General features: G+C 47.6%; 1 long non-coding RNA gene across 1 annotated transcript; it reads right to left on the bottom strand.

Annotated features, from left to right (window-relative positions):
- Nucleotides 1–5,169: 5,169 nt before the first annotated feature.
- On the bottom strand, nucleotides 5,170–59,957 carry LOC138447796 (uncharacterized). The gene is made up of 2 exons (XR_011259952.1): nucleotides 59,528–59,957; nucleotides 5,170–9,247 (listed from the first exon to the last, which is right to left on the bottom strand). It is a non-coding gene; the product is annotated as an uncharacterized lncRNA (long non-coding RNA).
- Between the last annotated feature and the right edge of the window lie 11,302 nt (nucleotides 59,958–71,259).

The following is a 71,259-nucleotide window of genomic DNA, read 5'->3' on the forward strand; positions in this document are numbered from 1 at the left end:
GCTTGTACCACATCATTCACTCCTCCCTCTTTGCAAACTCGAGCAAAATGTCCTCTCTGCTTGCACTTAATGCAATTGGCATTGCAGGCCACACAAAACAGACTTGAAGACAGACGTCTGGTGCTGCCCCACTTGAAACACCTCAGGCCTCATTAGGACCCTGGCGAAATGGGTTTAACGGTGCCAGAAAAAGGTGCCGGCGCCATTAAACCCATTTCACCCTATTACGAGGTCCCCTTGCGGGACCCGCAAAGGACGTCTGGTCTGACCAGACGTCCTTTGCGGGCCCCACGAGGGGACCAGGGAGCTAACAACGGACCCGTTATTAACGGGCCCGTTGTTAGCTCCCTCCCCATTCCAGGTCCATGGAATGGGCAATTACCGGGTCCGGCAAGGTCTGCATGACCCGGTAATTGCCCATTCCATGGACCCGGTAAAATGTAATTACCGGCAGCAACTGTGCCCTTATTAAGGGCACGGCTACTGCCAGGGTCCTAATGAGGCCCCTCATATCTTTACCTCCTTCATATCCTTTCTTGTTTCTGACAGCACACACCTCATTATTGGGCTGTTCAAGCTTCATGTTCCTCATGTAGTGAGCTGTTTGTTCTACACTGCGGGTCAGCTCCATAGCTTGCTCCAAAAAAAAAGTCCTTCACTAGAAGCTTCTGTTGAACTTTGATGCTATTGGTGCACATTACCAATTGGTCCCTAATCAAGGAGTTTGCTAGGGGATCAATCTCGCAGGTGGGACTTAGTGTGCAAAGTGCCACTACATAGCTCTCCACAGACCCAAGTGGGTCTTGGCGTCTCTGGAAACACTTATGATGCTCAAAAGTTACATTTTTCTTGGGCATATAGTATTCTTGAAGTTTCCTGATTGCAATTGTGAAGTGATCGAGGTCACCAGCCCCAACACCCTCAAGCTCTGGTAAGCCATCAGATGCACTGTGTCCGTCTGTGCGTAGGTTGTGAAGCAGGAGGACCTGCTTCCTTACGAGTGTGAACTAGACCCCTCCCATCACAAGCATGTAGGTTTCAAACATTTTCCACCATCTGTCCCATTTGACTGGAAGGGTGCTGGGTTCAGCAAGAAAGGGTGCAGGAGGGGGAATTACTGCAGCAGCCAACATACAGCCATAGGTTCCAAGGGCTGTACCCTTGTGCTCTTTTACTTTGTTTTAATTTTTTTGAAATATCGTTATTCCTCTAAAAGGTCTGCTACTGTACATGTGTACTGTTTCCTTCTCTCCAATGCTGCCACCTGATCCACTTCAAGCGCCTACGTTCTCCCGCTCGCTCATTTGAGGGACGACGATGCTATCGATGCACGGCCTAGACGGCCTAGCAACACGTCCCTGTTGGTAAGAGCCCTGATCACTGAACATGCTCTTCAGCGTGTAGAGTGGTCCTTTCCTCTGATGATGCAGCAAGCGTGTTCGGGTGCTTGACCGCAGTGGAGGGCTTGGGTCTAGGGCTAATGCACGCACCCTCAAGGCCCCCCAAATCATGGTTGACACCAGGTTGGGGCGCTCAGCACCCCTCCACTGATCCCCGCGTTGTGTCCCTCACTCTGCATCTCTTCCCCATGGAGCGCGAAGATGTCGGCACAGCAGTCGCTGCCCAAAAGTGAAGGGGGTCCTCTGTGGGCTCCGTTTGCCCCCTTCAGGGACATGCCCATGTCCCTGACATCTCGTCACAGTGATGAGGCGAAGCCGCAGGATTAAGAAGATGCTTTGTTGAGCTTGCAGGGCGCAGCTTCTGCTGTGGCTTCAACCATCAACTGAAACACATAGGAGCAGCAGATGAGGTGGGAGTGATGAATGGTTGCAGTAGGAATGCACTTATAAAGAGGACTCCAATGTTGCAAGTTTTGGATGAGGGTGCAAACATTTCAGGCAGTGAGGGGGTAGGAGACAGGAGAGTACGGTTGGCACTGGAAGCTGGGAGGTGATTACTTTGGTTTGGAGTTCAGGATGAGGCAGTGAAGAGCCATCCAGTTTCAGGATGAGGCAGTAGATAGCTATCCAGTGATGGATTTCAGTGAGACAGTTGGTAATCCATTCCATGATGGCAGACTTGAAGGAGGGAAAGGATAAGAATATGTGCGTGTTATCAACAAAGCGATTTCATTTAATTTATTTATAAAGCAATAACCATTCCAGAACAAAAAGAACTTGGAATACAGAACACAGGAAGTCATGGCCAAATAAACATAACATTGTCCATCGGTTACAGGATCTTATGAGCCATCGCCCTATGGTCAAGGAATGCTCTTTCACTATCAACGCTCTGTCTGATGAGTTAGAAATCATTTCAGTCATTTCAACTATGCAGCCAGGGCTTTCTTCTTCGGCTCTGGTGGCAATCTAAATGCCTCGTTCCTCTGTACGTCCAACGCCAATGAGAAAGAGTAAAGCTAAAATGTGAAATGATGCATCTTACATTATTTTTTTATTTTTTATTATGCAATTAGTTTAATTCATTAAAACTTTAAGCACATTTCATATAAAAAGAAAAATAAAGAAGTTATTAAACAAATGTCAACAAACTGTCTTACAAAATCAAAATTATATATATAACATTTCCACTTAATTATATTACAAAACAGTAAAAGGAAAATCGTTAGTAAACAAATCTCTCAGTTTGAGATTACATTCAAATACATTATTTTTTATCTTTACTGTTGCGTCCTCTATTTGAATCTTTTTCCATATGTGATAAGCTGCTGATGTTACTACCACAGAAGTGGCCCCGTGTAAAACAGACCAAAATTGCTCCCCCCCATAATCCTCCGGGATCTCTCAGAAACTTTCCGTAACCCCTAACATACATAAGCAGCAAGGAATTACATTGGGTCAAGATATGTCTACTGGTTTCCATCGCTGCGTTACAGAGTCTACGATGTTCAATCTTACATTATTAAACTGCAGCATAAAGGGCAGTTGCTACCCCTGGGATCTTTCTTGCGACCCCAAATTGAAATGTAAAAACAGAAGCTGGACTGGGCTGCAGTCAATGGCAATGGCGTAGCGGGTAGAAGTGGGTGAGCCAAAGATTTAATGGGTAGGGCCGGGCCAGGGCCAAGCCTGAGGGTCAGGTCTGGCTCTAGGAGCCTGCCATGGCCTGAGCCTGGGGAATGGCTGCCAAAATGCCTTCTACAAAGCACTGTACATAGAGCATATTTACATGTTGATAAATGTGTACCGAAGTTGATACCCATTTCTTTACCTCGGCAGGATGAAAGGCTGAGTTTATCTTGCTGGGTTTGAGAACCTACAACCAGTATAACACACACATCACAGAAATGAGTGCTCAACCCGCTGAGCTATCTTACCAGCTAGGGTGTACTGCTTAAAATGCTGCTTACCACGGTAGATCACTGCTCCTTCGTGGAGTTTCCTACTTGTCATGCCTGTGCAGCTCCCTTTTGGTGCCCGGGTCCCCTTGATTGGGTGCTGCTGGCAGCGGGTGATTGGTTGTGGAGCTGATACCCATTCTGCTGTCCGAAAGGTGCTAATAGCCCCTTTTGTCCAGTATCCACTTAGTGGCACCTGAGTTTCCCTGCAAGTTCCCCCCATACTTGTTACCTTGGACCCCTGACTGCATGGCCTTTTGTCCATTATGGGTGCCAGGACACATTTCTTTTTTCAGTGGCAGAGCCTTTCATATACATGATGGAACATTTCCAACTCAAAGAGCTTGCAAAGCACCAATTACTTTACAAAACTAAGCTAGTTAAAGTGAGCAATACAAAGCGCCCATTTAAAGATTTGTTTATATCCATTATGTCTACTATCTTGATATGCAAAACAATAACGTTGCTTTAAATCAATAATTAAGTGTTTTCAACAAAATGAAAAATGTAAGAAAAAAGGACAGAGTATGGTCCACGGCATCAGAGCAGCACAGTGCAGCCATGGTAAATGCGCTGAGCGATACCGCGGCAGAAGGAGTGAACTTACAACGTGTGCTGTTGGTTTCAGGAAGCGGTGGAGCAGAACGTGCTCTCCCGTGCAGGGTATTTCGAGTCAGGCGGCTATAATACATGCAAGCACTTTTTTTTTTAAATGGAAGAAATAGATGAGCACCTGGTGTGGCTCATGGCTGGCCTCAGCTTTGGTCAGGCATGGGCCTGAGATGGGGGTCAGGCCAGAGCCCTACTGGGCTTGCCCAGATCTAGTAGCGGGTGTTTGGGTGTTGTGACTAAAAGCATGTGACACAGGGCCTGTGCCTAGTCACATGTGGTGGGTGATCTCCCATGTGACCCTAAATGGGCGGAGCGGCTTCCAGCTCGCCAGTCTCGAGTCAACCATCTCTTAGGTCTGCTGATGCTGTCAAGATTGTAAGCATGATGGTGCTGATGCTGTCAAGTCTTGCTTTCTTTCTTCGAGCCAGAATGGCTTGTGGTTTGGATGGCTGGACAGGCATACGAAAGGAGAAAGTGCAAGTGCCAGAATGGAAAAAGCTGTCAGCTGAGAAACCAGTACTGGCTGCAGTTGCCAGTGACACAAGTAACAGGAGGGCACTTGGCAACTATGGGTGACTTGTGACATACTCCCAACTTTGAACACTGTTTGCATCATTCTGCATACACATCCCCTTTCACAACCGTGCTGGCAAAGAATGTAATTAAACTAAAAGGCGTCCATGTAATTATTTTATGCCTCCCACTCCTAACAACGCACCACCTGCTTGAAACTAAGTAGGCCTACAGGGAAAACCCATTCAGCTGAAGCGTTGCTGTGTTGTGATTGCATTCACACAAGGGGAGGCCATGCATATTTATCTCAGTCACATTGCGCTCACCGCCCACTTGTCCTGTCGGTTCATGGACAACTGTGCATTGCCCACCGCCTCCACTCCCATTTGAACCCTGCAACCCATGTGAGCAGGAAACAAATAAATGGTTTTCTGCACGTACAACAAAACGAATTCTCCCGCATCTGACGGTAAACGTACCTTACCTTCAACAGCCATTCTCTCAGCTCAGCTAGTGTCCCTACTCCACACGTTGCAAGACATGTTTTACACTCTACATACCTGGAGAATAACTATTCACTAAAGCCCAGGGTCAGCACTACTCCACTTCGGATGTAACCTTAGAGACCCTTGAAGACCCTTCGTTCTGGTTCACAATGCTCTTATCATCAACACCTTCCAAAGAAATTAAAGTCAAACTTTTTTATTTATCAAAACACATTTGTTTGTAATTAAATATGACTACATTTTGACAAGTATTGAAGTACATGGCACACTTTAATGACAGCCTTCCGCAGTGTTCATGTCTTAGTGTTATTGTGTCATGATTAAGGCAGAGCACCATTGGTTGGAGCACCGATTGTCTCATATTTTGGTCCAGTCCCCACTTTTGCAATCTCTTCACATCATACTCACTTTATGGTCTGTTCAATACACTGGGCCCAATAAAATGCCCCATCATTCTCAGTTCTTTCTTTGTTAATGATATATCTAACTTCTTGGTGACGTTTGGTGAAGTGAAAAATGTTCACATGTGTGCTATATGGTTTCCCAACTCACTAAAGCTCGGCCTACCGTGGATCCTGAGAAGCAGAGACTAGAAAGAGCAGCTGGCTGTAGTGCTCACAAAACATGAAGTGGTACAGCACCTCAGATTATCTTCTGGTTGGACTTGTGTTAGCCAGTTGCTGTTTCCAGTCTGTGGCCAGACGATTGGTAGGCACTGGATGTCTGCATTTTGGGGTTTAGGCCTCTTCGGAATGATCTTTCTGTAAAACATGAAGTGGTACAGCACCTCTGATTATCTTCTGGTTGGACTTGTGTTAGCCAGTGGCTGTTTCCAGTCTGTGGCCAGACGATTGGTAGGCACTGGATGTCTGCATTTTGGGGTTTAGGCCCTTTCAGGATGCTCCTTCTGTTTACAGTTTAGCCCGAGTGATGTACAATAGTCCAGGATGTTGTGTTGGACATCTGCTTACATTCACAGAACTTTAATAATATGGGCCTATACACACTGATATGAACATTACACGTGGTGATCCATTCTTGTATGAAATGTGTATTATATTACAGTAATATCATAACCATACATATGTTTCTTAGTGTACTGAGGAACAATGCTATGTGCTGCCCTTTCTGTTTTGTCAAGGGGTGAAAGATTGTGTGCCATCACTTCCCATGATGTCACTTGGGGGTGAGGTCAAATAACATCACTTCATGTGATGTCATCAGAGGTCAGGGGTCATATGATGTCACTTCCGCTACCCCTTGAATTTTGGTGAAATGACGTCGCTGACAAAGATCCAGTCAGACAGATACTGTGGAGCAAGACCATTGACAGCTTTGTAGATTAGGTTAAGGTATTTAAAAAGAAAGTGATTGTGTATGCACGGCCAACCAGTATGGTATGATGTCGGTAGGCAGAAGTGTAGGAGGATCTGGGTAGGTTGTAGAGAGTGTGGTTAATGAAAATTATGGCTTTCTCTAGAGGGAGGCAAGATTAGAGAGGATGTCCAAGGAGTAGGCACAAGCAGAAGTTGATTTTGCTGAGCACAAGGGTGGAGATTAGAATTTGAATGCCGACTTGAGTAAGAAATTGACACATTTTCCAAATGTTGAGAAGGTTAATAGGAGCAGCAGATGAGGTGGGAGTGATGAATGGTTGCAGTAGGAATGCACTAATAAAGAAGACTCCAATGTTGCAAGCTTTGGATGCGGGTGCAAACATTTCAGGCAGGGTGGGGATAGGAGACGCGAGAGTACGGTTGGCACTGGAAGCCGGGAGAAGATGACTTTGGTTTGGAGTTCAGGATGAGACAGTAGATAGCCATCCAGTGATGGATTTCAGTGAGACAGTTGGTAATCCATTCCATGATGGCATACTTGAAGGAGGGAAAGGATAAGAATATGTGCGTGTTATCAACAAAGTGATTTCATTTAATTTATTTATAAAGCGCAGCAGGCCCCGAAGTCGTAAGGGTGCAAGCCTAGAAAGAGTACAAACACAAAGACAAAACAAGCACAACCTATACCTAAAAAGATGGCGAGAAACTCAAATACACACCAAGGAAGCCGGTAGAAGAGCCAGGAATTACCTGAAGAGATATGTCTTCAAATTACATTTGAAGAATTCCATACTTCTCAGGACATGTGGCAGGGCATTCAATGCCCTAGTTGCTGCCGCAAAGAAAGAACATTTCCCCACTGTGATTAATTTGGTTCTGGGCACAGAGAGCAAGTTGGTGTAGTTAGATCTGTGTTCTCTGTGAACGGCCTTTTTGGTTAGATTCTCTGCCAGATATTCCAGATAGTTGCCTGATAGACATTTGTGTGTTATTGTGGTGAGTAATCAGTGCAAGAATATTGCATCCATAGCTAGCCAGCGTAACCTCCTTCAAGCATGAGAACCATGATCTCTCCGAGTCAGTCCATCCACCACTCTTACCATGCTATTGTGGATTGCCTGAAGTTTAGTTATATCACCGTTGTTGATGCCTATGAAGAGGCTATAACCAGTTGCAACAGAGCCCCAAATGCAAAAAATAAATAAAATAAATAAAAAATCCATCTTTGAGCTGAGGATCGTCCGGGCCACAGTAATGCAATTTGTCTTTGACAAGAATGGACAAATCATCTTCCATAATTGGATGTAATGGACTGATCTAGAGACCATGCTATTCAACAGGGGCCACATACTCAATGTCTGTACCAAATATACCTCAGTGTCTTGACATTCCCCTGTGTGTTGATCCTGCAGTCTGCAGCCATAAAGTGCAGATATTTGGGACTCAAGTCTGGCCCTGGTACCCACAATCATGATTTCTGTCTTCCCATCATTGAGCACAAGCCCATTCTTTACCACCCACACCTGTATTACTGAGTAGACTCTATTGATGTTCTGCGAGTCCATCTGATATACGCAGGACAAGGGAATGACGCACTGCATATCATCTGCGTAATTAGTAAACTTGATTCCCTTATCCTCAAGCAGATGACCTAACGGTAAGGTGAAGATATTGTAAAGGGATGGAGAAACACAGCCTCCTTCTGGGACCCCGTACAGTGTCTGCCTCTGCAATGCCACTACAGACTATTGCTGAACAGTTTTGCAGAAATGGTTTCACCCAAGTTGCTGCGGAGTTGGAAAAAGCAGCTACCTTCTGAAGCCTCTCTGTCAGCATGGCATGATCAACTAAGTCGAACTCTGCGGACAGATCTAGTAGCGTAAGTGATACTAGCTGCCCCCTATCAAAAGATTGTAAAGATTGCAAAATGATTGACTTCAGATGCAATAGGGCTGTTTGAGTAGGTGCCCGCCTCAAAATCCTGAATGTGCTAGTTATTATTGTTAGTATTTGTTAGTTAAGCTCTCCCTATCTAGTAATCGTTCAGTGCCCAGGCGAAGAGCTGTTCCCACGCTAATCTTAGTGACCTATCTCTTAGAGCCTGCAAGTGCTCGTGAAGATGGGGAAATGATTGTTCTATGGCCAAAACAAATGCGGTGTAATATACGCGTACCCTCCTTCTTTTTAGGTACTTTGGCCTTCTTATATGATATACAAATTGGTGTGATAGGGCCACAGGGGTGTTATCATCTGTGGGCAGCATCTACTCCTGGGCAGAGCACACTGTTAGTTACTTCACTTTCTAAACAATACAATGATATGCGGTACCTGCATGTGCGAGAGAAAGTAGAAGAAAAACATACAAGTGTTTTATATGTGTGTGTGTAACATCCAAGCTTGTTCCATAATGTCCTTCAATCAGTGGTGGCCTTGGCATGGCTGGGGCTCAGGGAACTGGGGCTGGGTTGGACAGAATTTTGTTTACTTTGTGATCTCGTGACCATGGGGTGGGCTATGGGCAAGTGTCCAAAGTCTATGGCAGTGTTTGTTACTGAGGAGTGGTCAGGGGCAGTGACACAATTGTCCTCAGTGGCGGTTGCTGTATCCTTGTCTGTAGCCGGCATTGTTGATGTTGTTGGTCTTGTAATGGCCCTGTCGTCAATGCTAGGGCGGGTCTGATGTTTGTAGGTCTTCACGTCGTGTAGGTGATTCCAGGTGCGCTTATCATGTAGCTTTACTGCTCTGGGATCCACTGCCTCTACCAAATGGGGCCTGGTAAAGCGTGGGCTGTTCCACTTTCTATTGAAGTTGCGGAGGAGCACGTGATCTCCCTCCGCAATAGTGCGTAGTCCTTCCTTCTCTTGTTCCTCATTGGTGTCTTCTTGTTGAGAGCTCTTCGACCCGTCCCGCCTGCGCTCGAGCTGTTGAGATACAAAGGCGACACTAGTAATCAAGGAAGACACATATTGATACATTTCATCACCAAAAACATTTGCAGTTTTGTCATGGTCAGTAAAGGCTCTTGATGTTGGCGTTAAAGGAAGGCGCATTTGACGTCCTGTCACCACCTCGTGGGGAGTTAGGTGGTGATCAGATCCTGGCCTATTCCTCAGCTCAAATAGAGCCAGCGGAAGGCAGTACAACCAGCTCTTTTTAGTTGTCTGCTGAATTTTTGCAATTTCCTCCTTTAATAGGCCATTCAGGCGTTCACATCTACCGTTGGCCTGTGGATGGTATGCACATGCAAATTTATGTTTAATACCCAGCAAAGATGTGATGTGCTCAAACATTTCATTAGCAAAGTGTGGGCCGTGGTCCGACCGCAACACTTCGCAAACACCCCACCTGGGGAAGACCTCTCTCACTAGAAATTTAGCTTCTCTAAACGCATCCGTGTGTGAGCAGGGTCCGGCCTCGATCTACTTGGAAAATGGACATACCACTACAATCATCTACCTATGTCCTTGACATACATTGATCATATCAATGTAGTCAATATGAAGGTGTAGGAAGGGTCTTTATGGCCAGGGTATAGTACCTTTTATCACTTGCAGTGTGTGACCGGCCGTAAACTGTTGGCATGTGAGGCAGTTGCTGATGAAATTAGTGACATGAGAATTTAACTCGGGGCAGAACCAAGCCTCCCTAATTCGTGCTGCAATCACTCCCTTTCCTGTATGTGCTGGATGATGACTCTGGGCCAGGGCGGTGTTCAAAAGTGCCAATGGCATGACCACCTTTCCAGTATTATTTTGACGCCACAGCGCGTCTGTTGGGGACATCGTACATCCTCTCTTTACCCACAATTCTTTTTCTGCCATTGGTGCAGCTGCCTGCAACTCCATTATCTGTGTTACAGGGAGATGAGTGTACCCCTCCTTCATCATCATTTGTTTTACCGTTGACCTCCCCCTCCCTCTTTCTGATTCTGGGGGGATCCATATTTCACCAACATACGCAGCATGCTTGGCATGTGCGTCTGCTATTTCATTACCGTTTGAGATATAGTCATCTCCATTAGTGTGTGCTTGACACTTAACCAAAGCTATCTCTTGGGGGACGTTAATTAATTCAATCAATTCTGCTAGCAAGAGGGCATGTTGTACTGGGGTGCGATCAGCTGTTCTAAACCCCCTTCTCTGCCATTTTATTAACCTGGTGTTCACCGTTGAGGTGACATATGCGCTGTCAGAGTATATAGTAACTCTTTTGTCAATACTTTCCTTTAGTGCCAAAATCAGTGCAACCAATTCTGCTGCCTGAGCCGAATAATGCTGCGGTAATTGCACGCATTTTACTGGGACATACATCAAATCATCCGTCATTTTACCTACTGCTGCCCCAGTTCTCCTTATCCCATCGCTCTGATCAATGGTTGATGACCCATCAATGTACATTATCTCACCCCCCTTAAGGGCATTCTCCTCCACCTTCCTTCTGCTGGAGTACATTTCAATAGTCTGTGTGCAATCGTGGGCATAATCACCTTCCTCAACAACTTCTGCTATGAATCTGGCTGGGTTTACGTTACTGCACCTGACAATTGTCAATTCAGGTCTGCATAAGATAATTTTGTAACCTGACGCCCTCTGTCTGGTCAGTGTGGACTTAGGTTTGTTCAAAATTGCAAAAAGTGCATGTTCCACAAATAATGTGGTGGGGCACCCCATTGTTATCGATGATGATTTTTCCGCCGCAAATGCAGCTGCGGCGAGGCCTTGTTCACAAGGGAAATGTCCTAACATGACAAGGTCCAAGTGACCGCTGTAGAAAGCTATTGGCTTGTGTCCCATGCTAGTTTTCTGAGTTAATACTGCTTTCATTACTGCTGAGTCGCAATGTGAAAAAATTAAAAATTGATGTTCGTAATTTGGAGTGGCTAGTACGGGAGCTGTGGATATGGCGTGTTTCAACTCATCAAACGCCTCTTTCTTTTCTCTCGTCCACCCCAACCTCTTGTCCCCCTTTTGTGCCTCTCTTAATGCTTCGAGTAGGGGTCCTATGCATGACCTATAGTCGAAACCCATGCTCTACAGTAGTTGCATAGGCCCAGGAACTGTTGCAGCTCCCTCACAGTTTGTGGTTGTGGTGTGTTGGTTATGGCTTGTGCTCTTTGTGGTGAAATGTTTCTTCCGTGCTGGGATATTAGTTGGCCAATGTATAGTACCTGTTCCTGACAGTACTGTAACTTTTCCTTGTCTACCTTGTACCCCTTTTCAGCCAACACTGTCAGCATTTTTACTGAGTCTTCCCTGCACCTCTCCTCAGTTGTGCTGCAAATTATTATGTCGTCAACATATTGCAGCACCGTGCTTTCCATTTCAATTTTTCCCAAATCCATCTGTATGTAACGCTCACCTGGCTCCCACGGAGGCGCTGGTCTGGGTTGCTGTGGCCTCTTCAAGCGTGATGCGCAGAATTCGGACCACCGATTGAACAGGACCCCCAAATCTTGCTTGTCTGGCCCGTAGGAATATCCTTCTGCAGATGAGAAAGGAGATTAACTGTCTGCTGAATAGTGTGCTTGCTTCCCCCTTTCCCCCTTCGTTTTTCTCTGACTTCCTCCAAAACCCCCGGTTTAAGCTCACCTTATGGTTTGGAAGGATGATCTCTCGATCCTGCTTCTGGTGCAGGGGTGCGCGTTCGTCCAGTTACTTCACTGGTCTTCAGAATGGCGCTGGCCAATCCACTTGACTTTTCTGAGCGATACACCGTAAGTATGAAGATGCAAAAGTTCAAGTGTGAGCCTCCTTTTATGTTGTTTTTCCTAACCTGTGATCTGTCCTTTATTTCAGGTGCAGAACAAAGGCGATGCGTTGAGGGGTTAAATTGCCGGTGGTAAAATCAGGTGAGTTAGTGATGAGGGTGACCTCTCTAAATGTCTTTATAATTCCCCAGTAAAGTCTTTTGTCCTTTCCCCATAGGGGCCGGGGTGTGGTACCTGCCAAAGATGCGGCGCCGACCCGAGATGTGGAATGGTTCACCAAGAAAAGCCGGTAAGTAATATGGCTGAAAATCCGGCTTTCCTCTTGTGTTCCCTTGCTCACCTTTTGTCTCTTCTTCTCTCCCCTAGGTGCAGAGATGTGGCGACCGGTGCTGAGAGCCGCGATGGAGCCGGGCGGCGTCTCGGGAACAGGTGAGTGAAGCGCAGCACTGCAGCGAGCAACGCAGTGCTTTTAAATGGAAGTCTTCCTTCAGGAATGCTGGCGTGAAGATTCCGGATGCAGGTAAGAAGGTTGAATAAGTTCTTGGTTTTCACCTTTCTCTTCTCTTCTTTCCTTACAGGTGTTCCAGGTTTGAGGCGGGTGTGGCTGGAGTCCAGGTGCAGGAGCAGACATGGTGAGCCTTCAGCTGCTGGGATGCAGAACAACGCGAAGCACGTGTGGCTGTCCGGGCGTGGCTTAAATAGCCTTGGAAGAAGTTCCAGGTGAGTATTCTTCCACAGCCCAACCCAAGTAACAAAATAGTTCCTTCAGAAAAATAGTCCCTCCTAAGCCTCATTTGGCTTGGTTCTTCATGCAGCATGGTCTGCTTCAGGTAAGTGCACCAAACACTTCCCCTTATGAGCCTGGCGCCTATGGCGCCAGGACTGATGTCCAACATGAGCCTGGCGCCAACGGCGCCAGGACAGAGTCTAAAGAGCCCCTATAAAGGGCCGCTGGGCTTTTACCCGGGGGCGTGATGCCTGCTCCCGGGGGTGCTGGGCCTGGCTTGGTGCTCCGGGGGTAGGCATCATGACAGCACTCCCCCCCAAGGGCCCTCCCAAGGTCGTTCCCTCAGGAGGTTTCGGTTTGTTCGGGAAATTCCGATGGAACCTTTTTACTAGTGAGGTGCATGTACGTGGTCGCTGGGTTCCCAAGATCTTTCCTGAGGCCCGTACCCCTTCCAATCAATTAGATAGAAACGTTTTGATTTTGAGATCTTAGAGTCCAAAATGTTCTTCACCTCGAATTCAGGCTCCCCATCTATCTGGATTGGTTCTGGTGGCTTTATTAATCTGGTTCCTGGTTGCACTGGTTTCAAAAGCGACACATGAAAAACAGTGTGAAGCCGCATGTTAGCTGGTAGATCTAGCTTGACTGCCACTGGGTTCATTATAGCTTTGATCGAGTAAGGGCCTAAATACCTTGGATTAAAAGTCCGAGGTCCCTTGAGCGATAAGTGTTTGGTAGCCAACCATACTTGATCCCCTATTTGGTAAGGAGGCGCCTCCTTTCGATGCAGATCCGCATTCTTTTTGTATTTCCCTTTTGCATGTTGTAAGTGTGCAGTAGCATCCTTGAAGGCTTGAGTAATCGTAGAATGCAAATGGTCCACTGCGGGCATTTCGAGGCTCAAAGGTGTGTCCAAGTCTGAAGTACGAGGGTGATGTCCATATAGGGTATAAAAGGGGCTCTGACCAGTTCCAGAGTGTATCGAGTTATTGTATGCATATTCAGCCACCCATAAAATATCCTTCCAATTACCCTCCGATTGGTGCAACATACATCGTAGATATTGTTCAAGGGTCTGGTTCGTTCTCTCCGTCTGACCATCGGTCTGTGGGTGGTGGCTGGTTGAGAATCTTAAGTCGTTTTGTGCCAGTTGACAACACTTTTTCCAAAAATGAGAAATAAACTGGCTTCCCCGATCGGAGATTAGTATGGACGGGAATCCATGCAGACGGATGATATTTTCGAGGAATTCCTTGGCAAGAACAAAAGCTGAAGGTAATCCTTTCAACGGAATAAAATGGGCCATCTTGGAAAATAAATCCACCACAACCAGAATAGTATTGTATCCATTACAAGAGGGCAGGTCCGTGATAAAATCTAGTGACAAGGTGTGCCAAGGTGCAGGTGGAATGTCTAAGGGTTGAAGAAGACCGGCGGGTTTTGTTTTTTGACCTTTGTTTTGGGCGCAAACTCCACAGGACATCACGAAAGATTTAATATCCTTTCGCCAGGACGGCCACCTGCATTGTCGTTTAATTTTTTCCTCTGTTTTGGCAATGCCAGGATGTCCTTCCATCAGAGTATCGTGATGACGGGAAATAACCAGTTCTTGCAATTCCTTTTCTGGTAAAAATAAACGTCCTTGGAAGTAAGGTAAGCCATTGTTGATTGAAAAGTCAGTCCCCCTTTTGATCCAATCCTGCAAGGCTGAAGAGTCCAGGAATAGTTTTACCCGTGCTTGAATGTCTTCAAGGGTTTGTAAAGTGGTTATCCCCAAGATTCTTTGTTCGGGAATTATCGGCACAGGTTCTGAGTTTGTGTCTATTTCTCCCATTCCAATTCGAGATAGCGCGTCCGCTTTGCCATTCTTACAGCCGGGACGGTAAGTGATTACAAAATCGAACTCAGCAAAGAATAAAGCCCATCGGAGCTGTCGTGAAGACTGAGCCTTGGCAGTTTTTAAATATTGTAAATTTCGGTGATCAGTGATCACGGTGATGGTATGCCTGGCACCAGGAAGATAATGCCGCCAAGCCTTAAAGGCAGACTTAATGGCTAATAATTCCTTATCGGTGATTGCATAATTTATCTCCAGCGGCGAGACCTTTCTGGACCAAAATGCTACGGGGTGCAGTTGGTTGGTTTCGGGGTCTCTCTGAGACAGGACAGCTCCCATGGCTAAGTTGGATGCGTCGGTTTCGACTATATATGGGAGATCAGGACGCGGGTGTTTCAAAATAAGTGCGGAGGTAAATTTAGCTTTTAATTCCTGAACGGCCTGTTCAGCTTCCTCGGTCCATTCAAAACATTTATTCTTCCGCAAGAGTGCAGTGATGGGTTGCCCCACCCGTGAAAATTCCGGGATAAACCTGCGATAAAAATTGGCAAAACCAAGCATGCTTTGGACACCTTTCACCGAACTAGGTGATGGCCATTTGAGGATGGCATCCACTTTCCGTGAGTCCATTCGGACCCCTTTAGGTGTCAGGATGAATCCAAGAAACTCAACCTCGGTGGTAGGGAAAACGCATTTTTCCAGCTTTGCAAACAGTTTGTGCTGGCGCAATTTCTCAAGGACGGCCCTGACATGTTTTCTGTGATCTGATTCCGAAGAGGAGTACACCAGAATGTTATTGATATATACGACAACACAGACATCGATGAGTTCCTGAAGGACATCGTTAATGAAGAATTGGAAGGCAGCAGGCGCGTTGCACAACCCGAAAGGCATCACCTGGTATTCGAATAGTCCATATTTTGTACGGAAGGCCGTTTTCCATTCGTCGCCTTATTTTACTCGTACCAGATGATAAGCCCCCCGGAGATCTAACTTGGTGCATATGCAAGCGTCCTTCACCTGGTCAAGGAGTTCAGGGATCAAAGGCAGAGGATAACTATTTTTAACAGTTATCTGGTTCAATGCGCGGTAATCGATACAAGTTCTAAGGTCGCCTTCTTTTTTTGGCACGAAGAACAAAGCCGAGGATGCCAGAGACTTTGACGGGCGAATGAAACCATTGGCTAGGTATTGATCTAAATATTGTCTCAAATGCAGATTCTCTGGCTCAGTAAGGGCATAAATCCTGCTACAAGGGGGTTGTGCACCGGGCACCAGATCGATTTGGCAATCGTACGATCTGTGAGGAGGTAACGTGTTGGCCTGTTCCTTTTGGAAGACGTCCTGAAAGTCTTGGTATTCCGGAGGTAGTTGCATGGAGACAGAGGTTACTGATGCTAGACTGATCTTCAGATTTTCTGGGTAGCAGGTTCGTGCACACTCCGGAAAGGTGATTCTCTTCGCTCGCCAATCAATTCGAGGATTATGTGTCTCTAACCAAGGGATTCCGAGAATAACCTGAAACTGTGGAGCCTTGATTACATCAAACACAACTGCCTCCCGATGGCCGTCCGGACCTACAAGTGTCACCTCAGCTGTGGAATGTGTTACCGGTCCCGAGGCAATTTCGGTTCCATCAACTGTGGTGATGACATCTTTGCTGGTTTTAGGACGCAGAGGGAGGTTCATCCTGGAGACCAATTCACGATCCACGTAGTTTCCTATAGCCCCACTATCGATGTATGCCTTTATTGCATGCAACCGCTTAGGCTGTTCCGGATCTACGAGGACCATTGGCACAATGAAATGCGAGGTCTGAGAGTTCGTTTTCAAGCTCGGCAAGTGGACCCCTACGCTTGTCGGGCGGGGTTGTTTCCCGATACAGAGGTTTCATGGATTTTATCAGCGGCTCCTACCACCTTCCTGGGTGGCCTTGCCGGGCAATCTCGAAGAAAGTGTCCAGAGGATCCACAATAAAGACATAAGTGCATCTGCCGTCTTCTTTCACGTTGCTTTTGAGTTAAAGTTCCTTTAACTCCTCCGATTTGCATTGGCTCAGAGGCTTCAGCCCCCTTGAGGTTAGCGTGGGTCTTGACTAACACCCGGGTCTCAAACTTGGACCGATCTGCTTTTCTGTTTTGCAGTCTGTGATCCAATTGGACCACTAAGTCTATATATTCTGAGCATTCTTGGGGCAGATTTACAACTTGGGCCAGGACATCTTTAAGTTCTCCGCGTAGGCCTCTGTAAAATAACGTGATTCTTTTATCCTCTGGCCACCCAGTTTCCACAATTAGTCGATTAAAGGTTGCAATGTAGGAAAGGAGGTCTTGATTGCCCTGTCGCAGAGATAGAAGTTCATCATCTAGAGCCTGCCCCTGGGAGTGACGAGCAAATAACCTTTCCATGCTTGCTTGAAATCCTTGAAAATGACGAAGAATCGGGTCATTTTGAGTTACCAGTGGAACTGACCAATCGGCAGCACTGCCGCTGAGATATGACAATACAAAGGCTACCTTAGTCTGGTCATTAGGGAAGGCCCCAGGTCTGCACAGGAAATGCAAACGACACTGATTCATGAATACAGCGAATCGTTTGGGGTCCCCAGCAAAGCGTTCGGGTGGGGCCAGCGGCATGTTTCCAGGTAGATTAATCTGCACCGGGTTACTGGAAAGCACAGGAGCGGGGTTCCCTCCGGAACCGGGTAAAGGAGTTTGTCCAGCTTGACCTTGCAAAAGCTGTCTAGCCAGGTCATCAGCTCTTTCCTTTGTTACAATCACTTCCCTCCTGAGAGCATTAGTCTCTTGACGAGCGGCGTGTACTTCGGCCCGTAATTCCCCCAGTAGTTGGGCCAACAGGTCAGTCTCAGAAGTTTCCATAGCGCCTGGGTGGGAATTTGTAGGAAGGCTTTGCGTTCTGTAACGCTCACCTGGCTCCCATGGAGGCGCTGGTCTGGGTTGCTGTGGCCTCTTCAAGCGTGATGCGCAGAATACGGACCACCGATTGAACAGGACCCCCAAATCTTGCTTGTCTGGCCCGTAGGAATATCCTTCTGCAGATGAGAAAGGAGATTAACTGTCTGCTGAATAGTGTGCTTGCTTACCCCTTTCCCTCTTCGTTTTTCTCTGACTTCCTCCAAAACCCCCGGTTTAAGCTCACCTTATGGTTTGGAAGGATGAACTCTCCATCCTGCTTCTGGTGCAGGGGCGCACGTTCGTCCAGTTACTTCACTGGTTTTCAGAATGGCGCTGGGCAATCCACTTGACTTTTCTGAGCGATACGCCGTAAGTATGAAGATGCAAAAATTCAAGTGTGAGCCTCCTTTTATGTTGTTTTTCCTAACCTGTGATCTGTCCTTTATTTCAGGTGCAGAACAAAGGCGATGCGTTGATGGGTTAAATTGCCGGTGGTAAAATCAGGTGAGTTAGTGATGAGGGCGACCCCTCTAAATGTCTTTATAATTCCCCAGTAATGTCTTTTGTCCTTTCCCCATAGGGGCCGGGGTGCGGTACCTGCCAAAGATGTGGTGCCGACCCGAGATGTGGAATGGTTCACCAAGAAAAGCCGGTAAGTAATATGGCTGAAAATCCGGCTTTCCTCTTGTGTTCCCTTGCTCACTTTTTGTCTCTTCTTCTCTCCCATAGGTGCAGAGATGTGGCGACCGGTGCTGAGAGCCGCGATGGAGCCGGGCGGCGTCTCGGGAACAGGTGAGTGAAGCGCGGCGCTGCAGCAAGCAACGCGGTGCTTTTAAATGGCAGTCTTCCTTCAGGAATGCTGGCGTGAAGATTCCGGATGCAGGTAAGAAGGTTGAATAAGTTCTTGGTTTTCACCTTTCTCTTCTCTTCTTTCCTTACAGGTGTTCCAGGTTCGAGGCGGGCGTGGCTGGAGTCCAGGTGCAGGAGCAGACACGGTGAGCGTTCAGCTGCTGGGATGCAGAACAACGCAAAGCACGTGTGGCTGTCCGGGCGTGGCTTAAATAGCCTTGGAAGAAGTTCCAGGTGAGTATTCTTCCACAGCCCCACCCAAGTAACAAAATAGTTCCTTCAGAAAAATAGTCCCTCCTAAGCCTCATTTGGCTTGGTTCTTCATGCAGCATGGTCTGCATCAGGTGAGTGTGAGCATGGTCTGCTTCAGGTAAGTGCACCAAACACTTCCCCTTATGAGCCTGGCACCTATGGCGCCAGGACTGATGTCCAACATGAGCCTGGCGCCAACGGCGCCAGGACAGAGTCCAAAGAGCCCCTATAAAGAGCCGCTGGGCTTTTACCCGGGGGCGTGATGCCTGCTCCCGGGGGTGCTGGGCCTGGCCTGGTGCTCCAGGGGTAGGCATCACGACACTGTATTACTCTGTTGAAAATTGAGGGTGACTCGCAGTACCCTTATGGTAACCTGGTGTGTTTCCATTTTGTAGTCCTGTATGTGAAGCTTGTCAAATCTTGTGACTCTGGGTGCAGAGGTATTGAGAAAAAGGCATTTTTTAGGTCAATCACAGTGAACCACGATGCCTCTGCTTGGATTCCACGTAGTATCGTGGCTGGGTTTGCTGCTATGGGGTATTCTTCCTCTACAATGTAATTCAAGGGCCTGAGGTCCTGGATGAAATGCCAAGACCCTCCTTTAGCTTTGCGCATTGGGTACACAGCCGTGTTACATGCTGACTCTGATGGTAGCAATATGCCATTATTTATCAGGGCTGTTATTGTTTCGTATATGCCCCCATCTGCCTCTTTTGATAGTGGGTATTGCTTCACTCTAGGTAGTATTGCGCCTTTTTCAACTTTATTTGTACTCCTCCAATGCTCTTTATGCAGCCCACGTCATAGGGACTGGTGGTCCACAGTGATGCTGGAACTTTAGCCATGTCTTCCTCGTAAAATGGTAGTGGGGTAAATGCAGGTGCCTCGAGTTCCATTGCCATTTTCAGTGCTACTTGCTTGTATGTCACTCTTAACCAGATGTCAACACTCATCATAAACACCATCGCTCCTTCTCCTTTGTTCTCTGAAAAGAGCTCTTAGTCAGACACCTGTGTGAGCCTGCATCCCTCAGCCAGTGCTATTACTGCTCTCCATGCTCTCCCTTCCTTGTCTTGGGCATGTACTGCGATGTCATCTGCAGTTGCTATAATGCTCACCGAAATCACCTTCCCCTCTGGTTCACTAGCTGGTGTCTCAGGCCTGAACAAATATGCTGCTGGCCTCCTCCAAATCTTGCCCTCTATTCCTGGCATCCATGCGAATGCCATGTCTGTTCCATATTGGAACAGTTCGCCATCCACAGGCTCAGCTCAAGCTACTGTCTGGCCACAGTAAGCTTGCAGTATTTGCCGTGCAGTAAGCATGTTTATTCCTGGTGTGGATCAAATTATGCCGTTCTCCGTGAAGGAGATCGTCATATTTAATCTGCTCATTATGTCCTTTCCAAGTATGTTCACTGGCGACTCCTTTGAATACAGGAGTGGGACAGACATGTCATAGTCTCCTATAGATAAGGAGATGTTATCAGTAAAGGGAACCAACCCTCTAGCCCCAGAGAATCCTTGAGTGTGCATGGCCTCGCCTGACATTTTAAATGTACCCTCCCTTATGCAAGACCTAGTTGCCCCAGTGTCAACAAGGAAGGACATTTTTTGTCACCTATCGCTACCTGAATGCGTGGTTCCTCCGCACTATTAGGTGTTATCGACAGGATGGGGCACACCAAGGACGTCTGTGGGCTGTCCTATTGTGGGTACAGTGACTGACTGCTTCCCGTGTAAGGGTTGTGTCCCAAGACAGTCACCCTTCCCAACTGTGTTTATTGTAGCAGTGTATCAATGGGTGTCAATTTATGGTCCTGTATTTGAGTGAGCTGTTGTACTGGTTGCACTTGGTGTTGTTGTGTTACTGCCACCTGTTGCTGCGGTGGTGTGTATGTCTGTAACTGTTGTTGTGGTGCAGCGTAGTGTTGCATCTGTTGCTGTGGCTGTTGTGGTGATACTTGCTGTTGTGTGTTGCTCTGTTGTGTTCCCTGCTGTTGCTGGTAAACCTGTTGCTCCCTCATAGGCCCTTGTCGTCCCTGTTCCCCCCATGCTGGTGGGGTGGGCCTCATTCTACATGTGCGTGACATGTGTCCCAACATTCCACAAACCCAACATACAGGTGGTTCCCTGGCCTGCCATGGGAAATTCCCCGCATTGTCTTGGTACCCTTGTTGCCCATTGGGGTAGTAACTTCAAAATCCTCCCCCTTGCTGTTGTGCATGTTGGCCATACCCTCTCCCTCTCATCATTCCGCCCCTTCCCCAGGGGTTGCTATAATATCCATTTCCTGGTGGCATGTACCCTCCTCCTGTAGGAGCCGTGTATGGTGGGGTGGTCTGTTGTGTTATAAGTTGTGGTGGTTGTGGTAATGGTACTATTTGTTGTTGTGTGGAATCTTGTGTAGCCACTACTTGGGTGGGGTTTGGTGCCATTATTGCCGGTGTAGTTATTAGTGCTCCGTCCATGGTATACTTTGTTAGTTTTTTCTGCACTAATTTTGCCTCTTCTGCTTTCCTATCTTCTTCCTTTTGTTTAATCTTTTCTTGCCACATCCTAAAGTGGTGTATTATTGTTAGTTGCATTTTCGGCCAAGCCTTAGCTTCCATTCCCACTATCTTCTTCAGTTGTCTTTGTACTGTCTCCGGGAGCCCTTGTACTAGTATGTGGTAGAAAATGGCTGGTGTCTTGTCCCATTGCTCTCTAGTTTCCAAGCACCACTTCTCCTGAATCTCCTGGATATAATCAACAGGATCTTCATTCTCACGCATCTTGCGTGACGTAATTGCTCATATATCTGATGTGTCTGGGTACTGGACCCTCAGAGCCTGCCACAATGCATGCCTGCAGTTGGCAAATGGCGCCCTGTCATGTGACGTGTTTGTTAATGTAACTCCGGGGAAGCCTGCCCTCTTCCAAATGTCATCTGCCGCATCCTCTAATATTGATATTACTAGTCCCTTCACGTCTCCCACTGCTAGTTTATGTCCCGCGGTGTGTTTTTCCATCTCGTATATCCATTTCCCCGCTCCTCCGCTTAGTGATGGGAGCCTGCACTTTATATTCTCCTTATCAGCATGCTTCCAAGGAACATATTGTGGTCTGGCCCCTCCCCTCTCCAATAGTGGCATTAAATTGTACCCCATTTGTCCCCCCCGATGTCGCGGGGTGGAATCCGTGTACTCCTCCTCTTCCTCTGTGTCAAGTAAATCTGCTGCCATATTTATATTACTGCTGCTTGTCGTATCTTCTTCTCTGTTTCTCCTCCCTCTCCTATTACTCTCTTGGTTCACTGCAGGTGTGAGTGGCCGTTCTTCCTGCCTGCGTCCTGGGAGGTCTCTGAGCCTGCCGATGTATGGTGTGTGTTCAGGCGCGGGTGTGGGTGGGCGTGTTGGACGTGATGATGTGGATGTTACTGTGTGTGTTGTTCCTCCTGCCACTTCTCTTACCTGTTCCTCACTTCTCTTCTCTTCTTCCCTCTTCCTGAATGTGCATGGTGATTCCCCATTAGCGTGTGTGCTGTACAATTTATCTAAGCTCTCCCTACCGCCACTTCTTCCTTCTCTTCCCACTCCCTCTTCTTCTTCGCTGCAGAATTCATCCAGGAGCGACAACCCCCAATCTGTCCTTTTCCCCCTTACTGTCACCGTTATTAAGTCTATTAAATCCGTTCCTTTCTGTTCGCCTCTACTAGTTACTCCCCCTTGCGCTGATGTTGTAGCCACTTCCGCATCCCGACGCGCATATGTTCTTACCCCAGGCTCCAGTTTCCTCTCTCTGCTCTCCTCTTCCTTCTTTTCCACTATTTCACCACCTATATATCTCTCTTCTTTTTCAATTCCTCCATCACCTCACTACTTACCTTCGCTAATATCCTTTCTTCCTCTCTCCTCCTTTCCCATTTCTCTTTTTCCCTTTCTAATATGCTTTCTATTACTTTACCTTCTTTGTACTTCCTGGTGCTTTCAGAAAGTATTTTCTTTTTCCATAGTTCCATTTCCTTTTCCTTCTCTTCCTCCCTCCTCTTCATGTCACGCTGTGCTGCTCGGGATACACTTTCCGCTATTGCCTTCATCCTCTCTGCTTCCCTCTTCCTCTCTTCTGTACGCTCCTTCATTCTTTCTAACTCATCCCTTCCTCTCCTTCCTCCTTCCTCATGCCTCTTGCTCGAGCTGCTTAATCAGTGCACTCCGCTCATCCCTCAATTCAGTCAATCGTTCCTCTAACATCTCCTCCTCTTCCTGTGACAGCTCTCCTTCCCTTGTTTTGCTCTCCTCACCCCCTATTCCAGTACTACCCGTGTCGTCCTTATTCATTCTCTTCACCACATCTTTTTCTTCTCCTGTTAATGTTCCTCACAGCTTTAAGAGCACCTGTGCTGCTATCCATTCTTCTTGTCCTATGTTGGAAATGTGCTCCTCGCTGTTCTTCCCTCCCTTTGTGCGCGCCTGCATGCAACTCAAACCCATTGTGCTCGTCACCTCCTCCCCCTCTGGTAGCTACCTGTAGCGGTATATGGTGGAGGGCTGTATGCGGGGTTTGATTACCCCTCAGCTGCCGTCAGTTGTTGCCTTGCTGCTTCTCGTAACTCTGTCACAGGATATAACCCACCTTCCTCCTTCTTCACTACCTTCGCTAGGGGCATGTTGTCTGTCCCTTCCCTTTTTACTTCTACTTCATTTCCATTACCAAACCTTTCATCCCCCTTCCTGTCTCTTTCCGCGCACTGTGCGTTACTGGTCGCCGTTTCCCCGTTCCCTTCTTCCTCCTTAATCTCCTTCCCCTCCTTTGTTTCTTCGCTACCCTTCTCTTCTGCCGTCCCTTTCACGGTGAACATTCCGGTTGGTCCCTGGAACATCCTCCACAACTTCAACACCTCCATGTGATGTGCCAACTTCTTCCCTTTGTACGTGTTGTGTATGTGTGTCAGCAGTGAGTGTTGGACGTATGGTTCAAAACTGCTGTTAGGTGGCCATGGTGTTGTCATTTTGTTGTCTGTTCCTTGTATCCATTCTATGCTATATTTGATACGTTTTTCCCTGTGGGGTGACAGCATTTTGCAAATATGTTGGAGGCGGGTAGTCAGAGTGTTCCCCCACCCTCCAGATCCCGACCCGTATGACATGGTTATACTGTGCTTTTAACTCCCCTCAGCACAACCGTCGTTACCTGGCCCCGTAGATTGGGGATTTTTAACCGTCCGCTAAAAGTAAAACAATCAAGTAGAACAATTACAAGTATACAGTCCTTTTCCTCTGTTTGTTTTATTCCTTTGATACCACTGGTACCTTTTCCACTCCCCTCTTTCTTCCACCTTACTCAGCATGGCTGGCGTTCTCCGTGCCCGGTCACTTCCCCCTTTTCACCCTTCCCGTATTTGGGGGTGGCCGGCGTTCTGTGCGCGACCTCCCCACCTCTGTTGTGCCGCCCTTATCCTCTGCTTACTCCCCTACCATCCCTCAAACAATGCAATGTGGTCAAGGTGTCCTATGAAGGCCCTACGGTGACGTCACCAACCTCTTTCAACTATTACCGGTAAGATCTTTACACTTCAAGAGAGCGCGCAATAAGTTTTAACTTCTTGTCCCCGTTAACCCACAGCTGTCCTCTTGTTACGCCCGGAACAAGGTAACCACCAATACACTTTTATAATCGGACTGCGCACGCTGCGTCGCCTTGCGTGTGACACACCCCTGGCTGGGGGGCTTAACCAGCCAATTATCTTCCGTACTTGGCAACAATCTAGCTACCTCCTACAGGAAAACTTCATCTATCTATCGAGTTTCAACTGCTCGATCAATAGGAATCCTCGTCTACTCATTGATCAAAAACGCCAATTCATAGGAAAGCCACACACACACCCCCTCTACAGGTGCCCACGATCTGGACCAATCAGTGTCTATGAGCAACCGCGCGTGGTGCCTTCTGGCTCCACCCACCCTGCTTCTGTGACGTGTGACGTGGTAGAGGACGGCCCTCGTGCCTGTCCTGTTAGCGCTCACTCGTCTATCAACACTTATTAATCAAATCTTCGCAACACACTGTAATAACACCTCCCGCCGCCCTTATTACAACTCCTCCACCCTCCCTCACGATGTCACATTCCTCGTTGGGTGTGCCATACTCACCAAGTTCTCTTGATGCGGGGCCGCTCGACTGCGTGCACCCCTCCAAGCGGCTCGCCACCTCCCCTCGTCTGGACCACGTCTGGACACTCGCCAACCGTGGGCGGGATACTTCTCAACCGGCTCCCGAGGGCCAATATCCGGATTGCGCTGTCCGGTCTTCTCGCAGTTCCATGGTGGTCCTGTAGTCCTCAAAAGGGGGCAGCGGCAGAGGGGGCCGCGCCGCCGGGCTTCCTCGCAACAAGAGGCCTTGGAAAAGGAAAAGAAACTCAAAAGGGTAGACCTTAAAGAGATCTCAGCAGTGCCTCCAACTTGTCGGGGTGATTGTCCCGGGGCCGGCAGAGCCGTCCACGGACCTCCGGGCTGGGAGGCCCCAACTCCTCCCGTGTTTCCCAAAAGGAGTATGAGACACATACAAGGAGCAAGGTGGTTCTGCTGTTTATTATAACAACGGCAGGGATGGGTCTCGGATCGTACGCGTCCGTCTAGACTCTCACTCTTAGTGAGGCTTGCAGGCCCTTTTTACGGCAGCTGGGAAAGTTAGCAAAAAACCTATTGCCACTCCGGATTGGTTCCCCGAGTGGTAGGGTTAGTATAGGGTACATATGGAGAAGGATGTTAGTGGTTAAGGATGAGTCAGGTGGTATACTTGGGCTGTCCCTACTATTAGATACTTGGAAATTGCTACAAGGGGACCCCTGGTGATTGGCTAATACTACTGACGTCAGTGATGAGCCCCCCTGTGTTCTGATTGGTTCTCCCGCGAGCCCCCAAGCCTGGGACCATCATCGTTCCCAGCTCACTATGTACCTGTCATTAGAAACAATGTGCAACTATGTGTTTGTGCAGGCAACGTACAGGTCTGCTCATAGGCTTGTGAGCAGATCGTTCCCATCGCCGTAGGTGTCCATCTTGCTGCTTTGTTGTTGCAACCTGTGTCCCAGACATGGGACCCAGGCGACTTTCTGTCTCGTGGGTCTGGCACCTTGTCAGATCGGCTTGGTCACATGTGGAGAGACCGTAGCTGGAGCAGAATCCTGCACATTAGATTTGTATTTCGTTTCTGTGGGCTTGGCTTTTTTTAAAGGTGTAACCTTGGCGCCGGGCTGGTAGCATGCGAGTTGCAACATCGTGGCCTTGGCTATGAGCTCTCGCTGGGGCTCGTTCTGCATGATCAGCACTTGTATTCTTGCTCTGAGAGGATTTTCATGATGAGGCTCTTGCTTGCGGCCTACTCGGGCCTAGTTCATGGGTGGCGATACATAATCCATTGTATGGAGATCGCGGGTTGACATGGCGTCACAAGCAGTGTTAGGTATACATGATGGTGTCGTCACAGGGTGAGTGGTGGGAGAAGCCTCAGCAAGCGTATACACGAGCTCTTCAGACATCTTGCGTTTCTGCATTACTATAAAAAGGCCTATGTGAAAAATAACAACGATGCATGTCAGTGGGTGTGTCAGTCACCTACGTCATAGCACTGAATATGTTCTTCGTGTAGGTTGGTGTGTGAGTGACCAGTGTGCATGGTGGCACGTGTGTTCTTGGCAGTTGGCTAGGTCGTTATGGCATCCCTAACGATGTGGATACTTGTGGCTGTTGTCTTAGTCGAGTTCATTCATGCCGCAGGTGTCGGCTTGAGTCGGACAGGCTGGTGGGCATACCCTTATGTTCCTGAACCAGGGTATTTTGTCATCTGGTAGTTAGACAAACTCGTCCCATGGGGGGTGCCTGGGCCGTGATCCTCTAGGCCATGGTCTTGATGAGATTGTGGTGAGCTTGTTTTCCCATTCTCCCACTTCAGCCTAAAGGGCCTAATGCAAGACTGCCATTTACTGAAGACGGTATTATTCTTCAGATGGTCCAAGACTTGCAGAGATGCCACCCTATTCAATATTTTTAACAGGAATGGCATATTCGTAATAGGAAGTAGTTCATTGGCAGCAACGGATCAAGACCAGGTTTTTTAAGTAGTGGGGTGATCACTGTATTCCTAACGCATTCTGGCACCACACAATCCTCAGAGACAGAAGACAATCATTAACAGTGAAGGTGGGACACACATTTCCCCCGCAACTGGTGGGCTTCAACTTAGTAATGATATCCATAAGCTCTTCTTCAGTCACTGACCTAAAACTGAACTTAGTCTGGACTGGCTCTATAGGAGGCTCCAGGTTGATGTCAGGGACTTCTTCTGACTTATCCCCAAGGTTGAGGATACTACCCTTGCACTTTATGTTCTCCTTAATCCTCTGAAGTTTCCCAAACAGCGCCACTTGGATTGAGGCGCACCAGGCTCTGTTGATGATAGTGAAAGCCAAAGGATGAGACCAGTCTTCCTAGGGCAGAATTATAGAGGGTAAGGAACTGTGTGCAAGGACTGATCCTTGCTGACTGACAGGGAGAGGATGCGATCAGAGGTTTGTGACTTCCAAGAGATTTCAAAGGAATGCACTTCCAGGTAGGAGGCTATCCAGGCTAGAGAAGATTTGCAAAACTCAAGGTCCTGGTGAGTGATGAAGAGAAAGGAGTGGTTGACATTTGGTGTGGTGAGCATCAGAGAGAAAGTTCAAGACATTCACGAAAGAAGCCTGAGTGTGTACTACATAAGCCAGATTGTAGTGGATCCGCAAGGCCATTATCTTCAAGATACTTGGTTGTCCATTGAAGACCACCCACTCAAGGTCCTTTGAATAATGGGGGAGGAGGGAAATTGGACGATAGTTCACTGGGATGTTTGGCTTAGCAGATGGTTCCCTCAAAAGGGGTAGTACATTTGTAGATTTGAAGGAGGGAGAGTGGTCAAGGGGGGATCAAAGGAGGCGATCGAAGTAGGGAGAAAGACAAGGTTAAGACAGTTGCTGTCAGAGTGGGTAGGCTGATCATGGAGAGAGTAGTGGGAGGGGTCAGATAGGAGGGAATTAAGTTCAAGTCAGTTGGCTGCCGAGGGCTTTGGAGGATTAAAGTCCACCAGAATGACAATAGGAATGTTGATGAGATGTTACTGAAGGAGAAGGGCCAGGTCAGGTAAGAAGGGATAGAGAGGACCGTTGGGTCAATAGGGAGGCAGAACAGGGAGAGGAATTTAATAGTGGCATATTCAAAATAGGAAGAGGTTATGTCTGAGCGGGGAAGGTGTGCCGTGGTGAGGGACTTATTGATAAGGAACGCCACTCCACCACACTTTCCAGTAGGGTGGGAAAAGTGGGAGGAGGTAGCAGTCAGTGTGGAGAGCTGCTAAATAGCAGAGTCACGAAGGGAGATCCAGGTTTCTGCGATAGCAAGAGTCAAAGAGTCCATTGGCCTGCAACTGCCTCCCCGGCTCTTTAAGATTAGAGTGGAACTACACGATTTTTAGAAAGAGATTGAATACAAACGTATTCAAGGAATTAGTTGGCGCCACCTCAGGAAACAAATCTGGATGTCCTGTTACCAATTGTTGTCTTTGGCTTTATGTATGTCCCCTGATGCCTGCAGCGCTTTATAGATACATAAATAAATGTGGTATGTGATGTAAGAAGACTTGTTGCAGAGGGATTATGTATTCCAGGGGCCAAGTGAAAGGGGGATAGAGGCTGGGGGAGAGGCTCAGGTGTTGTGTTGTAGATGGGGGGGATAAATGAAGTTGGAGGCCCTAGAAGAAAGGGAACGTAGGATTTAAGGAGTGTGGGGGAGAGGAGGGAGAATGGGTAGTGGGAGACTGGAGACTGAGATGGAAGTTAGACCCAGATGTGGCTGAAGGCTATGGGAGAAGGGGGAGAAGAGTGAGTACAAGGGGGAATTGAGTGGAGTCAAAGCATATGTTGGAGTGTAGAATAACTAGACAAGTGAAAACAGTGAAGGGAGGGTTCAGCCCAAGAGGGGAAGGGTAGGTGGGTGAGTTTTAAGGGTAAGGGGAAAGATGGATAGGGAAGCAGCAGGTGTACATTCTGAATTGGGTAGACCCGGGGATCGAACCTGTGTTGTTCTATGTCGTCTTGCTTCCAAGGCGAGCATGTTGCCCCTGAGCTATCCTCCTGAGCCATGGCTTCCAGAATTCCAGGTAGGATGCAGGAACGGTCATGGGTGCTGGAAGCCCACAGAGTTTCATGTTTGAAGCGTGATCTTCAGGCTGTGGCAAATGAAACGTCAAAAAGAAAATTAAACTACTTCTGTTTCACGACATCCCTTTGTCCCAACCCATTTATTTTTATGGCCTAATCTGAAATGTAATGTAATGATAGGCGCGTCCAGATATTGCCTGTACTCCTCAACAGTAGGTGGAGCTTTCAATGTGGTGCGGGAAGCGCTGGGCAGTCACACGCGTCACAGATATAAATCAGTTTGAGGACTTCTTTATTTTAAAGTCAGAATGACCAATGTGGCGGCAGGACAAATGCCTAGAGGAACTAGGGGACACCCTGAAACCAAAGAGGGGCTTAGTAGATTGAATACTGCAAATCAAAAAGCAAAACCTAATCTTAAAAGTACTGGCCATGTCTGGGAATCCTAATCTACAACTAATTCTCCAAAAGATACGTCCACGAGCGAAGTCCCCGGCCTATGCTTAACGAGCCTATCCGTCTGCAGGCTAGCCTAGATAGAATCACAGATGTTCCAGCCAAAGAGTCCTTGAATCTTATTCTTACAGTCCATCCGTGAGCTAATTAGACCAAAGAAAGAGCCGTTTCTGGCGAGGCTCTTGTGGGCGCTACTCAGACGCTGGACTTCCTTAAACTGCTCTGCGTCCAACACACTCATGATCTTCAAAGAGCGTCCCAAAGGCCTCTCTTCTGAAGGTTCAAAATACTTGATAGTTCTCACCTGGAGACAACAGTCCTCGCCTGGAGACAACAGGGTACTCCGGACATTTAGGGTTCCTTAGGATTCACTAGAGTTCCTAGGCCCCTCCTGGACCTTGGGTTCCAGGGCTCACCACCGGTTCCTCCTCAACCTTAGCCTTAATGGGCAATTCTGGTAATTCTCCTCCTATGCCCCAATTTATGGTCCTTTACAGAGAGCTGATTTCTCCTGCCCTCCTGCCCCAGTCCTATCCTAGGGGCCACTGTTGGGGGCTCTCCAGTTCCCCCGAGGACTTGAGAGGCTGCTGTGCCCTTCAGTTCATCGCCCTCCTCAAGGGCTTCCATGCCTTAGCGGCGTTCCAGCTCGAATGTTAATGGAATGAAATGCACGGGAATCACTCATAATGAATCAGCTTACTGTACTGTACGACATGTACTCTCCTTCCTTCCTTCCTTCCTTCCTTCCTTCCTTCCTTCCTTCCTTCCTTCCTTCCTTCCTTCCTTCCTTCCTTCCTTCCTTCCTTCCTTCCTTCCTTCCTTCCTTCCTTCCTTCCTTCCTTCCTTCCTTCTTTCCTTCCTTCCTTCCTTCCTCTCATTCGCAGGGGATCCCCCCTGCACTCCATTTCCAACACGCCCCCCCACCCCCATGGTGCTTTAATTTCCATCCCCTTCCCTTTGCCCCATGCCCCGGACCGTATGAAATACGGGACGATAGAGGGCCTGGGAGTTTAGGCGCAGGGTGGGGGGGAAACGGCGCAGAAGCAGCAGGGAGAGGCGTCCAAATGGCGCCCCGCAACACAAAAGGAACAGGAAGGGCAGGAAATGGCACCTGGGGAAGGTGCGAGAAGTAACGGCAGGGGGCCGGGGTAAGCCCGGCCCCCAACGGCAGAACAAAAGGGCTCAGGGGTATAAGTAACCCCAGGAAAGGAGAAACAGGACAAAACCAGGTAAGGAGCTCACCTCTCTCGGGCAAGCTCCTAGGACCTGGACAAGGGGAAAGAAGGAACATTTACTCTTGCGGGTGATCGCTCTAATATCCCCTTTTTTCCTTCTGTTTTGCAAGCAAGGGTGGCCAAACTCCCGTTAGCCATACAACTCGTGGAGCAGCCTTACCTCGATACCGGTCAGCATCGTCCAGGAGGCTCCGGCCGGAGCAGGGGGAGCAGCAGATCATCGTTGGAAGCAGTCGGAGGAACGCTGTGCAGAAGGAGCCGCAGCAGGACCAGCCAAATCAGGAAGACCGCTGTCAACGAAGCCGCCGGAAGGAAAGCAAGGCGGCGGCCCGCTTCGGAGCAGAGCTTTGTCATGGGGGGTGCAGGGTGAGAGGCCGCGCACTGAAAAAAGCCTGTGAAACGGTGGACGAGCAGAAGGGCGGGCCTTTTGCTGGCACGAAGGAGTCGGAAGGAGCAGCAAAGCTCGTGCACGGCCGCGAGAAAACCTGTTTCTTTCTTAAAGGGACAAGCAAACGGAACGCGCAAACAGGGCTTGGCTGGGAAGGGCATAACATTTCTTAAAGGGGCAGAGCGCACTTTGCCCGAATAGCTCACATCAGTAGAGCATCAGTATTGGCAGCAACATTATTGACAAGGCAAGGCCAGGGGGAGACTTGTAGGGCAAAGGAGCAAGAAAAAATCTAACACAGTCAAGAATCACAACTGGCAGCCAGCCCGGAGGAGAAAGCAAAGAGCAGAGCGCAGAAGAGAAAAAGCTCGAGTTCAAAGGAGCAGCAAGAAGGAAGTGCAGAGGACAACACCAGCACTTGGAAAACATTCAAACAAGGAGAATGGCAGAAGAGAGGGCAAAGAGGGCGCAAGAATTCAGCGAATGGGCAAAGAAGGCAGAAAAGGAATATGGGGCACAATGGGTGTTGGAAGTAATCCAAAAAGAGGAAAGGGCAAAGGCAATGTCACCTTTGTTGTTCGTGGAACCCAGCAGCAGCGAAGGAGAGGACGATGTGCCTCAAGGACAGAAGAGGAGGAGAGAGGAGCCAAGGCAATCGCAGAACCAGACAGAGACACCCAGGAAGAAGAAGAACAAGAAAACCAAAGGTACTGTGAATGTTGATGTGGGTAGAAAAATAGTGAAAATGTTGAAAACATGTGTCATGGGTACGAGTAAGTTGCCCAGAACCAATGGCAGAAGGGGCAGAGGCTTGAGGGGACCCAGGGAGGAGCAGGGGTATTCGTCATCAGCGGAAGGGAGTAGCGAGGATGGGGAGAGGGATCATCTGAAGGCATGGGTAAAATGGAAGGGGGTGGTGAGAAAGGAGAAGCAGAAAGGGGCAGGGGGGCAGAGGCGGAACCCGCAGAAACCCCGGTCCCAACGCCACAGCGGGCACCGGCTGTACCAAAAGCAGGAGAGGTGCCTCAGGGTACCAATCCACAACCAGTTGCACCAGTGGCAGGCAGCCAACCGCAGGGAGTGGCACCACCAGTGGCACCATTAGCACCAAACCCCGGAAGGGTACCACAGGGTACCAATCCAGTTCTGGCAGCACCGCAAGGGGTACCACAACCAACAGGAGCAGCAGCAGCTGCATTAGACCAAGAGGTGGGCCCCGTCATGACAAAATATGGCAAACCTACAATAGGTAAGGATGCACAAGGCAGGTCCATGAAGGCGATGGCTTGGTACATCAATGACAAAGTAAAGGAAAAGATATGGAGAAAGGAGTTTATCGACATTTTTTCTCTATTAGGCTGCCAGAAAAGGGGGATGGATGTGTCTATAGAGGACATAAAAGAAGATGAGAAATGGCTGCTAAGGCGGGGAACAATAGTTAAATGTTTTGACAACTGGATGGCAGCCTTCCAGATAATGTCAACAATCATATTACAAAAATTCCCCGAGGACGGGGTATCATTGGTGGCATATCAGCAGAGGGTACTAAAGGTATATGAGGCATTCGGGGGGGTGGGATGCATGGCAAGAATATGACCACGAGTTCAGAAAAGAAATGGATTGTTTTCCAGACATGGGATGGGATGAGGAAAATTTCAACCTCTACATATTTAATGTATTGAAAGAAAATAGGGAGAACAGGGAGCGGAACTCAGGAGGCCAACAGAGGAGGCAGTACTGGCAGAAGGATTACAGATCAGAGTATAGATACAACAACAGAAGATACAAAAGCAGTTATGACAGATCTAGGGATCAAAGCTATTGGAGTAGGCAGTATGGTTCACAGAGAGGTTGGCAGAACAATTTGCCACCAACGGCACAGGGTGGTGGCAGCGGGAGCATGTGGGCAGCACGGGCAGAGCCAGGGCAATGTCGAAATTTCGAAAAAGGGGTACCATGCAGTTGGGGCTGGAAGTGCAAGTTCAGCCACAAGTGCGAGATTTGTAAGGGAGACCATAGCAGCTCCAAGTGCACAAGGGTGACAGCCCCCAACACCAGAAACAATGAGAAGCGGATCTGGGAGCTGGGGAGGGAAGGGGGCTACACCGGTAAGAATTGATAGAATGGAAGGGTGGCTTCAAATATTCCCAGACCAGGAAGTGGCAAAAATGATCAGACAAGGTTTTCAAGAAGGTTTTAACATCCCATTTTCAGGGCAAGGATCACACATTATCCCCAGAAACCTAAAATCCGCTATAGAAAACAAAGAGATAGTAACCAGAAAAATCCAGAAAGAGGTGGAACTAGGTAGGGTCGGGGGCCCCTTTTCAGTATTACCATTTGACAATTTCATATGCTCACCACTGGGGTTAGTCCTGAAAAAGGAGGAGGGGGAACACAGACTGATTCACCATTTATCATATCCCCCGGGGGCGTCAGTCAATTACGGCATTCCACAGGAGGAAACGTCAGTAACCTACTCATACTTCCAGGAAGCTGTGGATTTAGTCAGGAAAGCCGGACAAGGGGCATGGATGGCAAATGCGGACATTAAGTCAGCATTCCGGCTGTTGCCAGTCAACAGCAAATCTCAGAAGTGGTTGTGCATGCATTGGGAGGGGCAGTACTTCATAGACAAATGTCTGCCAATGGGTTGCGCCATCTCATGCGCATACTTTGAGAGGGTAAGCTCATTTTTGCATTGGGCAGTCACAAAAGAAATGGGGGAGGCCAAGATCGTGCACTGCCTGGATGATTTCTTGTTTGTAGTGCCCAAAGGGTGAAAACTATGCAAAACAACGCTGGACAAATTTGTAGAGGTAACAAATGAGTGGGGTTTTCCATTGGCAGGGGAAAAAACAATGGGCCCAACACAGGTTATCCAATTCCTAGGAATAGAAATTGACTCAAGACAGGGGGTTTTCCGGATCCCTCAGGACAAGGTAACAGACCTGCTGGAAACAATAAAAGGTCTAAAAGGGAGGAAAAAGGCTTCGGTGAAAGAACTGCAAGCACTAGCAGGGAAACTTAATTTCGCGGGACGGGTCATACCACAAGGAAAAATATTCCAAAGAAGCATCGAGTTGAGGACAAGAGGGGAAAAGATGGGATACCACAGGGTGAGGATAGGGGGAGGAATTAAGAGGGACATCGAAATCTGGGCAGAATTCCTGAGGTCTTTCAATGGGGCAGTCATCTGGCGATCACCTATAAACAATGAAGAGAAAAGGGTGCTGTTCACCGATGCGGCGGGGGGTTTCGGGTTTGGCGCAATACTGGGGAAAAGTTGGTGCGCGGAAAAATGGCCCGAAACATGGCAGGAGGCAAAATGGACAAAGAACATAACGCTGCTGGAACTCTTTCCAATCTGGGTAGCATTATGTGCATGGGGGAAAGGACAAAGAGCTGGCAATATGGTCGGATAATATGGCAGTAGTGCACGTGTTAAACAAAGGTAGCGCGTCTTGTCCGATAGTATTGGAATTGATGAAAGCCATCACACTAGAATGTCTAAAAATGAATGCATGCATAAGGGCGAGGCACATCGCCGGAGAAGCAAATGTGGTAGCTGATGCATTATCTCGTTTTCAGTGGGGAAGATTCAGGGAACTGAGGCCGGACGCCGACAGAGAACAAACGCCCACGCCACGGAAGGCATGGGTCCCGCTAAAGGCATTGGAAAGGAAAGATCGGTTGGCCTCAAGGTCGACCCTAAAGAAATTGGAGAACCACAGAGAATGGAGCGGGTCATAGACAAGCTGACCAGGAACGCCCTAATGTACAAAATGGGTAAGCAGTACGAAAAGCATGTGGAAGATGTGTTGTTGGAAACAAAGGTGCAAGATGTGGGGGATATTTCATCGGAGAAAATGTGTGAATTTTTGGAAAAAGCATTTGCCAAGGGAAAAAAGAAAAGCTGGGCGGCAGCACACCTGGCCGCAGTGGCATATACAGCAAAGATAACCGGGGTACCAGATCCAACCAACAGCCCAAGAATAAAATATGCAATGAAAGGTTGGGCTAAATTGGAGGGGAAGAAACCAGACAGCAGAAGGCCGCTAAACTTTGGGAAGCTAGTGATTTTATTAAAAGTATTACAAAGTACATGAGGTAGCATATATGAGACAGCCCTGTTCAGGGCAGCATTTGCATTGGCATACTACGGGGCCATCAAGGTGGGGGAACTGGTAGCCCGGAACACGGTAGCAGGCGATGGCCTGGCAAAAAGCAATATTAGTATGGGAAGGAAGGGTATGACCATAATGTTGAGGAAATCCAAAACAGACCAAGCATGGAAAGGTAGTGAAATAGACCTCAATTGCATTAAAGAGAAGGACCACTGTCCCAGATGTATCACCCAAGAATTCCTAGTTATACGACCGGAGGTCGGAGGGCAACTGTTAATACATAGGGATGGTAGTGCACTCAGCAGACACCAATTTCAGGCAGTACTGAAACAAGCAGTGGCCAAAGCGGGATGGGATCCAGCTGAGTTTGGAATACACTCATTCAGGATACGAGCAGCAACCTCGGCATGGGCAGGGAGCTTGGGGGCAAAAAGGGTAAAGAGGATTGGGGGGTGGAAATCGCAATGTTTTAAAAAATACATAAGAGAGGACCTGATGTGAAACACCCTATTTCCCCTTTTTTTAACACAGACAGGCCCCTACAAATCATCATGGATAGTAGGGCACTCCTTTGTGACACGGGCAGGCAGATGGATTGAGGAGGTAAAACACAGTCTCCACTTCAAGAACACCATTACGTCATGGTGGGGCCTCCCGGGAATGCATTGGGAGGGCATCCACGACAGGTTGTCAGAGCCCCCTGAGTACCTAGTTATACACCTTGGTGGGAATGATTTGGTCAGCACGAATAGGGGAGAGTTACAAAGGAGCATCTGCGAGTCCCTGCATAGAATAGCACACTGCTGGTGGAAAACTGAAATCTTTATGTCCGAGGTAATTACACAGAGAGTCTGGTATGGGGCGCATCGGAGGCAGGCAATTGAGACAGCGAGAAGGAAGTTGAATAAGGCAGTAGAGAAATACTGTAAGAGCACGGGGCTTCATTTCATAAAGCATGGTCTCTCACAAAACAATCCGGACATGTTTCATCAAGACGGGGTACACCTGTTAACCAAGTGGATGGGGGTTTTTGCGGCCAACATTTTCAGGGCGCTGCAGGAACAGGGGTGCAGGTAGAAGCGCTTTTGAGGGGACCTGAGTGGGCGTGGCAACGCCCTCTCAGGTGTGGCGGCATGTGCCCAGGAACGGAGGCCCAAGAGTAACAAAGGCTCGGGAGGAGCCTTGGGCAACTCCAAAACTGGACACAAGGCGCCCAAAAGCTAATGATGGTGTTATTGTTTTTTGTTATGAATTTTCTGTAAGAAAATAAAAAATGCCTACGGCCTATAATTTTTCCACAACAAAACTGGTCTGCTATGTTATTTACCTAGGTAGGTGTCAGGTAGAGGGAGCAAAGGGAGCCCACACTACTCGGCCTAACATTGTTTTCCTCTCCTCCCCTGAACCGAGTATTCCGACACCCCTCCCACCCATTCCCCAACCTCGTCCTATTCTCTTGTCAGGGGGATGCCCCCTGAACTCCCCATGTCTATGTCCCATGTACCTTACCCTGTTAATTACCTTTATTGTCCCCTACCCTTCAACCAGAGCTCTTCTGCTCCCCCAACCCCAGAATTCCACCACCTCGCCCACTCTGCTCCCTGCCCCCCTCAATCCTGTTTTAGCCCTTCCCCTCTTTCAATTACTAGCCTTTCTCACCCCACTCCCAAATGAACGCAGCCTCTTCTGCTGGGTGCAGGCCCTTCTGTGGTGTGGTTCCTTGAGTAGTTGTTAGGCTAGCCCGCTCCAGCCCTTCCGCGTATTCTGTATTCCAGTCTACAGGCCGCTCTGCTCGCCTGTGGTGCATTCTTTGGAATGGGGTTTCTGGGCGTGAGACTGTACAGGGCTGTTCTGTAAGCCCAGGTATCAGTCTGCATGGGGATAGTGGGCCAGTGGGATTCCTCCCCATCATGCACCACTGGATTGAGACATCGGGTGCAGTCCAACCAGTAGATTCTTAATCATGAGACACTTACCCATGTCTGAACTGTCAACATTGTAGTATTGTGATCAAAGGGGAGTTTATGGTCTCAAATGCCCATGCAGCAACTATTTCACTTATTTATTTTATTTTGCATTTGTAAAGCGCTCTGAACCCGGAGGCATCTAGTCGCTGGTTGCAGCACAAGACAAGCTTCGAGTCAGATTGTCTAGCGAAAGCCGGCGCAGGTCATTAGGCAAAGAGCCAGGTTGTCAGGTGTTTTCTGAAAGTCCCGTAGGAAGGTAGGCAGCGAAGGCAAGGTGGCAGGGAATCCAAAGCTTGGAGGCAGCGACTGGGAAGGTAACGCCACCTGCTCCGGATCGCTTGAACCTGGGCACTGTCTGGCGGTTGCGGTAGGCCGATCTTGTAGGCCTTGTTCATTTGGCTATGTGTGGCCTTTGTGAGAGGTATGCGAGGGCCCTATTGGGTAGACATCAGTGGGTGATAGAGAGGGAGCCAGTGCAGCTTTCTTCTGGCATCTGAAATGTGCTCATATCTGGGAATACCAAGGGCAGCTCAGAGAGAGTTTTTTTGTGGATGATTTGGGGTTTCTTTTTTTATTTATTTTGTATTTATTGCTCGTGTGGTAAGTAAAACAAACCTTATGCAAACAGCACAAAATGCATAACATGCATATTCTTTAAAAAGTACAGTATTAAAAAAAACATTTCAGATGACTAATTAACATACATTTACACAGCATCAATAAAGCTTTCCTCAAATGAATACCTTTGTTTAAAAGTGTTAAACTGCAATACAAAGGGCCATATTCTGTGCATTAAAATTCAAAACCAAAAAGCATACAAGTTTATTCATGTTCCGCTCAGAGATGCCAGAGAATAGGGCGTTACAATAGTAGTTTTGGTCCTATGATGGCTCGAGCGATAGTGATGCGATAGTGATGCAGTTATTAACAGAGAGTCTGCTGGCGTTTCTACGTTTCGTAATGTGGGCAGCAGAGGATACAATGGCACTGACTTGTCTCGTCATGTCTAGTGTGGCATGCAGATGAATTCCCAGTGTTTTGAATACCAGTGAGACTGGGAAAGTGACACCATCAATCCTGAAGGAGCGGTAAGCCGGGTTTACCTTGTGGAGTAGGGCTTGGGGTTCAAAAAGAAAGATTTCTGTTTTTTTGTCATTCAGGCAGAGCAGGTGGGAGGTCTGGATGATCTCGTATGTGGTGTTGTGAGAGGGTGTTTCCTGGGCATAGTTTCAGTGAGAGGGGGGAGGATGTGTGTGTTGTCTCCGTAGTTTGTGCATGTGATTCCAAGGGCATCCATGTTGCCAAAGAGAGGTTTAGTGTAGATATTGTAGAGAGTAGGGGAGATGCAGGAGGATTGTGGGGCACTGCAGGTGACTGGAGATGGGGGGGCTGCAGATTCCCTGGAAAATACCTGCCTGGTTCTGTCAGCGAGGGAGGAGGCCATCCATTTGGTTGCTTCAGGAAAGAAGTTGGCAGCAGTAGTCAGATGGTGGCACAGTGTTTTGTGATTTACGAGCTCTGAGCAGCGGACAGGTCTAGTTGTAGTAGTAGAAGAGACGATTTGCCTGTGTCTCTAGTGTCGCCAAGCTGATTTTTAGATAGAGTAAGGCTGATTCAGTTCCGTGTCTTGGGGCGGAAGCCTGACTGGCAGATGCAGAGGATGTGATGGTGCTCTAGGTAGTCTTGGAGCTGGAGATAGGCTGCTCCATCCACAGTTTTCAAGATGAAGGGGACAGTGGTGATTGGTCAGTAGTTTGTGGGAGTGGTGGGGTTGAGGGAGGGTTTTTGGGAAGGGGTGTGATCCAGGCTTCCTTGAGGATAGATGGTTTCCGTCTCTCTCCCGTTAGCCACGATTTCGGACGCTCGCTGTGTGGAAGGACAGAAATCAGCTTTCTCTTCAAATCTACACATGAGAAGCGATGTATGAAATCCTTGAAAATATCATTTAAAGCACTGGGATAGCACGAAAGAGGTACAAACAGAGCCAGTTGAACCAATTAACTTTGCGGATGCTTTTGGTGACCATTTGATGACTCATCAGAAATGTAAAGTTACTTGTTACAAGTATCAGGTGACACTCATCACCGTAAGGAATCTTATGTGCCCACTACTTCACACTGGTGAATAATTTGGAAATTGGAAATTGAAAAAACACATTATATGTTGGAAGAAATCAGCAATAATCTTATTTTGCTCCCGAAGAAGAGAGTTATTCTCTCGAAACGCATTGATCTAAAAACTTTTGATTCATTATTGCATATTTTGTATTAAGCTTTATGTACTTTGTGTTATGCTTTAAATGAAGAATTTTGTATGACTATGAATACAAAACATCTCCTTTTGAAACATTTTTGAGAATCTTGATTTATTTATTTGGAGAACACGTCGAAAATTAAGAAACATTGAAGTATTGACATCTGAGTAATGATTACATTGCTTTGAAATATGATATGTTACGAAGTGTGATAACATGTATTTCTAAATAACAATGAAACATAGTTACATTGAATACATGAAACCCCAATTTAATGTTGACTGTTTTTTCCTGTACATATAGGTGTGCAGGGGACGTGGGTTCTCATATATGATGAGTTCTCCAACTCTTGTGGTGTCATTAAGGCCTAGGTTGAGGTCACTGAGAAGTAGGAGTTTAGCCTTGGGTTTCAGGGTGGTGGTGAGCGAATGCAGGATGTCCTCTTTGAAGGAAGGGCTGAGGCCTGTTGGGCGATAGATGAGGAGGTTTGAGATAGTGGCGGTGGGTGCAGTGCTCCAGATAAGATTTTGAGGTGGGAGCATTCTACGCATGATTTTTCAAATTAGAGAGAAAATGCAATTTCAAGACGGTAAAAATGAGTTTTCTCCTCTGCAAGAGAGTAAGACTTATCCAACACATGCACCCAATGCATGTGTAAAATCAGGCCCGTAGACCAAAGAGTTGTTGATCAAAGTTGTCTGGCTTGCGCGGAGCCATTCACTCCACATGCAAACGACACAGCCCATCCGAGCACATAGTAACAACACATCACTCCACTTGATAATGGCATATATCCCCCGTGAACATGCTAGCTACACATCTCCTCTTGACACATACTAACGAGTATGACATGTACTCTGTGCCCATGGTACAGGCACATCGCCTTTCAGCATTTCCAGAGATCTGCTGTTAGCATTTGAAGAGCAATTTGTGTCATTTGCATGTGTAAATTGCACCTTTACACTGTGTGCATGCTAACAGCACATCTCTATGCATATGCTAATGGCAGACATTGTTTTCATGTATTGATAGAACACATTCTGTTTAGCAAGCCTGATATTTTCACACGTTGACAGGACATATCTCTACCCATAGTGACCTCAAATCTCTTCTCTGCGCATGCTATTGGCACATCTCTTCTCGTCTGCTAATGGCTCATCTTCTCTGCGCACATACTAGTGGGACAGCTATCTGTACATGCGTGCTGAATTCGCGCATGTGCACAGAGGAGGTGTGCATGCTAACGACACACCTTCTCTACGCACATGCTAATGGGACATACCCTCTCTGCACAAGCTAACTGCACATCACATCCCTGCACGTACTAACTGCACATCCTGTGCAGCGACGGGATGGCACATCTTGGCTCTGCATGCTAATTGCACTTCTGTTCCATACTAATGGCACATCTATTCTTGGCACCTGCAGATGACACATCTTCACTAAGTATGTACAATGGGGACATTTCTTCTCTCCGAGTACTAACATAGCATCTCCTCTGCCCATGCTATAATGGCACATCTCCTCTCTGCCGGTCTTAACATCAGGGGTCCCTTCTGCACAGGCTAATGTTGGCAAAGCACATGCTAACGTTGCATCCAAAGAAAGGGTGGAAAGCTACCGGGCAGTAGGGTGGCCTGCACTTCCCAAGTTCCAATTACGTGGAGGGCTGACACAGCCTTGATGGGTGTGGCACAGAGGGAAGACCACTACTATCAGTGCTGGAAATGGACAAATTGTACTGGGGACAAATGTACCCGATTTTCCCCCTCCCCTTTCCTTATTCAGCCTGACTCGAACACGTCTTCGCCAGCCCCTACCAGAATGGCCAACAATGCTCCCCTGCCATTCTGCTTGATTTTGTTGTAATAAATCAAGTATCATTCGAAATGGGGTAATAACTGTTACTACAGTGCTTAAAAGCTGAAGGAATTCGGCTAAAAGTGCTATGTAAGAACACATACTCCCTTTCCACGTGTTATTGGCATAGCCTCCGTAGACATGCAGCAGCACATCTCCTCTCTGCGCATGCTAACTGTGCATTCCTTTTCTGCATGTGCCTGTGGCACATGGCCTCCCTGCATGTGCTAATGGCAAATATATTCAGTTCCCGGGCTGCCCCGCATCTCTCATTCAGGCTAATGGAACCGTTCATCCCTGCATGGGGTAACGGCCCATCCCTCATGGTATAGCCCAGCAGCAAGCGCACGTCTTACTACAGCCAGCATAACTTTATAAATTATACATTACAGAGCAGGTTTGTAACGGCCGTGGTGCAGCAAGTAAAGGAATTATTGCAGATGTGTTGGCTCCCGACCCTTTATTTCAGCACTGTGAGGGAAGAGGTGGGGGTGGCTGGTGGCTTGGTAGAGTGAGCCGACCTACCATACAGGGGTGCAACAAAACCTACATTTCGGGGGGGGGGGTTAAATTGTGATGGGAGGGGCCACTCCAGAAAATAGGCAGGGCAAACTTGGAGGCTCTGCCCCCACTGTTCTACCCACCTCCCCCCATGGTTTGGTGTGGGGACCAACTATTGAATAGTATATTTTGAAGTGCAATATGCAGAGAGGTTATGGAGGACTTTCTTGAGAGTAACAGCTTTAAAGTTTTACTGCATTTGTTCAAGTATCTTTTTCTGAACAAACACAGTAAAGCTTTAACACCACCCTTCCCTCACCTCTCTGCCTAACAAAAGGCAAGTGTGCACATCCAGGGGTGCACCTAGGCTAAAATGCAGGCGGGACTACCCTTCAAATGTTGGGAGAGGTGCTAACTTCTGAGACGGTGGAGGAGTGGCAAACATACTTGTGTAGGGGCATCTAACTTCATTACTCACTATAATGAGACTATTCTAGTGCAGCCTCAATGTTACAATCAGTTAACTCTCTCCTTTAAGTCTGAATACAACCACTTCTTGCAGATCATGAAGGTCCTAGAAAGTGTGAAAGTGGCAGATGGCGTGCAATGAAAAACTCAATATCCTAGCATAACAGGGCATTGCAGAGTGTGGGGCAGTACTCTGGATGGCCCAAGCAACTTCAGTGGCTGGGAGCAACAGGGGAGAAAATGTAATGTTGGTTCTACCACAGTCTACCATCAACTAACCCCTGCAGCAGTGCCAAAAACAAATTCACCTCAATCTCCCACCAATACAAAACAGCCATCTCCGCTGCCAAAACACGAATCTCCAATGCCAAATCGCACTCCAAAGAAATCTTTGCCATCTTTAATGAGCTCATCTCCCCCCCAATACACCTGATGAAATAATCAAAGATGAAGCCTGGTGTACTAGTATCCAAGCTACCATGCTACACAAAATTGACCTACTCCAAAAGAAAATCAAAGACCATTGCAAAGCATTACCTCAAAATACAGGAACTAAGCCTACCAACTCCACAACCGCCTCGTCTAAGCCCACCATACCTAACTTCTCTTTCAGGGACGTCACTGAACCAGAAGTTATCAACTTACTAAAAAATCTCAACCCCCCCCCTTGTAAAGGAGATATATGCCTGCCAAAGCTCATCAAATACTGCGCAGACTGCTTTTCACGGCCTTCATCAATGCGTCCTTTAGATCAGGCATTATCACAGCCAGCCTCAAAGAGGCCTGGGTCCGCCCCCTCCTAAAATAAACCACCCTCGACCCCCTACAACCCATCAACTACAGACCGATAACCACAGTGCCATTCCTCTTGAAATTATTGGACAAAGCTGCACATTGCCAAATCTAACACTTTCTGGAAACCCATTCCATCCTTGGGATCAGGCAATCAGGCTTCCGGAAAGGACACGGCACCGAAACAGCCCTGGTGGATCTGAAGAATCATATCACCCAAATCATGGATAAGGGAAAGCCAGCCCTACTGCACCTCCTAGATCTTTCAGCCACATTCGATCTGGTTGATCACAAGACCCTCACCTCACACCTCACACACTCAGCCAATTTCTCTAAAGAATCAGCTCGCTGGATCACCTCCTTCCTCGAGGGAAGAGCCATGAAAGTCTTCTCGGACACTGCTAACGCCACACCCACGACAATCCATTGCGGGGTCCCTCAAGAATCCTGCACTGCACCCACACTTTACAACCTGTTCACTAAGCGTCTCTTTGACAAGCTTGACTCACATGGCATCACATACACGAACTACGCGGACGACACACAAGTACTTCTACCTCTCTCAGGCTCATACCACGAAGACGCCAAGCCACTTCACACTATCTACTCCATCATTCAGGCTTGGATGGCAGTCAATGGCCTCTGCCTTAATGGAGACAAGACTGAAATCATGATACTAGGACAACAGAGCACCCTAGACAAACTGGACAAACTGTACGCCAACTTCTCCATTGACAACTCCATCATCCCCGTATCCACAGCTGTCAGGACACTGGGGGTATTCCTAGACTCCTCACAAACAATGACCAGACAAGTCAGCGCAATCACTTCCTCATCTGCGCATACCACCAAACTTATAAACGCCATCAAGCCATACCTCTCAAAACCTAATTGCCTTACAATAGCCAGAGCAACCATTGGAGCCAAACTAGACTACTGCAATGCCCTACTAGCAGGTACATTGGCAAAAAGCCTAAACAGACTACAAGTCACTCTTAGCATCCCAAGAAGAGAGCATATCTCCCACGCCAGACACTCAGCCCAATGCCTCCCGGTTAAAGAGCAAATCACACTCAAAATCCTCACCCTCACACACAAATGCCTCTCTCTTTCCGCCCCGTCCTACCTATCAGAGACCATCTCCAAACCCTCCTCCTCACGTCTCACCAGGACGCAATACACCAATCTACTACATATCCCACGCATCAAAAAAGCCAAAGCCGGTGGCCCAAGCTTCCCCTACATTGCTGCCAAGTCCTCGAACGCTCTACCTGCTGACATTAGAGTGGAGAACTCACTCCCGATTTTTCATAGAAAACTGAAGACCTCTTTCGTTGCACAGTAACATGTGACACTCGCTAACTTTGTAAATATACTGCACTGTAAATATGTACAAATGCCATACATGCTCCTGTAAATTATGTATCACTCATGTATATACAACCAAAATATGTCTGTAACAAGCGCCACGATGCCCCCTGGCTGACGTGCGCTCTACAAATCCGAATAAATAAATAAATACAGTCCGCTATAGTAGAATCTCTGGTGCACTGACTGGCTGGTAAGACTATGTCTGCCTGTCAAATCCACTGTTACAAGACTGGGGTAGGGCCAGTGCAGCAATAATGCAATTCTATGCAGCAGTATTGGAGCCACTATAACAGAAGCACCAGGATACACCAATGTGTCCCTACACTTATTAAAACGGTCCTTTTGTAAGGGTGTAAACTTAATCATTTATGAACACTCCAATTTTTGCAATTGAAATCAGGGTGAGATTACATTATTTGGCCAGGATCACACACTTACGCTAAACAGCGAAGCTGGGATTTTAACCTACTCTTTCAATTTGGGCATAGTCACCTTCTTCCACGTTTTACTTGGAACAAAAATTTAAGTTTTGGGTGTCAAGACCTACAATAATACTGTCATATAGAGTTTACTTGCAAAATAAACAAATTGCATAGTAAGGCATCATGACAACATGTAAATCCTTATAGCAGCATGTTGAGCCTAAATAATATCACTGTACCTTTATTTTCCACAACCTGAATAGAAAACTATAAGATGCAAAAGGCAACAAACATTATGATTTCCCCACTTTATTTTCAGCACTTTAATAACACAGCAAAAAATAAGTTCTGCCATAAACTCACTTAGGTATGGAGATTCGTCACACACCTCCACTGTGTTGTTATGTATGGTTAAAGTACTTTCAACTAGGGACATCAAAGCAAACGTTACTTTTTAGAATATCAAGCTATTAGACATTATGGGTATGAACACTTTTTAAAAGGGGTACATGCTTTAGTGTGTTGCTCGCTTTAACTGTCACAGATTTGCAAGGGGACTCGTGGTCTTTCAGTTGGAAATTCACCATCATGCATAAGAAAGGATATGCGGTTGAAGACAAAAGAAATGCTACAGTGCCATCTAGTAGTGGAAAGCATGTTTTTTAAATGAATAAATACAGCGTACGCGGTTCACAGTAGAAAATGAAATCATCCGTATTGGCTATAATTACATGCGTAAAAAGGCACAATATGCACATTTTCTGGATGGCTGGGTGGTTGATAATGAGAGTTTGGGGGACATCATTTCGCAGTTAGGAGACAGGCTTGAGATTGAAGCTCTGATGAGGAAAGATTCTCTATGGATCAAGGCCACACCATCACCTCTACCATCAAATCTGTCATGGCAAAGGATGGTATAACCTGGGGGTATGGTGATCGTTAGAGCCGCACCTGCTGCAGCATGGATCCATGTTTCTGTTATGGCGAGGATATCTAAGTCATTGGACGTGATTAGGTCATGACTGTCTGGGGCATGTGCTGGGATGGATCTAGTATTAATCAGAGAGAATTTTAGGGGAGGCGATGGTGGAGTAGGCGAGCTGCTAGTGAAGAGATTTAATTGGGCTGTGGGGTTTTTCAGGTAAGTTCAGGCAGAGTGGTGTGGGGCTATTAGGATGGCGTGGTGTCGCAGTTGGCAGTGTTAAGGATGCAGATTTCTATGTGTAGGTTATGGTTTTTTATATATGTAGGGGTAGCAATAGGCGGAGGAGTAGTCATGCGAGTAGCAAGATGGGTGAGTATGGTGAGACCTAGGCATGAAATTGGGGTGGTCTGTAGTTTGCTGGAACAATATGCAGTGTTGCTTCCACAGAGCCTGGTTCTAGCTAGGACTGGGGCGTTGTGTAATGTGGGGAGGTATGGTTAACGGTGGGGGGGTCAGAGGAGGGAGGAATCTGGTAGGGAGGATAGTGTGGTGAGAAGGCAGGAATCGTGTTAGGAAGTGTGTGGCCGGAGGGCATTGGTCGGGGCAAACCAATTTCTTTTTTTAAATAAGCACTAGCTGCGGTTTTTTTTCTAGGTTTTCCGGGCTGGAGGAGCCCAGAAAACTTAGAAAGAAAACTGCAGCTTTTAAAACATTGTATTTATGTTTGTGGTGGCTTCAGCTTGGAGCCCTGCGGGCTCCAAGCTGAAGCTACCGCAAACATAAATACAACATTGTTGTATTTAAAAATGCTACTGTTTTCTTTCTAGGTTTCTCACTCTCCTCCGAGCTGGGGGAGCCCAAGAAACTTAGAAAGAAAAACCACAGCGTTTTTAAATATAACCACGTTGCATTTCTGTCTGTCGTGGCTTTCACTTTGCGTCTCCTGGGCTCCCTCGGGGGAGCCCAGGAGACTGAAAGTGAACGCCGTTTCAGGCAGAAACACAACGTGGTTGTGTTTTCAAATGCCGTTGTGTTTCTGCCTGCAGCAGCTTTCACTTTGAGTCTCCTGGGCTCCTTCGGGGGAGCCCAGGGGACTCAAAGTGAACTCTGCTGCAGACAGAAACACAACGTGGTTGTGTTTTCAAATGCCGCAGTGTTTCTGCTTGCAGCAGCTTTCACTTTGAGTCTCCCGGGCTCCCTCAAGGGAGCCCAGGAGACTGAAAGTGAACGCCGTTTCAGGCAGAAACACAACGCGGTTGTGTTTTCAAATACCGCTGTGTTTCTGCCTGCAGCAGCTTTCAATTTCAGTCTCCTGGGCTCCCTCAGGGGAGCCCAGGAGACTCCAAGCAAAAGCCGCCGCAGTGAGAAATACAATGTTGTTGTATTTGTAAATGCTGCATTATTTACAAATACAAAAATGTTGTTATTCTGAATGCGGTTTGGGAGCCCAGGAGACTCCACGCGAAAGCCACCGCAGTCAGTAATACAACATTCTTGTATTTATGTTTTCCGTGGTTTTCCAACCACAGCAATCACAAATACAACAACGTTGTATTTGTAATCGTTGAGCCTTTGCTTTTTACCTTCATTTTGCATTTTCTGTGCTTCCCTGGACTTGGGGAGCACCGGAAATGTAAAATGAAAGTGAAGGCAGCCTCCCCAGCTCTGCTCTGGCTGCAGTATGCAAAAGCTCCCATAAGGGGGCTTTTGCTGCTTGTTTAGTGCCACCAGGGCAGAGCTGAAGATGCTGCCTGAAATGGCAAAATGGATGCTCCCATGTAAACGCTTTGAGCCTCGTTTGCTCAAAGGTTTACATAGGAACTTTCATTAAAATATGTTTAAAGTATGTTTTAGACTATTGCCCATCTTTTAAGGCAATAATATTTTAGAGCGCACTGTTCCTTTAACTCTAAAACTCCTGTTGTTCCACATTTCATTGAACACACTCACTCTGTCACTCGGATGAAATGTAGTATCTTTGAATTTGTACAAATTCCAAAAAGGGGAGGTTGCATTGTAAAACCTTTAGCACAACGTGTTACATGTTTGATAGTGATAAAGTCCGCTCTCTCACCAAAGAAAATAACTTTGCGTGGGACCTTGGATGCCATATTTGAATAATCTGTATTGTGTGAAAACGCCAACATATTGATTAAGTATATTTAATACAATATTTTCGGTATCCTGTTCATTCATTGACAGTAATTACTTTGTGGTAATTTACTATGAAGTAATTTCTTTGAAATTACTTCGACTAATATGGGTATTTAAGGGCAAAGGGGGTCGGGAGGGTTTTGGGAGGGTTAGTAATGAAGTGAAAGTGTGGTATAGGGGGGAAACCCCCAAAAATAAAAAATAAATAAAAGTAAAATGTTGAAATAATTACTTTTTAATAAATGACCACAAAGTAATTACTGTTGATAAAATGACATGGATCCATTTTCCTGCTTGGCATAGTATTAGAAATTCATCCAATTGGGTTTTGCAATATTGACAATCTTGAGTATATTGGTGTTTCAATTATTTCGATATTGCTTTTTCATTACTGCAAAATCACAGCTTTGAGCTGTATATTTTATTATGAGTCCTAATTTATTTTTACTCTTCTCTGATACTTTTCCCACTTCCTTTAAACAAACTTCAGTTTTTCCCTTTCTTAAAAAATCTGCACTCAGTCCCTCTCTCCCCTCTAATTTCCAACCCATCTTCCGTGTAGCCTTCTTATCTAAACTATTGGAACATGTTCTTTACACCCAGGTTTTTCTATTGTCAACCAGCACTCTCTTCTTTCCCCCTTCCAATCTTGGGTTCATCCCTGTAACTCTACTGAGGCCGCTCTTCTGACAGTCTCAGAGTCTCTCCTATCCTCACGATATTCTAAACGTTCCTCACTTCTTGTTCTCCTTGCTCTATCTGCCGCATTCGACACTGCTGATCACACTATTCTGCTCTCTACCCTCTCTGATTTTGGTTTACGGAGTCATGTAGTTAAGTGGTTCCACTCTTACATGTCTGACTGCACTTTCTCTGTCTCATAGGCCGCCAATCCTCCCGGGCCCTCCTGCTTTCTCATGGGGTACCTCAAGGCTCTGTTTTAGGCTCTCTTCTACTCTCTCTTTACTCCTCTTTACTCCTCTCGTCGTTTTCCCATCGTGGCATGCAGGTAAGCACTTCTTCGGGGTGCCTCTGCCCCTCTCAGAGGATGTGTTCATTTTTTTTTTCTCTCTCTTTCACCCATGGCGGCCCCGCGGTCCGAGATTCCCCAATGCTGCCTCCTATTCCCGCCTCCCGTGCCCTCCCACTGGCCCTATTGGCCAAATCCCTCTGTTTGCCTGTGAGGGCCTACCCCTCGGCAAACGTGCTTCCTGCGCCATTTCCCATCTTGGCGTGCAGGTAAGCACTTCTTCGGGGTGCCTCTGCCCCTCTCGGAGCATGTGTGCATTTTTATGTTTTATTTTTTTCTCTCTCTTTCACCCATGGCGGCCCCGCGGTCCGAGATTCCCCAATTCTGCCTCCTATTCCCGCCTCCCGTGCCCTTCCACCTGCCCCTATTGGCCAATTCCACCTTTATCCCCGGCCTATCTTGGGCAGCCCACTGCCCGGCAGCCTCCTCGGCTAAGGGCCTCAAGGCAAAGGGCGGCTCCTGCATCGGCGGCTCCAGGATGTGTCTGCGGGTGTCCGCAGGGGAAGCCAGTGAAGCCAGCAGTCAACAGACACCAACAAAAACTGTGAGTGTGGCATAGGTGGGGAGTAGTGCAATCACTCTGCTCCAGAAAACCACTGCCACTCTATTTTACCTCCCAATAACATAGAGTGCCATAATATTAGCATGTCCACACTTAGATAGAATTGTGAACACTAGACTGCGTCGCGTCTGGATAGAGTTGTGAATGCTAGCATGTCCACACTTGGATAGAATTGTGAATATAGGCATGTCCACACCTAGCTAGAATTGTGAATATTAGCATGTCCACACTTAGATAGAATTGTGAATATAGGCATGTCCACACCTAGCTAGAATTGTGAATATTAGCATGTCCACACTTAAATAGAATTGTGAACATTGGACTGTGTCGCGTCTGGATAGAGTTGTGAATGCTAGCATGTCCACACTTGGATAGAATTGTGAATATAGGCATGTCCACAGCTAGCTAGAATTGTGAATATTAGCATGTCCACACTTAGATAGATTTGTGAATATTAGCATGTCCACATCTAGCTAGAATTGTGAATATTAACATTTCCGCACTTGGATGGAGTGGTGAACATTGCACTGCGTTGCGTCTGGATAGAGTTGTGAATGCAAGCATGTCCACACTTGGATAGAATTGTGAATGTCGGCATGTCCACGCTTGGATAGAACTGTGAATGTCGGCATGTCCACGCTTGGATAGAATGGGAACATTAGCCTGCATCGCATCTAGAGGTTTTGATTGAAGGATAGCATGCCCGTGCCTAGATGAAACCCGAATGTTAGCATGTGCCACACTTAGAACTGTGAACACCAGCCTGCGCCACTCCTAGATTACATTATGAATGTTAGCATGCCCACACCTAGATAGAACTGTCAACATTGGCCTGCGCCGCTTCTAGATAGGACTGTGATCACTTAGAGAAAACTGTGAATATTAGCATGCTAAAGGTTAGGTAACCCACTAACCAATATAACCTCAAACTCTGCATACTTATCTCACTCAAACCTCACACAACCATCTGTCGCACCACAAGCCGCACACACCTCACAACACTGCAACAACACATAAGCCGGAGCAACAGCACACGCGGACTGACACCGATCCAATACCTGCACCAAAGCTCAGTATCTGGTGTATACCGAGCTGAAGCTGCCAACAGAACACCACTCCTCTCACTATCCTACTCCCTCTTCACCTTACTAACCCATCCCACCTTATCGTTTACAGATCCGCCAGAGCGCCTGGGCACCAATTCCGTTGGTGACGGTGTGCGGTACAAATACCTATAACATTTAACATATATTTATACGGATGATTCACAGATTATTTTACATTCCTCTCGGACTCTATGCACTCTTCACCCTCGGCCTGCTTGCTTTCTATCTAATCTTGGCTGTCCCCTCAGTATTTGCATTTTAACCCTTCAAAAACTGAAGTTCTTTTGTTGCTCCCTTCCTCCTCTCCTTTTGGTCTCATTTCCACCCTCAGCACTGCGCATTTCTACCTCATCTCTCAAATTAGGAATCATTTGTTACCCGTCTCTCTCCGTTTTGCTTCACATCTCCTCCATCTCTCATTCTTGCTGATTTCATCTATTTAACATCCGTAAAGCCCGCCGGTTTCTAACCTCTCATATTTCTCAACTCTTCATGTCATTAGTAACATGTTCTCGTCTATGTTATTATTCAAGTCTAGTGCTTGGTCTCCTGGATAATCACCTTGCCACTCTTCGATCAATCTACCGCTCCTCTATTTGTGTCCTTTACACCCTTGATCCCTCTCATTTTATCTCTGCGTTTTGAACTCTCTTAGATTATTGTCTTTTGAAGCCCAACTCGTATTCTCCTTCCTATGCCTGATATTCAAAGGTCTCCACAGTCCTGCACCCCCTCATCTTTCCTCCTTGGTCTCTTTCTACTCTCCATCGCATCCTTTGTGATCTCAGTCTCTCTTTCAACTAGTTACACCCTGTGCCCCCTCTCGTTTCCGCTCCTTCTCCCTTCTCGCTCCCAAGCAATGAAATGCCCTTCCCCTTTTGATCAGGTCTCTATCCTCTCTTTCCCTCTTCAAAGCAGTCTGAATGATCATCTGCTCTCAAATTGATTTGTGTATTGTTCATGCCATTTGTTATACCATTAAAACCTTCTGAAGCGCTTAGGCGTTAAGCGCTATGCAAACAAAATAAAGTACACACAAAATAAAGTACACATTACAAATACTCTGTATCATGTAATTTTGTTATAGTTTTGTAGTTGTGCGTAATTAGTTACCTATTTGAGATGTATTCATATTGTCGGAAGAAGCGTTCTACACCTCCAACATGGCACCCACACAGAGACACATAGCTTACTTTCTTTAGTGTTATACGTTCCATGGAGTACCTCCAACATGGTGTCCAGATGCAGACATTCAGCATTCTCTCAATAATGTTACAAGCTCTATGGAGCACAGTGTGGCATACTTAAGCATTTTCTATATAAGGCACATGTTCTTCCATTGAAACGTTTCACCAGTTGAGGGTTAATTCTTTCTCAATATCCAGCACGAGTGCAAGAAGTTCATCTTTAGTCACCTAACATCGTTTACATTGGTTAAAACTTTCTCTGGATCAACTGGGATGGACGGCATTCACCTAAGTTCATCAGGGACATCTCAGGTTGCTCTTGTTTAAGTATTTGCGTGACTTTTTATTGAGGTACTCATTAGAAACACTGCTTAGAAAGAGTGGGGAGATGCTTTTTTGGGTAGATCTACATATGGAATCATTGTTATAAGGTGAATCCACTGTTTTCTCATTAGAATTTGAGACAACTTATTATGTCTTATTGTTTGTTTTTTGTGTTTTCTCTTTCTTGAATGTAGTCATTCTTTGAATCATTAACCTGTTAACTATGAAAGGTACAAACTCCTCCGGCTATGCTACTTGATCATCAAGGCTTAATGAGCTCATGTTTATTCACATTTGACTTGATCAATCTAGCGATTGCTTTGATTCAGTGATTCGGCCCTTAATGAGTTAACTCTGTTGACAAGCTGGTCATTGCATTTCATGACAGCTTGCATGAAGTCAAGGTCAGTGTTGTGTCTTGTCTTTCTCCGCACGCGGCCCTGCATGCATGGAATGCTGCGAGTGTGTGAGAATGTTATGTTCTGAATGGTTCTGTGAGTGACATTTGAGGAGATGGGTTGGCTGAGAGGGGATACCGGTGGATCTTCTGTCCATATAACTTACCTGATGTGGCCTAAATGTATTCCTGTTGCCGGAGCTGGAACTTGGTAAAGATTTTTCCTGCTCCGACACTGCTGTCAGTGTCGTGCTTGGTCATGAACCCAATTTAACAGTCAGCATCTTTTTTCTGAGTTTTTGAGGGATATACTCTACGTGTATTATACGACGAATACTAGGTTGACTAAGTGTGCCTTGTGGCTTTTGTAGATAATTTATGAAGGGGGATTCCTGTCTCCTGATGAAGGGTTTTCCTGAAACGCGTTGCGAAATATTGCAGGTTGCCGAATGTTGATGAACTTCATTGCATGGTGATGATTAAATTATTGATCTTGTTTGTTGACTAATTTATCATGTGTATAGGATTTACAAAACAGTACCATATTTTTCATGTACTTTTTTGCCTCTGAGTTATTGAGTTTTCCAGGTTAATGAATGAAGTGTTCAATTATTATAAGATTTTTTTTTCTAAAAAAAAAACTCTCTAAATGATGCATTGGAATTCTTCCCCAGTGGCGCTACACTGTTCGCACAGTTATTCCCTGTGAGCGCTACACTGTTCGTACAGGTTGCTCTGGAGGACGATGGTTGTGGTTACTAATAGGCGTCCCAATAAAAGCTCACATTATTGTTACCAATGTCTTTTCAGAACCTTGCATTGGTTCCGGGTTTTATGCTGGTATGTTGTTCTGACTCTGCGAATATTAGACAGCGCAGCTATTGGACGTCAGATAATCCATTTAGTCAAGGCCCTTTATTATCCTGGTCGGATGGAATCATGGGCCCTGGGCTTGGAGGTTCTTGGGGGTCGGGGGATGAAAGGGCATGTGGTTACCCTAATGAGTTGTCAGGGAAGGTGGGGAGGCAGGCTCTTGCTTCAGTTGCCCGACCCCTGGCAGATAATGTGCTCGGACAGTGGGAGGCCCTCTGTGAGAAGGGGACCCCCACTGGCGGGAAGCCATGCGTTGTCTGTGAGATTCATGGCGAGCGCCCCCCATTTGGTAGCTAGGCTCACAGTGCCTTTGAAAAATATTGGGATTGTGCAAGAAATACATCATGTGTCTGTGAACTTTGTACCGTCTCCTGATGCGTCTTCGGGTAGGGTATGATTGCCGATGCGGCCGTACCTGCGGCTGTCGTCGATTGACATGGAGTATGATACGTACCTGTGTGTCCTGGCTGGTTTTTGCGAGGATCCTGCCCTGCAGTCTGATGGAGTCTATTCTCTGTGTCGCTCAGTACGTTCTTTGAGGGACTCATTGCTGCCTCATCAGCCTGGCCAGGGGTTACAGTCTGAACAACACATGGTACTCTAGGGCAGGATTGTTCTAGAACGTCGGATCTCGCATGTCCAAAAGGGCGGGCGCATGGTCATGCTCGAGGTACATTAGTAGAGCTGTGTTGTGTGGACTGGATTGTGATACCCCTGACACTGTTGGTCAGGATTATTGTGCATCAGTGTGTGAGGTTCGAATATTTTTATTTTATTTTCAGTTAAGATTTTATTGAAAATTGGAATACCACAGCAAAATATATGCAAGCAGAAAAACACGCTCACACTAAGGTTCGAAAACACAGATCCAAAGAAATGTTACACGTGTGCCATAAAGGCCGTGTGTTCCTGGGGTTCCCAAAAACATAGAGCAGCGCAGGTGCCCCAATTAACACATATCCATAACCTGGGCATTTGTCCATTAGCTATGCCATTTGTATCAAACATTTCTCATTTGCAAGCCCCTTTCCTTTCCCCTCCAGTAAGGTGCTTCATGAGACATTTCTTTTGTTTTGGCATAACAAGGCCGCAGATTTATTTTTACATGTACATAACCACTGCAAACAGGTATTAAAATTAGATCCAAAAGGTGTGGCGACTGCTCCTCGTCCTGCTTCCCCCTTTACCTCCATGTTGAATTGCAGGCACAACTCCCCCAAGGCCTTCGAGCCTGAGAAACTGCCTGCCCCTGCAGGTCTTTGCGGACTGGGGGAGCGCCGTTTGTTGGGGGGAAGTTGAGCCCCAATTGCTACCGCCAGACACCCCCGCCGTTTAGGCTCCCAGAAGGCGCTGTCTAGAATGGGCGAAGCCCCTTCCGGTTTAGCAATGGCTCATTTGGAGTCTTTGTCTTATCCTAGGTTGCCACAACCCGCCACGCCAAAGGTGGGTTACCGCCCACCGTGGCTCCCCCCTTTCCGGGCTTATAACTGCAGTCATTTTGTGCAGATATTCCAGAAAAACAAATCCATTCCTTGCTCCGACAAATGCACTCCATCTTTCAAGTAGTATTCCCTGTTTTTCAAGTTGATCAAACCATGTCTGATATGCTGAAAGCCTCTCCCTTTGCAAAACTTAGCCATGGCCCAATTCAACTTCCTTCTTGAATTCTCCACGGCTGCCTGACTCTCAGCTCCCCTCCATTCGTGTCTCGAAATGATTTCTGACCACACGATTTCAGTTTCTCCCATTACCACCGATAGCTCCTGTAAAGAAGACATCATTTCCTTGAGCAAGATCCCCCTCCCCAGACCAGCCAAGTCATTGCCCCCGAGGTGCACCACCAATACATCGGGCCTCCGATGTTCCCTCAGGAGTCTGCGCACGTGCCCCTGTAGCTGTGCCCCTTTCATACCCGGCACTCCGTGCCACTGCACCCTGAATTCCCCGGCGGTCAACACCTCCTGCTTGGCTGTCCAGCTTGCCCTGGCCCTTGACACAAAAGGAATGGCTCACCACCCAGGCGGACCGTCGCCTTCCCTTCTTCGATGCTATTGCGAGGAGATAGGAGGGAAGAACCTTTTTTTTTTTTTTTTCTTTCTCCAGGCCTGACCTACCGCTTACAACAACCAGACCTCCAGCCCCAATCTGCTTGATTGCCTCTGCACCCAGGCCCATCCCTGCTGCCAATGTGGCTGCCCCTATCCTGAAGGAATGCGTCCCCTAAACTCCTTTCGAGAACCCTGCCTCCACCAGCGTCATGTCCAACACCTTTTTAAACTGAAACAGACTTAACGCTGACCCGTCGTTATGTACTAGAAAAGGGGCCTCCTCCCCCGTGTGAATCCTCCAACTCAAATACTTGCTTACGCCTCCTACTGGACAAACCGGACTGTCCCGTGTACCCCCTAACACAATGCTTCTGCCTTTCCCCGACTGATCGGTCTTGGGTCTCCTCATAAATATGTATAACCGCTCTCCTTGTACCCCTATATCACAGCTCCTAAGGAAACTTACGCTTTTACCCATCTTGTTGGCAGGGACCAGCTCGCTCACCCTTAAGGCCCCAAAATTGCCAGTGAGAAGGCTGCTGCGCACAATGCCTTTTCATAATCATCCCTACACACCACCACCAAACTCCTGATCAATTCGTGCAACTACCCCACATCTATGGGCCGCCTCTCGTCGGGTTTAACTGTCGTCTGTTTGGCCCAGCCCCTCATTGCCATAACAATGTAATGCTCTTTGGTGGGCTCGGGCCTGCCCCCTAATTTATAGAAATGCGCCACTGCTGCTAGGTGGTAAGCCACCCAAGACCTGGACCTTCCTTGGTGCCAACACCATCCCGCAAAGGCCCGCACTGGCCTTTCCTTCTCACTCTCGGGCAAGATGTTGCTTTGAAAGGCCATGAATTGCTCCCAGCACCCTCTATATCTCAGCATTGTGCCTGGTGCGAGTGCCGTGTCGCTCAGCGAGCTCAGATCTCCCCAACCAATACCACCATTGTGTCTGGAGGGGTGTCATCCTTGTGCTTGCCTCTGGATGATTTTCCCAGAACTTTCCCCACTGTAAACGAGAAGGAGAGTCAGCGGCCACATTCTTAACCCCGGGCCGCTCCCCCGTGGGAAACCTCCAACTCAAATACCTGTTTACGCATCCTACTGGACAAACCGAGCTGTCCTGGGTACCTCCCAACATAATGCTTCTGCCTTACTGCACATTATTAACCTGCCTTCTGTGAATCAGTAGTGACACTGCACAATATTGCCACAAAAAAGAAGAATCTTTTAGATGTACACTCGAATAATACTTTAGCCTTCCTATAGTGCTACGAACCTTCGGGTATCAGAGCGCTGCTTATTATTACCCACGGTGTGCGGTGCTCATTTATCGATCCTGGAAGGATGAAAGGCTGAGTTTTGGCCCCGCCGTGATTCGAACCTGATGTCAAAGTGAGTGCTCTACTTGCTGTGCCACTTGACCGGCTTTGCCTCCTCCTGGTGTCAAACAACTCCCCTTTCGTTATTATTCAACCCGGGGAATAGCCCTTTGCCACCATGGGCTCCTTTCCACTGGCAGCCAGAGGCGTTGCTAGGGGGGAGTGGGGGGTGAAGCCCCTGGCCTTGTGACCGTAGGCCCGGATAGAAGTACAGGAGCCACAGCCAGAAGACCCCACCGTCCCGACAGTACCGCAATTAGCATAACCCTGGTTCTTTTTCCGGACCTAGCATCACGCATGCCGCCGGCACCTCAATGCCCCATAGCCGTCCCCCAGCTAAACCTGTGAAACCCTGCATAAGACCATACCGCCATCCGCGCAACTTATGTGAAACGCGACAGGACCCAGTTCCGCTATTCCGGCAACTCCCTCTTGGACGAGGGGGATGCTTGGCTATGGTCACCGTAAACCATGGAGCAATGCCCAAAAAGGGGGGAGGGGCGAACCAGTCACTGATGAAGTTGTATATTAAATTAATCCCTAGTGCGCTTCCCATCCTTGTTCAGCGACTTTCCCCTCTTAAGGTGTTCGGTTCGCCAAGAGGAGGGAGCTACGGCTGCCAACATTGTGAACCATGCCCTAATTACAACATACCAGACAGGGGCCTCCGTTCCCACCCTGGCTCCACAAGCCTCATAGGTGCCATCGCCAAATGCCCGTTTAACCGCCTCCCCGAGCCGGCAGCCCTTTCACTTTTAAAATACCCAACTCACTACCAATTCCATCCGTAAACTGTGTGGGAGTATCCTTACCATCCCGGCCGCACCCTTGCTCGAGCCGTACCCCGCGTGTCTTCGCAGACCCTGCCCCGCAGCAACAGGGGCGCTATATGAGACGTACCTTCCAACAACCAGCATGCCCCGCGAGTTCTGCCGCAGGTCTAATATTGTCTGACATCTGACCACATTTCTGGCATTTATTTCTTAATAAGCAAGTCCCTCAAACAGTCGCTAAATCTCACGGAAATGCACCACAACAAAAAGGTGCTATCTGCAAAGTAGCTTCCAAACCCAGCATGCCCCACAAGTTCTGCCGCAGATCATAATATTGTGTCACATCTGAGCCCATTTCTGCCCACTATTCCTTAGTAAGCATGTCCCTTAAACAATCGCTAACTGTTAACGAACTGCTCTGCAACACAAAGGCTCTATATGAAAAGAGTCTTCCCCAAACCAGCCTGCCCTCGTAGGTTCTACCGCAGATTTTAATATTGTTCGACATCTGACCATATTTCTGGCAGTTATTTCTTAATAAGCCTGTTCCTCAAACAATCGGTAAATGTTACCGAAATGCACCGCGCCAAACAGGCGCTATATTAAAAGTACCTTCCAAAAACCAGCATGCCCCGCAAGTATGCCGCAGCTCTTACTATTGTCTAACATCCGCCCATATTCCGGCAATTCTTTCTTACTAAGCATGCTCCTCGGCAACCGCTAAATGTTACCGTAATGCAGCCCGAGCCGGACGCCCCTGCGCCTTCGCAGACCCAACCCCGCAAACTTGGCGCCCTGTGAATTTTGTACTTCAAAAACCCAGCATGCCCTGCATGCTCTGCTACCACATACTATTATCTGCCATCATACCCCTTTTCTGGCAAGTGTTTCTTAATAGCATGTTCCCCAACGAATCGTCCCATGTTACCGAAATGCAGCTTGCGCTGGGCACTTGACTACCCTCTAGTCTGACAACCAAAGACAATATTTGATAATTTAATCCTACCACCAGCTGCCGGACGTAACCCGACACCAAAGGCATACTTTGCGCCCTACACTTCAACAACCAGAATGCAACGCAAGAGTTCATACTCTTGAACAACATCCACCCACCTTCTGGCAATTATCTTGGCCCATTAAAGGGGCCCGCTACATAATGTGCCAATCAAATGCCTTATTTGAGCCTGCCTCGTGCCATGATGTGTACTCGCTTGTGACCGACATCACCCTCATGCATAGAAAACATCCCCCAAGCAAATGCATTTTTTTTTTTTGTGCCCGCATCGCGCTGTTATACGCACTGTACTTGGCAGACTATCTTCCTCTCGCCCATTTTATTTATTTATTTTTTTTTTATTTTTATTTGTGACCCCACATCACCCTTTGTGACGCGCTGCTCCATTGTGGCTGCCTACCCACGGAGCAGCCATGCACAAAGGAGATTATCTAACTATTCCATTTATGTGCCGCATGCAGGACTCAAACCCTGGTCCCCAGCGCTGTAATGCAAGCACTTAACCTCTAGGCCACTGCCGTTCGCTACCACAAAGCCTGCTATGGTCACCACTCTGCCTAAATACAATACCAAGGTGACACTTGTAACGCATAGATACCATTTCACCCCGCCTGATGACTGCTCCGTTATAATTTAGTAGTTTCCTTGAACTTACTAAAACATTTTTAATGCATTCCATTCGAAAATAACAAACCCACGACGGCGTACACCCACATTTGCGAACGCCTCCCCTGCTTAGCAGCCAACATTTTCCCCTTAATTCAACTTTGCACAACGGATCGCATGGAAACGCGTTTCCGTGACCGTTTCCTAGCTCTCGATTGGACCACATATGATGAAAGCAAGCCACGCATTCAGGCATCCTTTTACCGGCTTTTATAATAAAATGTCTCACAAAGTCCACCTCGACATATGCCGGGTGTACCTCCCAACTCGATGTTGGTGCATTCCAAAGAACGCCATTCATAGCTTCCGCCCTCACCCCCACCCCAGTTCCCTGGAGTGCATAGCAGTAGGTGACTGCAGATGCGGCCCTCTCTGCACGCATCCTTAATTTCCTACGCCCGCCCCCGTGCAATTAATCTGCACGAAACGCAACCCCTACATGCCCGGCTATTTACCTCTTTCCTTGTTAACGCTGCGTAATCTACGATCTCCTCTCTCCTGAACTGGCCAACACCTTCTCTGGAACTTCCAGTACCGGACCCCTTCCTTCACTGCGACCACACGAACCTCCTCACATGGTCACCGCAACACGAACAGGAAAGGCAAAACGAACATCCTTCTTGAAAACGAAATCCTCCGATTTTTGGCAGGCGCCCGGCTGCTGGAAGAGCTGCAAGTGATCCTGTGCCGGGCGCCCGCCGCTTATGTAGCCCAAGCTCCTCCTTCTTCCTTTCTTACCCTTCGCGGGCTTTTGCGGGCTTTTTGGCGCCCTTTCCTCTGTTCACCTTGCCGCCCTCTCCCCTGCCCCTGTGGGGGGAGGGACGAGAGAGCGGAAGGAGGACGGCCCCTGCCCCGGTTATCGGGGTGCCTCCTCCATTCTCTTCGTTCACCCGTTCGTCACCTTCAAGATAACTGTTACATGTGTGCGCGCCAGCAAGTTTATCTATCAGCTCCGTGCAGCACTGACGCTGATCGCTTGCAGGAGGCACCCCTGCCCCCACCTCCTTGCTTGTGGGGATTCCGAAGAGTACATGGGTTTCTCAAAACTGTTGCTGGTAAAATAGAGCAGCGGGTTAACGCGCCTGCTACCTTTAAATCTTCTGAAACTACTCGAGTGGCTTAACCACCCAACTCTCCCCTCCCCCAATACAAATAGCCAGAACTTATATTAACGTGTGAGGCAGTGGCATTGCGAAAGAAAGCTTTGCAGCACGGGCTAGGAGGGGGTTGGTGGGGTGGGGGCAAGCATAATTAGCTGGGTGCACTCCACACTAACGCAACAGCAGAGGAACTCCCAATAAGATAGGCGGGCAGCTCCCACATTGGGGTGCACTGGAGAGGAACCAGGTCACAGTACACCACTTTTTTGCACCGCCGATTCGGTGCTAATAAACCGAACGAATGTGCTAGATATTATAACATGCGATGTAGGCAGGCACATTAAGCTCCATTTGGCGTGAGGGCGTTTCAACATGGCTGCAATGTCAGCCACGTGCAAACGTCCCTCGTGCCAAATTGGCGGCGCCAGAAAAGCTTCTGAGCCAAAATGGGCGCGCCGAACTGGCTGCCGCGCCAAAGCGGTCGCACCAAACCGGCCCGCGTCGAATTGGCGCCGCCAAAAAGGGGTGTACCGAATAAAGCAAGTATTTCAAAAGCAGAGTGCGGCGCCTCAGGGTAGGAGGGTGCTCTACTCTCGTAGGATTGAGTGCACTAACAAGGCTAATTTATTTGAGCAGCAGTTGGGGCACTGCCGAGTGATTTCGGTGCAGTGGTTCAGATGTGTACATATGAAGTACAACTTTTTAAACAATGCAGGGTGACGAGGGTACAGATTGGGTTGCACTAGCCGAGTTTGTGCCCAGTTATGTTCCCGAATCTGAAAAGTAGCGCGCTCTGCCGAGGACCCCTGATACTCGCCGCCAGAGCCGTGTGCGGGCGAACTCCCAGCCCGTGAATAGCGCAGGGCTGCAGGTCGAGGCCGCCGTGCTTGCTTTTTAATTGCTTTGTTCGGCCACTCGTGGGATTCCTACGGTTCACAACTTTACACAGCGCTGTTAGTCCCTAGAAAGGCCCCACGTGAAGGAAAACGTATAATAATTGAGACCAAACATGTGGAGTTAAAACTTGCAGCAGTTAAATTCTAAAAGTGTTACCTTACAAGTGACCCTCGTGGCGGATGGCTGCCAAGTGAACTGGGCACCTAATGAATGACATCCGTGTGTCCCTGGACATGCCTGCATTCCATGTACGCCTGGGAGAAACGCGATACTTCTTGTTCTTGATTAGCTCTGGGTGACCCTTACGTCACTATCCTTAAAACCCACCCACCGCAGGCAGCCGTTACTGCCAGGAGCCATCTGTCTCCTTCCGTACCCCCAAATGAAGCGTAACAGGGGCCACTTTGTAGTTTTTGAGGAGTCCAACTGTTCCTACGGGCGAAGGCGCGCGCCCCGCCACCTGCCCCGACCTCTGTGGCCGTTACTATCCCTCAGCTAGGATCCCCTCTAACTCCACCATGCATTGGGGTGCCCCGCTCATGAGCCACAATTCCCCGCTCGAAGATTTCTTTTACACTCACTCTGCTCCTTTCAGGTCATGAAAACACCCCAAAGAAATTAGCAATTCCCTTCTTCCGAAAAATGCACTTTGAATCTTGCAAAATTACGTGGGGCCCGCTCAAACTGGGCTATAGACAACAGGGCAATTTGCAATTTTTTAAAGCGCTCACACAACCCGGGGGCATCGAGGCGCTGTTACAGAATTTGTTTGTGTTTGTTGTCTTCATGTTGTCTTGCTTCCAAGGCGAGCACGTTGCCACTAAGCTAGCCGACTTGCTAGTGCCGGCGGCCCAGTTATTTTGATCAATGTAGACCCTTTTTTGCCGTAGTCGGCCTGTATGGAGTACTTACTTTGATCAAAAGATGGCGCTGTATGGTAACATTTAGGGGAATTACTAGCACAAGAACGATACACCTCTTTTTGCCACCGCCTTTTCGGCATGGACGGTTTGGCGCAACCGCTTCGACGTAGCGGCCAGTTCGGCGCGCCCATTTTGGCGCAGAAGCCTTTCTGGCCCCGTTGATTTGGCGCGAGGGGCGTTTGGACGCGGCTGATATTACAGCCACGTCTAAACGCCGGCGTGCCAAATACAAACGGATTACTTGCCGCAAATGACACTCATTGACAGGCACGATACCTGTTAACGTGTTTCATTTGTGACAAGTAATCATTTAACACCAGTCGAATCGGCCGCGCCGAACTGGGCACGCCAGTACGTCCTGCTCCATCACATCTCTGCTCCAGGAGGCAGCAGATAATGAGAGTTGGTGAGCGGTCCCGGGGCGAAGGCTCACATCACCAGCACAGCAAGAGGCAAGGGAAGTGCCTTCGCAGCTGCCGTGCGGCAAACTGTTTTGGCTCATTTTTTAAAATAAGGCTCATGGACTTGGAATGCACGTTGCACATGAGATGAGAATGCAGAGTATCATTTCACCCCAAAATCGACGAAAAATGCAAGAAGCGCCATAGTGTCACACTACTGAGCTTAATGGGACACCTGTGTATACGGGGATGTGCTTTTCATTTGCAGCTAATTGTCCCAATGGACCAGAGGTGGATGAAGCAAATCTCTGCGCCCTGGGAAGGCAGAGTTTACATATTTACGGGGAGAGAGTCCAGACTGTCTGGTTTTTGTCAAATTGATTTTGTGTTGTGTGATATGTAAAGTGCCAACCTGCAACCTGAGTGTTCTCATGGCGCTGAGACCTCCATCCACCTATTAAGCAGGACGAGACTGTCATAGAGGTGCGTGCAGGGAGTGAGGAGTGGAACCCAGCCCTCTGGGTGTGATGCAGTGGGACAGTGGCAGCTCTCATAGAGGTGCGTGCAGGGAGTAAGAAGTGGAACGCAGCACGGTGGGACGGGTGAGGCTGTCATCGAGGTGCGTGCAGGGAGTCAGGAGTGGAGGAGTGGGACCCAGCACTGCAGGCGTGATGTGGTGGCGCAAGGGAGGCTGTTATAGAGGTGGATGTAGGGAGTGAGGAGTGGGACCCAGCACTGCAGGTAGATGTGGTGGGACGGGTGAGGCTGTCAAAGAGGTGCGTGCAGGGACTGAGGAGTGGAACCCAGCACTGCGCGTAGATGTGGTGGGATGGGGAGGCTGTCATAGAGGTGCATGCAGGGAGTGAGGAGTGTAACCCAGCCCTGTCGGTGTGATGCAGTGGGACAGTGGCAGCTCTCATAGAGGTGCGTGCAGGGAGTGAGGAGTGGAGGAGTGGAACCCAGGACTACAGGTTTGATTTGGTGGGACGAGGGAGGCTGTTATAGAGGTGCATGCAGGGAGTGAGGAGTGCAACCCAGCCCTGTGGGTGTGATGCAGTGGGACAGTGGCAGCTCTCAAAGAGGTGCGTGCAGGGAGTGAGGAGTGGACGAGTGGAACGCAGTACTGCAGGCGTGATGCAGTGGGGCGGGGAGGCTGTCATAGAGGTGCATGCAGGGAGTGAGGAGTGGAACCCAGCACTGCGGGTAGATGTGGTGGGATGGGGAGGCTGTCATAGAGGCGCGTGCAGGGACTGATGAGTGTAACCCAGCCCTGTCGGTGTGATGCAGTGGGACAGTGGCAGCTCTCATAGAGGTGCGTGCAGGGAGTGAGGAGTGGAATGCAGCATGGTGGGACGGTTGAGGCTGTCATAGAGATGCGTGCAGGGAGTGAGGAGTGGAACCCAGCACTGCAGGCGTGACGTGGTGGGGCGGGGGAGGCTGTCATAGAGGTGGATGTAGGAAGAGATGAGTGGATCCATCAGGTGCACTCGAAAATACAAGAAAAAAACACGGGGAGCAACTGAAAAGCTTCCAGCATGTTTGTCTGCCGTTGACACACATCACACACATGCACAATAGTAGTGGCAGAATGCTGCCAGTACAGGACTCTGGACACAATCTGCGCGTGGGTTGCACTTATCTCTGGAGTCTTCTAATACGTCACTCACTTTGTTTCTCCTTTAGGTCGGGCCTGAACATCCAGATGCGCAGTGATGAGTGATGGCAAGGATCCATTCTACACTGACTGGGAGGGTTTTCACAGTGCGGCCAATACCCGTGTCAAAACATCCTGGCACCAGAACATCCCAGCGGTGAACTGATTGTGCCAAAATGGGTGCGCCAAAACAGCCTCTGCGGCCAATCAGCCGCGCCAAATCGGCCAGTACCGAAATGGCTGCGCAAAATTGTCCTGCTCCGCACAAGAACGTAACAAGACATGTGGCCACGTGTTTCGGCGCTGGCTGTTTTGGCACGCCGCCTTGGGCGCAGTTACCCTTTTGGCACGTGATAGCATGATACTATATTTAAGGAATGCACTGCATCCTCAGTAAATGGGAACTTCATTCACGCTAGCGGAACACTCCATCCACACATACATTGCTGAGTCGCACATGTCATAACATGCCGGACACAGCAACCTATGTGTGGAGGGAGTTTTCAGTTAAAGGGCAGCTCTATTTGCTAAGTGTGCAGTGTATTCCTTAAATATACAGTCATATTAACAACTACATTTAGGGTTCAGGATGATAAAGCGCTAATAGGTCCCTGCGCCCTGTTGTCCGTGACCAATAGGGCATGCCAAATGGTTAACTGCACCCAAGGCGCTGCACAAAAACATCCAGTGCCCAAAGGCTTCTGCCGAAAAATGGTGCACTGGAGCCAGTATTCCAAAAGCAGAGCGTGCCACACCTCAGGATTAGGGTGCTCTTGTATCGTTTTGTGCTTCCAATGGTAGTCTATTTGAACAGCAAAAGCACTGGTCATTGGGACGGATTTTGCCAGCTCCGAGACCTGGCAAAATACACCTCTCTGAATCCCAGATCCGGCTTGCCTAGCAGCTGGCCTGGAAGGAACCACGGCACTCTGGAGTGGGTGGTGTAGGCAGCAGATTAACAGCAGGTGTGCCACGCTTTCCTGGCTCTGCTCCTTTCCCCTGCATCATGCAGTTCAAGTGCTCCTATGGCCAACCCACTGTTGGGGCAGACCCCTCAGCCCAAACTGGGTCCACCACCTGAGGAACAAGTTCACATTTTCAACATAAAGCAAGGTTTATTGTATAAAGTTACCGGGGAGCAGTTGGATAGTCCAGTGGAACCAAACCAACTCAAGTCTCAAAGAACTATATCAATTGTTAAATGTTTATACATTTTAGCAACAGTAGACACTCCCAGTTATTTTATTACCACCCACCCCTCAAATACGATTGGACAAACCATTTACAAACAAGTTGCACCTTTTCCAAATTCATTCTTTCTCATTGGTTCTCAACAATCTTTATGACCATCTTCAGATCATATTCAATGGCTGCCTTTGCTGGGGGTTGGTCTGTGGTAGGTCATGACATCATGGTACAGGGAAACATTCACATATAAATAATTCATTACTTAGTAACAACTGGAGTAGAGTCTTTAACCTTAATGTGATTTGCACATGGCCTGCTTGGATTTTGTAACAATACAAAGAAGGGCTGAACAAATAGGTTTTCTTTGAACTACAGATAACGATCTCATCCACTCCAGAATCCTGGGTCATCTGAAGACATTCTTATTTATGCGACCACTACTCCACCATGCAGAGACTCTAGTTTCACCCTGTGAAATAAATTGAACACTGGGCACCCTGGCCTCAGGCCCCATCTTTATTACCGGCCCAAACAAATGATCAGCCCCCTCTACGCGACTTCAATGCAACAAGCAAGATTACATCTGTTCCTTGCGGAAATGTTAAACCATAAACCTTCAGCCTGCTTGCAGGCTGACTTTCTACTGGATGACTCATTCTTCCTCCATCAACCCCTAAACCCAAAAAACCAGAATGTCCCAGCTGCCTACAATGCATTGTGTAACTACTAACTGCAAAGTCAGAGTAAACTCACAAAACCCCACTGCATGCAGATTTATATAAAGTTATTAAACTTCTTCCATAGATTTCTCTGTGTGATCAAAACTCCTTTTGTGTATTTCCCTGTGTGTATGTTTTATAGATGTTATCCCTTCTTTAATGCGGGATCTTAGGACAGGCTCCCTTCTGCATGTGCATTGAAACCCTCTCTGTCTCCTAGTTTCCATGTGTTTCAGAGCACCCTGTGTGTAGATCATCATCTTCATGCTGCATTTGTGATTTTAACATTGTATCTACGCAAGTGCAAATCTAATATGTATCCGTTCTAGACAACAGTAACACTAAAGATAACATCTCCCATCCACAATTAACTACGCTCGATACATATGAAATTACAATATCATGCCCCATTCCCGCCACCCCCAGTCATCAATACGGTGTGCGCAACATGAACCCCTCGTAATCACGGGGACCGTTCCTGATCACCAGGACACAGTTTAAACTGTGCTGTAGTGCCCCCAGCCTACCTTGAAGAGAGTACTGGCATGGCATCTCTGGACTACAGGACAAAGGTGAGTATCCACGATCCTAGCCCAAATGCCGCCCCACCGCTCTATCACTGAGCAGCAAGCAGTGTGTTGTTTCACAGTACGGCAGAGTTAGTTATCGGCCGGCCCTGGCAGTGCAACAACACACACAGCTATGCTTTAATGAGGGAGTCTCTGTCCCTCTGAGCGAAGCTGAGGGCTTGGTCATGTGCTCTGAGCATTCTAACACATATATTTATTATTCGTTAGCATGTGCAGGACAGCCGAACCCTCACACCACCTGCTTCAACCTGATGAACAAAGAGTCGGCGGAACACAGCTGTGTGTTGTTGAATTGTGAACTCTGTGCCTTCCAACAACACACAGCTAACTAGTGTTCCTGTGGGAGAGAAGCTGATGGCGCGGCGCAGTAATCTCTAGGATTTTGGAACATTCATTAAGCGGTGAGCGGGCAGAGATTGCTGCGCCCTCACCATCAAATGTTAATACATGATTTGCAGATGCGCGTGGAGCCCACACTTTGGTTAAGTGTCCCATGCAGTCTCCAACTCGAGCCTTTGGACACTTATGAATGTTCCAGGGGGGAATTCTGTTTGCAGCAGAGGCAATCTTAGGGTGGAATTCATTGGCTGTATTTTGCTAATTGAAGTTAACTGTTGTTTTTGCAACAGTTTCACGATTGTTTTTAGTCTATATAATAGGCCATGTTGTCCAAGCCAGCAATAAGCTTTTACTTCAGACGCTTCAGACAAGGATTATTTTAAATATCAAAAGAGAAGGCTATTATTTTTAAAGCATGCAGTGAATGACATCCCCGAAGGATGTCTCCTGCTGTGGCCGCATGTCCAAGGATGTCAGGGCAGGATTTGGGCATAGGGCAGACAGGGCAAACCATTTTGCACATTATTTTAAACATGTTCTTTGGGCGGAGTTCAAATGCCAGTCCAACCCCATCCTCCCTTACCCCAAACCGCTGACCCCACCCCCAGCACTTGTGGGATCCACAGTAAATTATTCCCATTTCCAGCACTGAACAGCAGTTGGGGTACTGTCGACTGAGTCCTGTTCAGTGGTTCCGATGTATGCATATGACGTACACGTTTTATTTAACAATGTAGGGTAATGGGGTAAAAATTGGGTTGCACTAGTCTAGCCTGGGACCAGTTATGTCCCAGAATCTGAAAAGTAGAGGTTACTGTGGATCACGGCTCATGCGCACTAGAACTGTGTGAATGGGAACTTCCAGTGCTTGGAGCCGGAAGTGCTGCAGGTCATGGCTGGGGCCACTGCTTTTTAATTGGTTTCATTTTGAGCGATGTTACTGATCAAATATGCCTTAAAAGACACTGTTTGGCACACATTTGACTAATAATTCCCCCTTCCGTAGTACTGAAAAATCTGTAACAAAATGTAGCGAATTTCCATTAACGATTGTAGGCCACTTTTATTTGGTGCCTCGTCCGATTGTATGTCCCAATGGGCTCCTAACTGGCGCCTCTCTGGCACCGCAGCATTTGCCTTATGTCGCCCGGTCTCTGCTCCTCCATGAACTTCTCCAGCTCCCTGTTCATCCTGCGAGCAGTGCACGGGTCCGAATCCCATGATCCGGCACCGCCATTCCTCCCTAGTTGTTATTTCCAACCATGGTACCTAGTACCCTCCATCAGCAGTTACACAGCCCCTATTGTGTCTTGCACTCTTTGCAACAGGAGTCCTGTCCTAGTGAGCTGGACCCTCCCTCAATTCCTCTTTGAAGCGTTAACAGCAGTGGTGTGTCCAGGGACTGGCCCGGTGTGGAACGTGCTACCCGTGGAATCTGATTGGCCACCACAGGTGCCACCTCATTATCCTAAACTATGATCATTATGTGTGAGTGTGTGTGTGTGCGCTCGTACTTCATGCCACCCCTGCATAGGTCAGTGCCCCACTTGGGCCACCCCAGTAAAAAGAGTCTGGACACGCCACTGGTTAACAACATAGCCCAACTCATGCTAAGGGTGACCCATCAAATGACCCTTATATTTTAAAGCCCGTAGTTTCCACCTTTAGAGAGCATCTCGAAAGCCTTTGCTCGAGGGATAAGCGAGTGTCCTGTGAACAATACTCATGTCTCATTTTTCTTTTAGGGTGCTAGCCACCTTTAGTAGCCATTCGCAGTAAATGCAAAAGTGCACAAGATAAACATCACATAAACAGTCAAAATCACACAACTGCCACCAGCTTGTCTTAGGCACATCGTCAAAGTAATGAAAAAGTAATCAGGTAAAAAGTTGCAATGATGCAATGTGTCCTAATACTGTTACTGGCACTCAGTCCAGCGGAGTTACTGCTGGATTAGGAGTGCCGGTAAAGGTGGTTAATCCCCATTCCATGGATTTACTGGAATTGTAATATGGCTATTTTTTGCTGGTAGGGTGTCGGAAATTACCTCCAGGAAATGCCTTATAAATGTTGGACAATCAATGTGTTGTTCTGGAATAACACTACCTTTGCACTCATTATTGAGTAGCCCAAACGCTGCAAGACATGAGGCTGATTGTAAATGATGGACAGAAGCACTCCAATAATTTCGGAGGAGAAAGGCACCTGCGCAATCTCTCTGGCCATATTATGGGCACCAGTGCAACGGGGAACAGCTCTGCTGCCATTATATACTTCATTCTGCCCTTTCTTTTGCTAGCGCTAGTCCATCACTCAGTGCACTACCCATCCAGGATGATCATGAAACTGTTGCAACCCAATGCATTGGTACGGCCTCTATATGTGCAGGACCTCTGTTAGAGTGGAGCAGAGTCCGATGTAGCAGTGTTTCTCAGTCAGGACCTCTGTTAGAGTGGAGCAGAGTCTGATGTAGCAGTGTTTCTCAGTCAGGACCTCTGTTAGAGTGGAGCAGAGTCTGATGTAGCAGTGTTTCTCAGTCAAGACCTCTGTTAGAGTGGAGCAGAGTCCGATGTAGCAGTGTTTCTCAGTCAGGACCTCTGTTAGAGTGGAGCAGAGTCTGATGTAGCAGTGTTTCTCAGTCAGGACCTCTGTTAGAGTGGAGCAGAGTCTGATGTAGCAGTGTTTCTCAGTGGCCCGGCTGCGGCCCTGGCTAGTCGCCCAGCACATCTCATTCTTGCTGGTTTAGTTGAAGATGCAAAATAGAAAGTTGATAAATGGAAAGTTACCAATGAATCGTAACCATTGGTAATTGCTCAGGGCAACCCTTCAGCCCATCATTTTTCAGCCTGCCATGCTATTACAGAAGGTGAAAGACCATATTCAAATCTTGATTGGTCCTACCCCAAAATGTGTAGCCCAGCTCATAACACTATGTCACATCCCCCGATATAGTTCCGCCTCAATGTGAGTCATGAGTGAGGTGTAGCTTGAGGCTCTAGGCACGGCAGCCTTGGGATCCATGTCTGTGCATACTCATCCCACGCCGGGTGACAAATGCAAAACTGAAGATTGATGGCTGTAAGGGTATCAATTAGTCTTAACCACTGGCAAAGCTCTGGGCAACCATCCAGACCATCGGTTTTCAGCCTGCCATGCTATTACAGGAGGGGAAAGACTACATACGAATCAGGCTTGATAAAATGCAGGAGGCCATATTCAATCTACCTAACAACTGATGTAACTCTGACAGAGCAATTCTCTCTTTTTCCAGGTTATCACCTTTCTCCACTAGGACTGACCTCACTTTATCCATCCCCAACCTACATGCCTTTTCTATGATGGTTTTAATTGTGGATTGGTTTATTATTGTAAATCTTACACATATATGTTACAAAAGTAGAAGAGACAACACAAATTACAATCATAAAGTTATTAATCATACAAAACACTGCATACATCATCATTTCCTACATCTTTCATCCAGTTGTACATTACCCCTACCTTACAATCATAAAAATATCAAGATACAAATTCCTAGATATGATATGATATGATAGTTTATTTATATAGCACCTATACACAATGTGTTTCAAAGCGTTTCACGGCAAGGGAGGGAACAAGGGAAATATAATGACATTCTTACAGGCCATGAACAAAAAGAATGTGAAATTAACTATCGTACTCGGCCTGACGACATTTCAAATAGTGCAAGAGCTAAAACACGGATAGGAAAGAAATGGGAAACAGACAGGCGACTACCGTACTAGGCCTGACAACATTTCTGGTAGAGCTGGACATTAACAAGAGGTGAGGGAGGAGAAGGCAGAGAGAGGAACAAAACAAGTGACTATCGTACTAGGCCTGATGACATTTCAAATAGTGCTGGAAGAGGGGCAAGTAAAGGGAGGGGGGAGGAGATAAACACTTGCTGCTTTCATACTAGGTCCAGGGACAATTCTGATGGAGTAAGTGCATAGAAAAAGTATGGAGGGCGGGAAGATAGAGGGAGAAGAGAGAGGAGGAGAAAATAGAGGAGGAGAAACAAAGAATAAAACAGTAAAAAAAAAATATATATATACATATCACATGTGAAGAAACGCCGAGTGGTGAGCAAAATGCGTTGTGTCCAGCAGATTGGATCCCATGGCATCCTGCCTCTGTTGATTCTCTGTCAAAGACCTACTGCCTGCCATTATGCTTTGTTTTTAACAATAAACAGCACGTTATTCATTACGAGCTGAGTTGGATCTTTTTCTTTCTGACCCTCATTAAGTGGAGACTACTTTTCTCGCCTGGAGTGCGGTTTGTTTTCCTTCTTTTTTGTATATTCGAAAAAATCTTGTACAAAGTACAACAAACGGACAGCACTCCAGGAG

This window comes from Ambystoma mexicanum, chromosome 1p, assembly GCF_040938575.1.
Source record: "Ambystoma mexicanum isolate Mex_15411 chromosome 1p, UKY_AmexF1_1, whole genome shotgun sequence".
NCBI lineage: Eukaryota > Metazoa > Chordata > Amphibia > Caudata > Ambystomatidae > Ambystoma > Ambystoma mexicanum.